This window comes from Chionomys nivalis, chromosome X (genome assembly GCF_950005125.1).
Source record: "Chionomys nivalis chromosome X, mChiNiv1.1, whole genome shotgun sequence".
In the NCBI taxonomy this organism is placed as follows: domain Eukaryota; kingdom Metazoa; phylum Chordata; class Mammalia; order Rodentia; family Cricetidae; genus Chionomys; species Chionomys nivalis.
In genome coordinates, this window is record NC_080112.1 from 6,835,360 (window position 1) to 6,907,448 (window position 72,089).

The following is a 72,089-nucleotide window of genomic DNA, read 5'->3' on the forward strand; positions in this document are numbered from 1 at the left end:
ACAACCTAAAGAAGGATATTTCTATGAAGGTACAAGAAGGTTACTGAACATCAAATAGACTGAATCAAAAAAAAATCATCCCCTTGCCATATATTAATCAAAATACAACACAGACAGAATAAAGAAATAATATTAAGACCTCAAAGGAAAAAAGGTCAAGTAACATACATATAAAGGTAAACGTATCAGAATAGTTTTTGAATAATACAAAGGGACGAATATTGGTGTACTTTCCTGAGAGAAGGAACTTATATGTCTAAAACCAGTTTTAGAATATTTTCTACTATGGTACATTCACTATCTACTTGTATTATGAATAAGAGATTCAGGCTTTCAATCACAGCTAGTCTCCAGGCTCTCACACCATTATACAAGTGCTTATTCTTAAAACCTATCCTGTCAGAATGAATCACTACCAAGTTTTCTTACCTGTCTCTAGCTGTCCCTTCCCTGTCTCAAATTTGAAACCAATTTAGGCACACTTCTGGGTACTGTACAACTTTGAATAGCATTGTCACAAATAAGTAACTGACACATTCATGGAGTTTTGCCCATAGATGTTTATGAAAGAGAATGTTGATGGCAATTTTTGTGTTCCTACTTAAAAAATACAGAAGATTAGGGACACAAATACCTAGCCATTGCTTGACTCTTCGTTCAGTGCCAGAAACACAGAAAATGAAAACAATAAGCATCCAGGATTTTTTTAAAGTTAAGATACATATCCACCAATTGAGATAAATATGCATATAATTATTATATTTTGTATAATTATGTATTGTTTTATATTATATTTCATCAAAAAATAACCCACAACATTTCTTCTGGCATAAAACACAAAAACTGAATCACAAACAAAGGAGTCTCTTAAATCAATTTATTTACCTGTAATATCTAAAGCTTAAGCGAGAATGAAATTTTAGAGGGGTTTATCAAGATGTGTATATTCCATTTCTAATTGTCTCCCTGGTAAGACATCTATGGATGATTTTGAATTTGATTTTGGATAGCAAGAACTTGACTATACCCCTGAATACTGTCTTCTGGCTATAAAGAAGCCCATTTTCATCACCATGAGCAGAGATTTTGTCACCTTATTTATTCCAACTACTATATTTCTCTTTTGATCTTTCTTTTTCTCCTTTATTTCTTTCTCTCTTGCTACATACTGGCAGATTAATGTAAACAATTCTAAATCTAATACTGTTTTTTCATATTCTTTTTTCTGTTTTTTTGTATTTTTTTTATTTTTCCATTCAAAAATTTACACTTCTTCCCCTCCTCCCATTCCCCTCCTGCTCCCCCACTTATCCTCCTCCCTCCCTCTCCCTTCTTAAGAGAAGGCAAGGTACCCTGATCTGTGGGAAGTCCAAGGCCATCCCCACTCCATCCAGGCCTAGGAAGGTGTGTATCCAAATAGACTAGGGTCCCAAAAAGCCAGCATATCCAGTAGAAACAGGTCCCAGTCCTATTATCAATGGCTTCTCAGTCCACCCCCATTGGCAGCCACACTCAGAGAGGCCAGTTTGATCACATGCTCATTCAATCCTGGTCCAGCTGGATTTGGTGAGCTCCCATTAGATCAGGCATGCTGTCTCAGTGGGTGGACCAACCCTTCACGGTCCTGACTTCCTTGCTCATCTTCTCCCTTCTGCTCTTCAACTGGACCTTGGGAGCTCAGTCCATTGCTCTGATGAAGGTCTCTGTCTCTATCTCCATCCACCACGGGATAAAGATTCTATGATAATATCCAAGATAATTATCAGTATGATAGTGGAACAAGGAGAGTTCAGGCACCCTCTCCTCTGCTGCCCAAGGACCTAACTGGAGACATACCCATGGACACCTGTGACTCCCTATAGATCCAAGATTTTTGCCAATTCTTAAATGGCTCCCTCAATGTAGATATCTTCTTCCCTGCTCCTATATCTGCCTTTCCTCCATCTCCACGCTCCCACTCCCCTAAGTTCTCCCCAATCTTTTCCTTCTCCCATCTCTCTCCCCCTCCCCCCTTCCTGCCAACAAACCTCTACCCCTACCATCACCCCAATGCTACCAACATTTTCCCAGTGATCTTTGTAACAGCATAAATGAATGGCAGACAGAAATTATAATAAAATATTCAGTTTTAATAAGGAAAAGACAGAACCGAGGTTCCCGCAGAGAACAAGAAAGCAGAAGGAAAGGGGGGAAAAACACCAGCAATATTTATTAGTAAAAAATATCCTGAGGGGACCCTGCCCTTCAAACAAGGTGATTGGCTGGGGCTTCCCCTACATCTCCCCCTTTTGTCTAAATAAGATAGAGCCAAACCAAATACAACTATATACAATAGGAACAAATAATAAATATACTAAGCATTCTATTTCAAGGAGTCTAAATAATGTAGAGAGTAACTACAATTATCTAATATTCAACTCCGTCAAAGATCTGCGAAGGGAATTAATATTACTTAACAAATGAGAAATATCCAAAATGTGCAAGAAAAGACAGAGACAACTGACTACCTGGGCAATCACCAAAAGTCTCGTTTGCAATGTTGAGTCAACCAACTTTGGCTAAGGCCTAACATAACTGACATACCATTATTAAAGGCAAGGAACTTTATTAGAACTATCCTACCCTGTCTTGGCAAGATAAGACAATCCTGTTTCATTCACTTATGGATATTTTGTATCTTTGTCAGTAGTTGAGGTATGGGTTTTTCTTAATCCAAAGGCCAGTCTGCCAAGAAGACAAGCTCCCAGTGGAGTGTCTTTGGTGCTCATCATTCTCTCGGGAGTAGAGTGGTGTTGCCAGGAGTGATTGTGTCTCATTGACACGTAATTCTAGGTTAGATTAAAGGCCATTTTCTACAGCTCTTCGAAGAGGCTGAAGATCATACTATCTATACTAAATATAATCTCTATGTATCTAAAAAACCTGATTATCCTAAAAATAAATATGACAAACATATAAGTCTCAATACCTATCTAACTTGAAGACTAAGAGAATAAACAACTGTGCAATAAATGAAGACTTTGATCTCCAAATGTAAACAATGTCATTACATATCAAATGTAACCAATTATATAAATAATATCAGAGGTAGAAATGTACATTGTAATATGGTAAATGTATCAATACAATATAGACAAAGTTATGAGCATACTCTTATACAAAAAAAAGAGGTAGGAGCACTCACATTCAATATTCAATATATCAATATACAAGAATCAATACCAATACAATTTTCTAAAAACAGTAATTCACAAATACCAATCATTCCATCAAACCAATTAATCCTCCCCTTTTTTTTTGAAAGTACCCTTAATTCCATAAAGTATCTCCCTCATCCCCTCAACACTATACCAAACACTAAATGATGTCCCTAACCCTGAGGGCAAACTCTGTTGGGAGAGGGGACATCGTCCTCTAAGATTGCATCCAGCTGACATGGGGGCGACGTTCTTCTTAGGGGGTCCTGTGAAAGCGAATGATGATAAAATTCCCAAATTAACCTTTGACCTAAGAAAATTGTAACTAGCCTCTGAGCGTTTTGAGAAGGTCTGGCCAGAGTGTTGTCAAAAATGTGCACCATTAGAAACTGTCTCGTGCAGTTGGTACCAAAAAACAAGTCTAATTTTAGCGCTAAAAAAATTCATGATGTCATAATAACCAGGTTGAGTTGATGTTGTGGGGCCCCATCTTTATACTGAAAACTTCAAAGATTACTGTAGGAAAATTTGTTGCTTGTTATGGGAAATTTAAACATTAACAACAAAGACATATACTGACATACAAAGAAAGACACAGATATGAGGAAAGGCAAAGAAAGTTTATCAAGTATATAATTATTCTTATTCTGTCCCATTTCATGGCTCCTGACCTGAGACAGAAACTCTGAGATATCTCTTATCAACAGGCTTGGAATTGAAGAGGGACTGAGCCATAGTCCAATTCCAAAACCAGCTCTACATATTTATAAAGAAATGTTTGATAAGACATATAAAAAAAATAATACTTACTAAACACGTTTAGTTTTATTGTTGATCCTTAGTGGGTTGCAACTAGATTCTATCCATCAGTAATTAAATATTCAGGGTTCCTTAAATTCTTTGAAGATGAGTGTTTTCCTGTGGAAATAAGAAAAGAACGCTGCCCCCAACCTATCTGTATTTCTTACCATCAGTATGATCACCATCCTTGTGAATGAATTGTTATTTATCTTTTCCAAGTAGCTTCTCTTTTTCAAACTGAACCTTTATTAATTTTGACAGTATCCACAATTTTTCATCTCCTGTGGAGACAAGAGCAAAACCCCTTCCCCAAGGTAGCACATCTTCTGACTTCCATTGTGAGGTCAGCACATACTTGAAATAAACTGGTTGATTTAGTTCAACAGACTTTTTCATTATCCAATGTCTTTCTGCAGCCGTAGTCCTTTTTTGATTGACGTTGAGAAAATTCAAGGTTAATAAAGCATTATGTAACCTATAGGGATAAGCCCGACCCATTAGGGGGCATGTTCGCCTCGGGCTAATGTTTACTGATAAATCTGCCAGGCGTGATCCCAGCAGCCCCTTTTTTTCTGCTTTCCTGTTTTCCGTGGGAGCCTGTGGTCCTGTAAGTCTATTTCCCCATTAAAGCTGTATATATTTTTATAATCTGCCTACATTCATTTACATTGTTACAATAACCTATTTCTGGGGGTGTTTTCCACCCCTTTCTGTTTGTTTATCATATCCTTTATATTTTGATTTGATCTTTCTATGACTGCTTGACCTGTAGGATTGTATGGTATACCTGTAACATGCTTAATATTGTATTAATCAGAAAACCGTTTCATTTTCCTAGATGAAGGCAAAGGCGTAAGTCACAAACAATCCCACGCTTGTTGGGAATTATGATTAATATAGTGGTTATTTATTTAAAGGGGAAAAAACTTACAGATCACCGTCCCAGACATAAGCCCTCTGCGCAATCAGGAAGGGAGTCTAGTGGCTGGAAGCAGAGCAGGAAGTAAGAGAGCGAGGAGGGAAGTGGCCGCTTTTTTAAAGGGAGAGAGACCACGCCCCAATGGGCTGGTATCTCAGCAGCTATTGGCTGGAGGAGCGGAAGGACCTCCCCCTTTTCTTTAAGTAAGAGAGTTCTAAACCTACTATGAAATTATATACAATAAGTACAAATATCCTATTCTAACTAGCTTAGGTCTTATATAATGAATAGCTTGGTCAAGTCATGAGAGGAAAGTAACTACATTTATATAGTCTTCAACCCCATCGAAGATCTGAGAAGGAAAATAATGTTACCTGAGTAATTAGGAAATGCAATCAAAAAACTTCCAAAACATGCAACAAATCACAGAGACTACTAACTACCTGGGCAATCACCCAAGGTCACGTTTGCAGCGTTGAAGCAATCAACTTTGACTAAGGCCTAACATAACTGACATAACATTTTCAAAGGCAAGAAACTTTTCAAAACTATCTTACCCTGTCTTGGCAGGATATGACAGTCTTGTTTTTTCCATTCACGCATACTCTGTATCTCTGTCAGTGGTTGAGGTATGGGCATTTCTTTGCCCAAAGGCCAGTTCAGCCAAGAAGAAAGGCTCCAGACGGAGTGTCTTTGGTGCTCAACATTCTCTCGGGAATAGAGAGGTGATGCCAGGAGCAATTGTGTCTCACTACTACAAAACTCTGAGTTAGATTAAAGGCCATTTTCTACAGCTCGTTGAAGAGGTTGAAGATTATCTATCTATACTGAGTATAATCTCTGTGTATCTAAAGAACCTGATTAGTCTAATTATAAATGACAAGCTTAGAATACTATTGATCTATATAATTCTCAATACCTATCTAACTTAAAGACTAAACAATAAACGACTGTAAAACAAATGAGGAAAATGACCTCCAAATATAAACAATGTACAAATATACATTGCAGTATGGTAAATATATATCAATACACAAACGATATATAAGTATCTTAATCAGAGGTAGAAATATACACTGCAAAATGGTAAATATATACATATATACATATATATATATATAAATATATATATGTATTAATATATATCAATACAATATTTGTCAATACATAAAAAATGTTTTAAACAGAGTAGAATCATGCATGCATACAATAGTCAATATAATTTCACTTTGTTTCAATATATAAGAATCAGTACCAATATATTTGTCTCAAAACAATAACTCACAAGTACCATCAAGTACCAATCTATTATCCCATCATCCCATTATCCCTCTTTTTTTTTCAAATGATCCCTGAGCTTATAAAATTTCTCCCCCAACCCTCCACCATATAATAATTATTATCAACCCCTAAATGATGTCCCTAAACCCAAGGGCAAACTTTACTGGGAGAGGGGACGTTGTCCTCTAGAGTTACTTCCAGCTGTCATGAGGGCGACGTTCTTTCTGGGGGATCCTATGAAAGTAAAATGATGGTTAAATTTCAAGATCAATGTCTTTTAAAATTGCAAATAGTCTCTGAGTATTTTGTGCAGGTCTGGCCAGAATGTTGTATAAGATGTGCACCATTTCAGCTAACCAAGTTGGAACTGTCTTGTGCAGCTGGTACCCAAAACAGCTCTTGTAGTAGCGCTATCAGTATCATGACGTCATATCAATAAGGTGGAGTTGTTGTTGTGGGGCCCCATTTTCTTCCTGGAAACTTAAAATGTCACTTCAGAAAAAACTCATTGTTTGTTGTGAAAAACTTAAACATTAATCATATAGACATATATATATATATTCAATAAGAGGCATGATAGATATATTTAATGAAATGTATGATAGATATGAAGAAAAGCAAAGATGTTTTCTAAACTCATATTTCTTTCTGTCCCATATCATGGCTCTTGACATGAGACAGAAACTCCAGAAACTCTGGGTTTTTTCCTTATCAACAGGCTTGGAATTGGAGAGGGACTGAGCCAGAGTCCAACTTCAAAACCAGCTCTATAAATTTAGAAATATGGTTTAATATATTTTATTTGCACAACCTATTCAGTTTTCTTGATAGTTCCTATTGGACAGGTATTTTTCCATCTGTCAGTATCCAAACATCCAGGGTCCCTTGAATTTTTCAAAGATGAGTGTTTTCCTGTGGAGATAAGAACAGAACCCTGCCTCCATTCTATATGATTTTCTTACCACCTGTATGAATATCACCATTGTGGATGAGTTGTCATTTCTCCTTTCCAAGAGGTTTCTCCTCTTCAAATCAAACCTTTATTAATTTTGATGGTATCCACATTTTTTCTTCTCCTGTGGAAACAAGAGCAAAACCCCTTCCCCAACGTAGCACATCTCCTGGCTTCCATTGAGAGGCCAGCACATCTTTGAAATAAATCGGTTGATTTAGTTCAGCAGACTTTTCCATTATCCAATGTCTTTCTGCTGCTGTCGTTCCTTACTCATCAGCATTAAGAAAATTCAAGGTTAATAAGGCATTATGTAATCTATTTCTGGGGGTATTTTCGGTCCCTTTCTGTTTGTTCAGCATGTCCTTTATAGTATGATTTGATCTTTCTATAACTGCCTGACCTGTAGGATTATTTGGTATACCTGTAATATGTTTTATATTATAATAATCAAAAAAGCATTTCATTTTCTTAGATACATATGCTAGACCATTATATGCCTTTATTTGTGCAGGTATACCAATGATGGCCATAACTTCCAATAAATGTGTGATTACTGAATCAGCCTTTTCTGAGCTCAGGACAGTAGCCCATAGAAAACCTGAATACGTGTCTATGGTGTGGTGTACATATTTTAATTTACCAAATTCCATAAAGTGGAACACATCCATCTGCCAGATTTCATTTTTCTTAGTACCTTTTGGGTTACTCCCTGTAGGAAATGGTGTTTGATTATAGAAAGAACAAGTAGGACATCTCTTTATAATGTCCTTAGCTTGTTACCATGTAATGGAAAATTCTTTCTTTAGGCCTTTACTATTGACATGATGCTTCTTATGAAATTCTGAGGCCTGCAACACGATTTAAATCAATAATTGATCAATCTCAGCGTTGCCTTGTGCTAGAGGACCAGGCAGACCTGTATGGGACCGGATGTGTGTTATGTACATCGGACAAAGCCTGTTCCTGATTATGTCTTTTACCTGGATAAACAATGAAGTCAACTCTGTGTCATCTGGTATAAATTCAACAGTTTCAATATGCAAGATAACTCTTTCTGCATATTGTGAATCTGTAACTATATTAAGAGGTTCTTTAGAATCCCTTAGCACCATAAGAATGACATATAATTCTGCCTTCTGGACAGAATTATAAGGGCTTTGTTCCACCTTACTCAATTCATCTGACATATAGCCTGCTTTCCCTGATTTATTTGCATCAGTACAGATTGTACGGGCTCCAGTTATTGGAGCATCATGTACAATTCTAGTAAGAATCCAAGAAGTTCTCTTTATGAGGTTGTCTACCACTTTTGGGATAGTTGCTATTAATTTCTCCCAAAAAATTAGCACAAGCTCTTTGCCATGGTTCATTGTCTTCCCATAACTTTTTTATTTCTTCAGTAGTAAAAGGCACTATAATTTCTGCTGGGTCTATACCTGCTAGTTGATGAAGTCTCAGCTTATCTTTTATAATTAATTCAGAGACTTTTTCCACATAAGTTTTTAATTTTTTACTTGGTTTATTAGGTATAAATGTCCACTCTAAAATAATATCTTCCCTCTGCATTAGAATCCCTGTAGGAGAAATTCTGGAAGGCAATATGACTAGGATGCACCTAAGATTTGTGTTCACCCTATGCACATGTGCCTCCTGTATTTTTTCCTCAATCATTGTCAGTTCCTTTTCTGCTTCAGCTGTCAGTTTTCTTGGACTATTCAAATATTTATCACCATCTAAGGTTTTGTATAAATGAACTATTAGATCAGGTGTTATCCCAACAGCTGGTCAGAGACTGGAAATGTCTCCTAACAATCTTTGGAAGTCATTAAGAGTCTTTAACTAGTCTTTCCTAATTTGTGCCTTTTGTGTTTTAATTTTCTCTAACCCTATTCTGTAACCTAGGCAATTAATAGAATTTCCTCTTTGAATCTTTTCAGGGGCAATTTGTAAACCTCACCTAGGCAAGACTTTCTTTACTTCTTCAAACATCCTTTCTAACATATCTTTATTTGAATCAGATAACAAGATGTCATCCATGTAATGATAAATTGTGGACTTGGGGAATTGTTTACGAATTATTTCCAATGACTTTCAAAATATTGGCACAGTGTTGGACTACTGAGCATACCCTGTGGGAGGATAGTCCATTGATTTCTCCTATTAGGCTGAGAATTATTATAAGTAGGCACTGTGAAGGCAAATTTTTCTCTATCCTTTTCTTGTAATGGCATAGTGAAAAAACAATCTTTCAAATCAATAACTATAAGAGGCCATTCTTTTGATAATAGAGAAGGCAAAGGAATTCCAGATTGTAGTGGGCCCATAGGTTGAATTACCTTGTTGACACCATTCTCCATTTATCAGATTTTTTTTAACAACAAACACAGGAGAATTCCAAGGGCTGGTTGATTCTTCAATATGGTGAGCATCTAGCTGCTCTTGCACCAGCTGAACCAATGACTGTATTTTATCATCAGCTAGATGCCACTGTTTGATCCATATTAGCTTCTCAGTTAGCCATTTTAAAGGTAGGGCTGTTGGTACCTCTAAAGGTTTGGTATTTGCTGTATGTTCTTGTACAGCCTGAATGGCTGGTGACCTTTTTCCATAATACCTCATCATTTCCTTCCCAGAATTATGAGTTCCTGGAACTACAGGAATGTTAATCTGGGTATACCATTGCTGTAGCAGGTCACGGCCCCATAAATTTATTGCAATATTGGCAATATACGGCCTTAGTCTTCCTATTTGTCCTTCAGGCACTATGCATTCAACCCATCTTGTACTTTGTTTTACACGAGATAGGGTTCCAATTCCCAGGAACTGAACATCTACCTCTTGAAGAGGCCAATTCGGATGCCAAGATTCTGGAGTAATGATACTTACATCTGCACCTGTGTCTAATAAGCCTTCAATAAAAGTGCCATTTATACAGACTCTTATCTTTGGTCTTTGATCGTTAATAGAAGTCTGCCAAAATATATGTTTACTCTGTCCTACTGGGTTTTTTCACTCATCCTTCATGCGTTATTCATCATTTAGACCAGTAATAATTTTTACAGCAGAAATTGGAGCTTTTAATTTTCTTGGTGAGGCACGTTCTCCACCGTGACTGGGAATGACTGGGCCACTGTTGGCATGGGGGCCTGCGAGAGGCCCCTCAAAGAGTTTCTTGACAGCATCGGGTTGCCTTGTCTGTCTGTTGTTGACCTGCATTCGTTGGACCAGTGTCGGCCTTTACCACATCTCCTACATATACCTGATGGCAGAGGTCTCCTATTTTTGTCATTCCCAGAAGAGATATTATTCCCAGAAATTCTTTGCATGCAATCCCTTTGCAAATGTCCTAATTTACCACAATTAAAACACCTGGCAGTTTGATGTCTCCTCATTGCTTTGGAAATTGCTTCTCCTACCCAAGATTCATCATTATAGCTAAACGTCTCAACATTCATTGTATGCTGTATCTATTCATCCATAGGTGCTGATCTAGACTTTAAAGGCCCAATTATATTTTTGCATTCTATGTTTGCATTCTCAAAAGCTAAAGATTCAAGAAGTATTCGACTAGCTTCTGGGTCTGTTACCCTTATGTCCAGAGCCTTAATTAATCTTTGCAAAAAGTCAATAAAGGGTTCTCTCTGTCCCTGCCTAATTCTGGTATATGATTCAACCATTTTTGCTGGATCTTGTAGCCTATTCCAAGCATTTAAAGCTGCTTGGTGACATAGACACAGTACTTCATCATCATAAAGAGCTTGGACCTATGGATCAGCATATTCTCCTGCACTAAGAATTTGATCTCTGCAACCTTCCATACCTTTTGCTTTTCCTTGCTGTTCCATATGTTTGGATTCTTCTCTGAAATAGTTTCCAAACATCAAGGAAGGTCCATTATCTAAAACTGCAGACACTAACTGATGGAAATCGTGGCGGGTAGCTCTAGCATTAGAAGCCCAAGTCCTTTTCATTTCCTTTACATATGCAGAGTGAAATCCAAAATTAACAATAGCTTGCTTGATTTCTTTTAGATCATTCATTGCTATTGGCATACATCTAGCTTTTCTGACTCCCTTTGAGCCCTTAGAAGTTGATGCTTTGTCAGAATGAATTACAGGGTATGTCGCTAAAACCCTGGGTAAGCCAGTTCTAATAGCTGGTGGTGGCATTGTATCCTGTCCTTGTGCCTTCTTACTCTGTTCACCAGCTCCAATAATTTCGTCAATCATTTCATGTCTTTTTATTATTGTCTCTTTTGAATCCTGAATCTCCTGACCTGCATGAGATTCTAGTAAAGACTGTATGGTTCTTAGGAGTGCCATAATCTTCCTAAATGATAGAATATTCAAAAGAATACTGAAACCTAGTAACCAGTAAATTAAGTTATCCCCATAGTCATATAAACCTTGCATGAAATAACCCATTGTATTGGCAAACAAAACAGTAAAATTTGTGTTGGAAACGAACACTGCCTTATTACCTATTATCCAGCAGGTGGCTCTGTTGCCAAGTCGAGATGAAAAGGGGTCCTGTTTCAGTGTCCACCTAGTATTTGTTAAAAACTGGGAAATGCAATTTGCTCAACAAAGTAAATGTAATTGAACCAATTCTATACATAGAACCATAAACCCAGAATCCAGGGGTAGAGAAGAGTAACCTCCACATGACAGAGTTGCCCCAAGGGGTTGCAGCTTTCGGCAACTGGCAACCGCGTGCTCTGGTTCCCGCCACTCAAGAGCAGCGCTTGCAAGGGAGATTTGAAAACAACTCAGAAAAGATCAAACCACGTGGGCAGAGACTACGCGGGCCTGTGGAGTTTAAATCTACGTGGGGAGGCAAATGTTAGGCCGCATGGGGACTTGAAGTCAACCTGAGCTGTCTAAAGGGAAAATATAAAGAACTTCAGCAAGAAAAGCCACTGCGTGATGAATTATGTTAAACTGCTGGCTCCATGCACAAGGCACAGGCCGCAAGGCACAGGCTGCGGCCAAACTGGTGACAGGCAGCCGAGCAGGGAAAGGAGGGGTACTAAATCCAAACGTTGGGCGCAAGATGAAGGTGAAGGTGTAAGTCACAAACAATCCCACACTAGTTTGGAATTATGATTAATATAGTGGTTATTTATTTAAAAGGGAAAAAACTTACAGATCACCGTCCCAGACAACAGAACTCTGCACAATCAGGAAGGGAGTCTAGTGGCCGGAAGTGGAGCAGGAAGTAAGAGAGCGAGGAGGGAAGTGGCCGCTTTTTTAAAGGGAGAGAGACCACGCCCCAATGGGCTGGTATCTCAGTGGCTATTGGCTGGAGGAGCAGAAGGACCTCCCGCTACACCTAGAGACATAAGCAGGACGATTATCCATCTTTATTTGTGTAGGTATACCCATGATAGCCATGACTTCTAATAAATGAGTGATTACTGAATCAGCTTTTGCCGAGCTTAAAGCAGCTGCCCATTGAAAACCTGAATAACTGTCAATGGTGTGATGAACATATTTTAATTTGCCAAATTCTGTGAAGTGGTTCACATCCATCTGCCAAATTTCATTCCTTTGAGTGCCCTTTGGATTAGCCATTGCAGGCAGTGGTGTTTGGTTATAGAAAGAGCAAGTAGATGATTTCTTTACAATCTCTTAGCTTGTTGCCATGTAATAGAAAACTCTTTCTTCAAGCCTTTGATATTAATATGATGTTATTTTTTAATGAAATTCAGAGGCCTGTAGCACACTACCACTCAACAATTGATCAATTTCTGCATTACCTTGTGCTAGAGGACCTGGCAGACCCGTATGGCATCTGATGTGTGTTATATATATAGGGCAAAGCCTGTTCCTGATCATATCTTGTACCTAGATAAACAATGAGGTTAGTTCTGTATCATCAGGTATAAATTCAGAAGTTTCAATATGTAAAATAAGTCTTTCTATGTATTGTGAATCAGTAACTATATTAATAGGTTCTTTAAAATCCCTTAGCACCATAAGAATGGCATATAATTCTGTCTTCTGAACAGAATCATAAGGACTTTGTTCCACCTTACTCAAGTCTTCTGACTTGTAACCTGCCTTCCCTGATTTATTGGCATCAGTATAAAATGTATGGGCTCCGGTTATTGGAGCATCACGGACGATTCGAGGAAGGAACCAAGAAGTTCTCTTTATGAAGTTAAGCCTCTTGCTTTCTGGATAGTTGTTATTAATGTCTCCCAAAAATTATCACAAGCTCTTTGCCATGTTTCATTATCTTCCCATAATTTCTTTAGTTCATCAGCAGTGAAAGGCATTATAATATCTGCTGGGTCTATGCCTGCTAGTTGATGAAGTCTCAACTTGCCTTTTATAATTAATTCAGAGACTTTTTCCACATAAGTTTTTAGTTTCTTACTTGGTTTATGTGGTAAAAAGATCCATTCCAAGATAATATCACCTCTCTGCATCAAAATTCCTGTAGGAGAAATTTTTGATGGTAGTATGACGAGAATACAATCGAGTTCTGATTCACCCTGTCCACATGTGCCTGTTGTAATTTTTCCTCAATCATTGTCAGTTCCTTTTCTGCTTCAGTTCTTAATTCTCTGGGAATGTTCAAATCTTTATCACCATCCAAGGTTTTGTTCCGATGAATTGTTAGATCATGTGTTATCCCAATAGCTGGTCGTAGACTGGAAATGTCTCCTAACAGTCTTTCAAAGTCATCTTCGAAAGTCTTTGAAAGGCGATCTTTCCTAATTTGTGCCTTTTGTGTCTTAATTTTTTGCAAACCTATTTTATAACCTAAATAATTAACAGAATCTCCCCTCTGAATCTTTTCAGAAGCAATCTGCAATCCCCATTTAGGTAAAACTATCTATATTTCTTCAAACAGTCTTTCCAAAGTATCCATGTTTGAATCGGACAACAAAATGTCGTCCATGTAATGATAGACTATCGACTTGGCAAATAACTTGCATATTATTTGCAATGGTTGATTTACAAAATGTTGGCACAGGGAGGGGCTATTTAACTTGCCCTGTGGGAGAATGGCCCACTGGTATCTCCTTGAAGGTTGAGAATTATTATAAGTAGGTACTGTGAATACAAACTTTTCTCTGTCTTGTTCTTGTAAAGGTATAGAGAAGAAACAATCCTTTAAATCAATAGCTATGAGAGGCCATCCTTTTGGTAATAAAGAGGGCAAAGGAATTCCAGATTGCAGAGGGCCCATAGGTTAAATAACCTTGTTGATAGCCCTGAGATCTATCACCATTCTCCATTTACCTGATTTTTTCTTAACCACAAATACAGGAGAATTCCAAGGGCTGGTAGATTCTTCTGTATGTCCAGCATCTAATTGCTCTTGTACCAGCTGTTTTAAAGCCTGTAAGTTTTCCTCAGCTAAAGGCCATTGCTTTGTCCATATTGGTTTCTCAGTCAACCATTTTAGAGGCAAGGCTGTTGGTATCTCTGAAGGGACATCAATTGCTTTGTGTTCTTGTACAGCCCAAATGGCCAGTTTTCTCCACTTGTAATATCTTTTAATATTATTCTCAGAAATATAGGCTCTAGAAGTCGCAGGAATGTTAATTTGGGTATTCCATTGCTGTAATAGGTCATGACCCCATAAATTCACTGCAATATTGGCTACATACGGCCTTAGTTTTCCTAATTGTCCTTCTAGCCCTATGCATTCAACCCATCTCGTGCTCTGCCTTATTCAAGATAGGGTTCCAATTCCCAGGAACTGAACATTTACATCCTTAAGAGGACAATACAGATGCCAATATTCTGGGGTAATGATACTTACATCAGCACCTGTGTCCAGAAGGCCAGTAATAAAAATGCCATTTACACACACTTAGCTTTGGTCTTTGATCACTTATAGAAGTTTGCCAAAACACACGGAACTCATCCTTCAGATCATTATTGCTTGTAACAGTAGGCATGGGGCTTACTAATTGTCCTGACTAGGCATGTTCTCTGCAGTAACTGGAAATGACTGAACCATATTCGCCATGGGGGCCTGCGAGCTCCCCCCCCTCACATTTCCCATCTGTAACAGGTTGCCTTGTCTATCTCTTGTAGACTTGCATTCATTCACCCAATGCCTGCCTTTCCATTATCTTCTACATAAACCTGAAGGCTGAGTCCTCCTATTTCTGTTATTTCTAGAAGATGCATTATTATTATTTCTGGAAATCTGTGGTCTAAAATTCCTTTTAATATGACCCATTTTGCCACAATTAAAACATCTGGTATTCTGATGCCTTCTTTTACCATTGGAAATTGCTTCTTCTACCTATGCTTCAGTGCCATAGTCAAATGTATCAACATTCAGTGTATACAAGACCCATTCTTCCAAGGGTGCTGATCTGATCTTTAAAGGCCCCAAGATCCTTTTGCATTCCACATTTGCATTTTCTTTTTTTATATATTTATTTTATTATGTATACAATATTCTGTCTGTATGTATGCCTGCAGGCCAGAAGAGGGCACCAGACCTCATTACAAATGGTTGTGAGCCACCATGTGATTTCTGGGAATTGAACTCAGGACCTTTGGAAGAGCAGGCAATGCTCTTAACCTTTGAGCCTTCTCTCCAGCCCCACATTTACATTTTCATAAGCCAAAGACTCAATTATTATATGTCTTACTTCTGGGTCAGATATCCCTATTTGTATAGCTTTAGTTAGTCTTTGTAAAAAGTCATTAAAGGGTTCTCTCTGATCCTGTTTAACTCTGACATATGATTCCATTCTCTCTGTCCTGGGTTTTGCACCCTGTCCCAAGCCCTTAAGGCTGCTGTAGTACATATGGATAGGGTGTGTTCATCATAATTAGCTTGTTCCTGAGGGTTGGAAAAGAGCCCTTCACCTAGAATTTGATCTAGGGAAATCTCAATTCCCTTTGCTATTTCCTGCTGTTCTAAAAGTCTATCCTCTTGCCTGAATAAACATTTCCAATTCATTTGCGGTCCCCTACAGATCTTGTTTGATTCCAATTTCCGGGAGAATCTATATATGTTTTTCTTTGGGTTCACCTTGTTATTTGGCTTCTCTAGGCTTGTGAAATATAGGCTCAATTTTCTTTGTTTATGGCTAGAGTCCACTAATGAGTAAGTACATATCATATTCATCTTTTTGTGTCTGGGTTATCTTACTCAAGATAGTGTTTTCTATTTTCATCCATTTGCATGCAAAATTCAAGATGTCATTGTTTTTTACTGCTGAGTATTACTCTAATGTATTCCATGCTTTATCCATTCTTCCATTGAGGGGCATCTAGGTTGTTTCCAGGTTCTGACTTTTACAAATAATGTTGCTATGAACATAGTTGAACAAATGTTTTTGTAGTATGATTGGACATCTCTTGGGTATATCCCCAAAAGTGGAATTTCTGGATCCTGAGATAGGTTGACTCCCAATTCCCTGAGAAACCACCACACTGATTTCCAAAGTGATTGCACAAGTTTGCGTTCCCACCAACAATGGATTAGTGTTCTCCTTATTCCACATCCACTCCAGCATAGGTTATCATTGGTGTTTTTGATTTTAGCCATTCTGACAGGTGTAGATGGTATCTCAAAGTTGTTTTGATTTGCATTTCCGTGATCGCTAAGGAGGTTGAGGATGACCTTATGTGTCTTTTGGCCATTTGAACACTTTCTGTTGATAATTCTCTGTTCAGTCCAGTACCCCATTTTTAATTGAGTTAATTAGAATTTTAATGTCTAGTTTCTTGAGTTTTTTATATATTTTGGAGATCAGACCTTTGTCTGATGTGGGGCTGGTGAATATCTTCTCCCATTCAGTAGGATGCCTTTTTATCTTAATGACACTGTCCTTTGCTTTACAGAAGCTTCTCAATTTCAGGAGGTCCCATTTATTCATTGTTGCTCTCATTGTCTATGCTACTGAGGTTATATGTAGGAAGTGGTCTCTTGTGCCCATGTGTTGCAGTCTACTTCACACTTTTTCTTCTATCAGGTTCAGTGTAGTCAGATTTATATTGAGGTCTTTAATACATTTGGATTTGAGTTTTGTGCATGGTGATAGATATGGATCTATTTTCATTCTTCTACAGGTTGACATCCAGTTATGCCAGCACCATTTGTTGAAGATGCTTTCTTTCTTCCATTGTATAATTTTAGCTCCTTTGTCAAAAATCTGGTGTTCATAGAATTTGAATTAATATCCGGCTCTTCGATTAGATTCCATTGATTGACGTCTCTGCTTTTATGCCAATACCAAGCTGTTTTCAGTACTGTAGCTGTGTAATAGAGTTTGAAGTCAGGGAGGGTAATACCTCCAGAAGTTCCTTTATAGTATAGGATCATTTTGGCTATCCTGGGTTTTTTTTCCATATAAAGTTGATTATTGTTCTCTCAAGGTCTGTGAGAATTTTATTGGGAATTTGATGTGGATTGTGTTGAATTTATAGATTGCTTTTGGTAGAACTGATATTTTTACCATGTTGATCCTACCAATCTAAGAGCATGGGAGATCCTTCCATTTTCTGGTGTCTTCTTCAATTCTTTCTTTAAAGCCTTTAAATTCCTGTCAAATAGATCTTTCACTTCCTTGGTAATGTTACCCCAAGGTATTTTATGCTATTTCTGGCTATTGTGAAAGGCGAAATTTCTCTGATTTCCCTCTCTGCTTCTCTATCCTCCATGTATAAGAGAGCTACTTATTTTTTTTAGTTGATCTTGTATCCTGCCACATCACTGAAGGTATTTATTAGTTGTAGGAGTCTTTGGTAGAGTTTTGGGGGTCAGTGATGTACACTATCATATTATCTGCAAATAACAAAAGTTTGACTTCTTCCTTTTCAATTTGTATCCCCTTGATCTCCTTATGTTGTCTTATTGCTATTGCTAGAATTTCAAGCACTATGTTGAAGAGATATGGAGAGAGTGGACAGCCTTGTCTTGTTCCTGATTTTCATGGAATGACTTTGAGTTTCTCTCCATTTAATTTGATATTAGCTGTTGGCTTGCTGTATATTGCTTTTATTATATTTAGGTATGATCCTTGTATCCCTAACCTCTCCACGTCCTTTATCATAAAGGGGTGTTGAATTTTTCAAATGCTTTTTCAGCATCTAATGAAATGATCATGTGGTTTTTTCTTTCAGTTTATTTATATGATAGGTTACATTGATAGATTTTCATATGTTGAACCAGTCCTGCATCTCTGGGTTGAAGACTACTTGATTGTAATGGATAAATTTTTATGTGTTCTTGGATTCTGTTTGCCAGTATTTTATTGAGAACTTTTGCATTGATGTTCATGAGCGAGATTGGTCTGTAATTCTCTTTCTTGGTTGAGTCTTTGTGTGGTTTTGGTATCAGGGTAACTATAGCTTCATAAAAGGAATTTGGCAATGACTCTTCTGTTTCTATTATGTGAAACACATTAAGGAGTATAGGTATCAGCTCTTTTTGGAAGTTCTTTTAAAATTCTGTATTAAAATCAAATTGTCCTGGGCTTTTGTTGGTTGGGAGGTTTTTTATGATATCTTCTATTTCCTCATGATGTATAGGTCTATTTAAATTGTTCACCTGGTCTTGATTCAATTTTGATATATGGTATTTATCTAAAAACAAGTCCTTTTTTTTTTTTTACATTTTCCAACTTTGTGGCATTTAGGCTTTTGTAGTAAGACCTAATGATTCTCTGAATTTCCTCAGTGTCTGTTGTTATGCCCCCCTTTTCATTTCTGATCTTGTTAATTTGCGTGTTCTCTCTCTGCCTTTTGATTAGTTTGGAGAGGGATTTTTCAACCTTGTTAATTGCTTTCTTTATTTTTTCTTTTACCCAGGGGTAGTTCAGTAGTTGACTGTTCAGTTTCTGTGAATCTGTAGGCTTTCTGGGGGTAGAATTGTTGTTAAATTCTAACTTTATTCTATGGTGATCCGATAAGACACAGGTGGTTACTAAAATTTTTATCTGTGGAAGTTTGATTTGTTACCGAGTATGTGATCAATTTTTGAGAAGGTTCCATGAGATGCTGAGAAGAATGTATATTCTTTCCTATTTGAGTGGAATGTTCTATAGATATCTGTTAAGTCCATTTGATTCATTACCTCTGTTAGTTCTCTTATTTCTCTATTAGGTTTCTGTCTGATTGACCTGTCCATTGGTGAGAGAGGAGTGTTGAAGTCTCCTACTCTTAGTGTGTTGGGTTTCTTGTGTGCTTTGAGTTCTAGTAATGTTTCTTTTACATATGTGGGTGCTTTTTTATTAGGGGCATAGATAGTCAGGATTGAGACTTCATCCTGATAAATTGTTCCTGTTATGACTATAAAGTGTTCATCCCCATCTTTTCTGATTAATTTTAATTTGAAGTCAATAATTTTGTTAGATATTAGTATAGTCACAGCTGCTTGTTTCTTAGGTCCATTTGATTGAAAAAACTTTTCCCAACCCTTTACTCTTAGGTAATGTCTGTCTTTGTGGTTGAGGTGTGTTTCTTGTAAACAGCAGATTCTTGGGTCCTGTTTTTGTACCCATTCTCTTAACCTGTGCATTTTATAGGTGAATTGAGACCATTGACACTAAGTGATATTAATGACCAGTGGTTGTTAACTCCGGTTATCTTTTTTGGTGATAGAGTTTGTGTGTTTCCCTTCTGTGAGTTGTGCTGTTGGAGGGCTGCCAGATGTCTGAGTTATTATGTGTGTTGTTGGGTTCCTTGGGTTGTGATTTTCCTTCAATTACTTTCTGTAAGGCTGGATTTGTGGGTACGTATTGTGTAAATTTGTTTTGATCCTGGAATATCTTGTTTTCTCCATCTATGGTAAAAGAAAGCTTGGCTGGGTATAGTAGTCTGTGCTTGCATCCATGGTCTCTTAGGTTCTGCAGCACATCTATCCAAGACCTTCTGGCTTTCATGGTTTCCATATAGAAGTCAGGTGTAATTCTGATAGATTTATCTTTGTATGTTACTAGCCCTTTTTCCTTTGCCGCTCTTAATATTCTTTCTTTATTCTGTATGTTTTGTGTTTTGATTATTATATGGCGAGGGTGTGTGTGTGTGGTTTTTTGTTTTTTTTTTTTTTTCGATCCAGCCTATTCAGTGTTCTGTATGCTTCTTGTACCTTCATGGGAATATCCTTATTTAGGTTGGGAAAGTTTTCTTCTATAATTTTGTTGAATATATTTTCTGGGCCTTTGAGCTGTAATTCTTCTCCTTCTTCTACCCCTATTATTCTTAGGTTTGGTCTTTTCATGATATCCCAGATTTCCTGGATGTTTTGTGTTAAGAATTTGTTGGATTTTCTCTTTTCTTTGATTAGTACGTTTATTTCCTCTATAGTATCTTCAGCGTCTGAGATTCTTCTATCTCTTGTATTCTGCTTTTTATACATGTCTCTGTAGTTTCTGTTCACTTACCCAGGTTTTCCATATCCTGCCATCTCTTGGTTTGTGTATTCTTCATTGCCTCCATTGCAGTTTTCAAGTCTTGACCTGTTTCCATTACCTGTTAGATTGCTTTTTCTTGGTTATCTTTGAAAAATTTATTCCTTTCTCCGAACTTTTTATTAGTCTTCTCATCCATTTCTTTAAATGAGTTTTTCACATCCTGTTTAATGGTCTCTAACATTTTCATAATGTTACATTTAAGGTCTATTTCTTCTACTTCTTCTGAATTAGGGTGTTCAAGTCTTCCTGTTGTATGTTCACTAGATTCTGGTCATCATGTTGCTTTTCCAATTGTTGGAGGAATTTTTGCATTGGCGCCTGCCCATCTCTTCCTTCAAAGGCTTTTAATACAGTCTTGGCAGCTTGCTCCAATCTTTGATGTGGCTAACTATATACTTGGTTTTTTTTTTCTTGGTCTGCCCTCTCTGAGGTCTTTTCAGCCTTGGAGTTGGCTCTCAGATCCTCTCCACCATGAAGAAGGCTGTGGTGCTGGATCCTTCTGGATAAATCTACTGGTACTGGATCAGGGCCACTTGTTGGCAAAGGACCTCACAAATAAAAGGGCAGACTTGGTAGATACCGGCTTGTTGGAACAAAGAAACCCCTGCGGCCTTGCACTCACCACTGTGTCCCCAGACCCTCAGCCCTGAAGCAGGCTGAGTTGGAGGATCCTGGGAACCTGCAAATGGAAAGATGTATTTGGGGTAAGCCAGGGTGGGATAAGTAGAGAAAGCCAGTAGCCACAAAGAAGCCCCACTGAGTGGCAAGAAAGTTTAGGGGACTGGAGGGTTCCTGTACTCCATTCCCAGGGCATCTGGCTGGCTGGGGGGCACACACTTACCCCTCTGGATAGATCAACTGGTACTGGATCAGGGCCACTTGCTGGCAAAGGACCTTGCAGACAAAAGGGCAGGCTTGGTAGATGCCAGCTTGGAGGAACAAAGAAAGCCCTGCAGCCTTGCACTCACCACTATGTCCCCAGACCCTCAGCCCCAAAGCAGGTTGTGTTGGGGGATCCTCAGACCCCACAGATGGAAAGGGGTGCTTGGGGGGTAAGCTGGGATGGGATATGTAGAGAAAACCAGTAGCCGGGGAGAAGCCCCACTTATTGGCCAGAAAGTTTAGGGGATTGGAGAGTACCTGTACTCCTTTCCAGGGGCATCTGGCCAGCTAGGGGGGCACCACACCTTTTTTCATTTTTCCTGTGGTTTTCTATTAGAAAAAGGAGATGGTCTGAAATTTAGTAATTCAGTATTTCTGAAATTCAAAGTGTTCAACCTCTTCACATCTGCATGCATCAGGAATCAATATGACTTGTACTTTGAGGTACATTTTAGAAAACTCGCAAGTATAGTAAGAAATAGAAATTCTTATTAAAGGAACTCTTCCAACTAATCTCCTTCTCTACTGTTTCATTCTTGAAGAAACCCAAAACTTCATGAACATTTCAGAGAAGACTTCGTTAAAGAAGGACTAATAGAATTCCCTACACTAAATTATTGGTTTCACATTTATTCTCCAGAATATATTGTTTTAAAGTTCTTCAATTTTTATTAACATAAGACTGAAAGTTTTTCAAAGAATAGCATCTTTCTCAACACATTTATCACAAAACTGTATACATGCAATTGCCATTATTTGCTATTATTACTCTCTGTGTTTCTAAAAATTAAATTTGCTCCTTCCTTGGCTGCCTAAGTTCACAAACTAAGATCAAAGAAGACATAAGCACTTGCTATGATGTTTTCACCACCAGCAGCATGATATCTGGAAAAGAACCTACCTCCCTGAGGCCCCATTATCTCCAGTGTTTGGAGGATTAGATAAATATGTGAGAGTCTTTGTGTCAGCAGTTGGCAGAAAAGTAAGAGGTCATAAATTTGAGCTATTTTTCTCACCGTGCCTTTGTTTCTGGCTTAAGTCTGATAGGTACTCCTGTACTTCATAGGGTTAAAAAAGTTGAACTCATTTCTTCGGTTTATAATTTTTTTCTTTAATTTTGTTTGTCTCTTTTGCAATACTGTTATAGAGTACCACTACACAACCCATGTTAGCCCTGAAGTCACAGTAATTCTCCTGCCTTAGCCTTTCAAGTGTTGTGATTATAGCCATATACAGTCACATCTACTTGGATACCTTGGCTTCTGTATACTATTGCAATGTATTTGGGACATTGACTGACACCTAAGAAGTGATGTGTATTAGTTATGTGCTTTTTTTCTTTCTCTTTTCCCTTTTTATTACTTTTTCTTTTCCATGCTAGAGATTGAATGCATAGTGTTAGTCATGTACATCATAGTTCAACCAATAAGCCATGTCCCAACCCTATCGGTTCAAATTTTAAGAAAATTTGTGCTTTGACATTTTCAAACATGTACAAAATATATTATGATTACTCTACTCTCTTGTCTTTCTCAGAACTCCATAAATCACCTCTCTTACCTAGAAGTCCTTTTTCTCTTATTCTTGTGTTTTTGATTTCTTTTGAGACCCAGTGAACTTAACAGGTACCATCTGTGGGACAGTGATTGGGAACTCTCCATTGGAACCTGATGAGTTCAACAATGAGTGCTCAACTATTGGCAGTGACTCCTCAGTTCCCAAAATATTCCAGTGGCCTTTCACACCCAGAATCTTGTATAACAATTTCCTATACTACCTATCAGTAATTTTTTTAGTAATGTTAATTATGGTAATAGTATTGCCTTAGAGTTTTATTTCTGTGAAGAAATACCACATCCACAGCAACTCTTATAAGTAAAACATTTAATTGGGACAGCTTGCTTACAGTTTCTGAGGTTCAGTCCATTACCATCATTATGGGAATCATGGTGGCATGCAGGCAGGTGTGATACTGGAGAGATAGCTGAGAATCCTACATCTTGCAATCAACAGAAAGTTGATTGAGACACTGGGTGATATCCTCACCATAGGAGATCTCAAAGGCCACCCCTACAGTGACACACTTCCTCCAAAAGGCCATATCCACTCCAACAAAGCCACAGCCCTTAATAGTGCCATTCCCTATGAGATTATTGGAGCCAATTACATTCAAACTACCACAGTACCTTTCACTAAATATAAAAATAATACATATCTGCACTAAACTCTGGTCCCAAATGCAATAGTCTCTAGAGAATCCAAACCTAGTAGTAGTAACTGATCCAACCTAAGGGTAAGTTCATGCCCTAATATAGAAGCACTTATCCATTCTACTTGAGAGTATAATTCCATTTCTTTTGCAAAAATACAACTCTAAGACCTGAAACACCGAACCAGTCTTTAAGATGAGGCGCATTCATCTTTGTTACAAAAGTCAAAAATAACAGAGTTATATGACACATTCTGAAGAGCACTGCCCAAAACATTTCTCACTGATTGTAGAAAGGAGTGGCAGGCTGCATTCCCGGTTCCCGGCTGCCCGCATGGCTAGCTTTACACCTGAAATAACAACACACAAATTGTATTCTTTTAATCACTGGTTGACCCATTAGTTCCAGCCACTTACTGGCTAACTCTCACATCTTGATTAACCCATTTCTATTAATTTGTGTAGCACCACAAGGTGGTGGCTTACTGGAAAGATTCTAACCTGCGTCCATCTTGGAGAGGAGACACATGTATCTCACTTCCCTTCTTTCCAACATTCTGTTCTGTCTATACTGCCTATCTAAATTCTGCCCTATCAGGCCAAGCAGTTTTCTTTATTAATCAACCAATGAAAGCAACAGATAGATAGAAGACACTCCCACATCATTTCCCCTTTTTCTGTTTAAACAAAAAGGAAGGCTGTAACTTTAACATAGTAAAATTGCATATAACAAAACAGTTATCAAGCAATAATTACAGTTACAATATCTACTTTATCTTTTATTATAACTAAGGAAAACTATAACTATCTATCCATTCTCCAACTCCATCAATACTACAGAAGGATATAATATTACCTAAGTAAACAAGAAGTAAGCAACTTCCAAAACTCTAGAAATGATAGAGACAACTCGCTGCCTGGACAGTCACCCAAAGTTTTTTTGTACCACTGGGGCATCCATCTTTTCCCTTCAGGCCCATAGTATCCAGGGAATATTTCCATGAAGCAGGAAATTTCAAAGGCAGTTCAGTCACTATCTGCTATGTCCTGCACAATGTCTTGCAGACTCTTTCATGAATCAGGAACCCCGAAAGACCATCTCACCTTTAGGCAAGTTCAGCAATCCTCTCTCTGTGGGTTCTCTGTGTCCAGTTTATGCAACAGTCCAGAAAAGAGCAGTTCCTTGCCCAAGTGGCTATCAAACTCCATAAGGAGCCTCTTTGATGCCCATCCTCCTCTTGAAGTAGCTGGCTGTCTCATTGTCATGAAAAGCCCTAAGTTATTAAAACATTTAAAATGACATATTCTGTAGTCTTTGAAAGATATGAAGAATGCCTAACTGAAATATATCTCTATATATCTAGAATATCTAACATGACTACAAGCTTGATTATTATTGATGATTATCCATTAGCAAACTATATACATTACATTTTTAAATGAACTACACAATCACAATACCTTAATCAAGATTAGAAATATGCATATACATATAACAAAATTGACCTTAAAATCCATACCAATGCAAATTATTCATATCTATATCATATCCTCCTTTAAATGTAAAAGAACATTTATAAAAAATATTTGGGAACATGGGTGCAGTTTTTTCTCTCCAAACTGCTTCCTACTGTATGGGGGCGCTGTCAATCAGGTCTTTTATGGTGTAACCTTTGTGCCAGGTTCATCTCAGTCAGCAGTTGAGTGAAGTGATTTTCTGAAGGTGTTCACTGCTGCAACCCCTCAGGAGGGTATGGTCTATCATACCATATTGGGATAGAAGCAATCCACAGGGTCTCATCCTCTGTGAAAACAAAAGAAGACCCTCTTTTCCAAAGCATCATGTTCTTAAATCCAAATTCTGAAGTCATACCCTTATGATATCCATTCTGATCTAGTTTGGTTACCCATATATCTCTCTGTACTTAGCTCCTTCACAGTCAAAAATTTAAAAAAACACAATATACAGAATCCAGACTCTCTGTGAATTTTTTATTTTTACGTGGCTTATTTTCTTTTATTTCTTTTAATCTATAACTATCTGTACTCTGTTTCTTTAAAGCCTTTACCCTTTTTTAAGGGCATTAACTTTATTCTCTAAATATCTTTTTTCTCTCCCAAGCCTACGTACACTCATCCAACACTGTGACCCATTTACAATTATGTCTGAATTTGTTTTATTGTGAATCTGAATCTGTAATTTTTTTTACTATCTAGGAGCACTTCTTAAAATGCTAAGCACTTCTAAAAAACCTAAGTTGCACCACGTAGAGGTAATACGGTACTGTGCCTGTTTACTGCCAGTCTAAACCTCAACTGCGCTGTTATTATGGTAATTATGATTGTTCCTGCCTGAGGTCAGCACAGTTCAGCATTATGGAGCCACTTGTGCCTCTGAACTGCAGAGCGGTGGGATGCTTTGGATGTTTGCTCCACCTCTCTCCAATTTCAAAATGGAGGAAGTACCATTTTCTACTAGCTCTGGGGCTGCCAGGTAGGAGCTGCACTCAGCACTTTAACTCTGAGACTGAGCGTGCAGCACAGAAACTCTTTTCATCCAAGGTACAGCCAAATCTGACACACAGAGCACTGCACAGTCTGAAAACATCTCTCTGTATGGTGGCAGGAATCCACCATGCTCTCCCGCCTGTCTAAGCCTGATCGCACGGTGTGTCCAGGTGGGGAGCATAGGCATGGTCTTAGAGTACTTTCTTCCCAATCCCAAGCAGGAACACAAACACCCAGGCCCACAAATGCACCATAGCCAGAGTTTGCACTGGCGGCAGGACCCAGAAAGCCGCATTTTAAAACTGTGCACAACTTTTTTTTTTTTCTGTTCCTTTTTCTGAATCAGGAAATCTCTCTATAGTACGCCCTAGCAAACAGCAAAACACTATGTTAAACTCTGTTTTTTCTGTGTTTAAAATTAAGCTTTCTCAGGTTTTACATGCAGTTCGTTACCACGTTGGAACACCACTCTGTAGAATAAAGCTGCGGGCCGCTTCCCGCCACCCAGCTCCCAGCTGCCCACATCAACTGATCTTTCAAACCCTATAAGAATATTCATTATCGCCGGGCGGTGGTGGTGCACGCCTTTAATCCCAGCACTTGGGAGGCAGAGGCAGGCGGATCTCTGTGAGTTCAAGACCAGCCTGGTCTACAAGAGCTACTTCCAGGACAGGCTCCAAAACCACAGAGAAACCCTGTCTCGAAAAACCAAAAAAAAAAAAAAAAAGATTATTCATTATAGAAGAGATCCAATCATGCTCAGTGGACAGAATCATTTTATATAATTAGTTTGGAGCATAGGAAAGAGGTAAACAAAGTACATTAAAGTAGTAACTACAATTATAAATGAATTGTTTAACTTGAAGCAGTAAGTCTAAGAGAGAGCTTTATCTTGAAATAGATGGGGATCTACATAGTAGTGAAGATGTTTGTGCTCCATATATATTCAGATAAAACCAAACAAATAAATCAACTGTAGCAGCATAAATGAACGGCAGGCATAAATTATCAGAAATTATAGTAAAACATTTAGCTTTAATTAGGGAAAGACTCACAGAAACCAAAGTTCCAGTGGAGAACAGGAAAGCAGATGGGAAGGCGGGGAGCACGCCCGCAATCTTTTTAAGTAAAAATATCCTCGGGGGACCCTGTCCTACAAGCAAGGTGGTTGGCTGGGTCTCCCCTACATTCAACACCTTATTTAGGCATGTTACAAATCAATCAATAGATACTTATCTGGTGTATGAGGTTCTTCTGTTCCTGTGTTGCTTTTATGGGTTATTGAATAAAGAAACTGCTTTGGGCATGATGGGGCAGAATTTAAGTAGGTGGAGATGACAGAACTGAATGCTGGGAAGAAGGCCAGAGTGAGAGAAGCCATTAATACTTTGCCTGTGATAAATGCCGATTAGAATCTCCAGTAAGCCACAGCCACCTGGCAATGCACAGATTAATGGATATGGGTTAAACTAATATGTAAGAGTTAGCCAATAAGAAGTTAGAGCTAATGGCTAAGCAGTGTTTTAATTTATACAGTTTCTGCATGGTTATTTCAGGTGTAAGCTAGCTGGAAGGCCAGGACAAACAAGCAGCCCACTCACTACAACAATTGATGGCCTAATGTGGGCAACTAACTCCATGTAAAACCTAAGAGGGATTAAAAAGGAATTCTAAAAATATATATACAGAGTTTAACACAACTTCTTGCTATTTGCTAACTGCCTGCCACACCTCCTAGAGAGATTTTCCTTATTCAGGCATAGCAGCAGAAAACTGCAGTGGTTTTGATATGCCACATTTCTGGGCTATGCTTCCAGTGAATCCTCTGTCTCTTTCAGGAGACCAAGGACTTTGATAGGGGTTGTCAGCATCGTGCTTCATGTGGCTGGCTTGATGGCAACTTGGACTGTGTGTGCTTGGAATTGGGACACCGTGCATAGCTCAGAGGAGTAGTCAGCTCCACCATGCTGGATTGTGCAGAGGCAGGCAGGAACTACCACATTTACCATAATAACAGCGCAGCTTAAGATTTAGCCTGGGCAGGCAAACAGACGTTACCGTTTTACCACTACTAATAGCACAATTTAAGTTTTTAAGATGTGCTTATCATTTTAAGAAGTGCTCGTGGGCAGTAAGAATTACAGATTCACACTAGGACAGATTCAGATATAAATGACCTCTAACTGGGTCACAGTGTTGAATGGGTATATGTAGGTTTGGATGAGAGAAGAAAAAATATATAGAGAGTAATAAAATAAAGTTAATACTTTAAAAAGGGATATAGACTTTAAAGAGACAGAGTACAGATAGTCATAGATTAAATGGGATGAAGAAAAATAAGCCACATAAAAATGGCAAATTCACAGAGTCTGGATTATGTATATTATTGTGTTTTCTTTGAATTTTTTTACTGTGAATGAGCTGAGTAAAGAGAGACATTGTATGGGCTGCTATGCTAAACCAGCATGTATATTGTAAATGTATCTTGACTTCAGAATTTGGGTCTAAGGACATGTTGCTTGGGAAAAGAGGTTCTTTTTTTTTTTTTTTTTTTTTTTTTTTGCACAGAAGATGGAATGCTTCTACTCCAATATGGTTTCATGGACCAAGGCCTCTTGAAAGATTGCCGTGAACATCCTCAACTGCTCTGATTACAACAGAGTGGCACCCAACGTGCTAATGAACTCCATGTAAAACCTGAGAGGGCTTAAAAAGGACACAGAGAGAGAATTTAAGACAGCTCTTTGCTGTTTGTGGGTTGCGTGCGGTAAAGAAATTGTCCTGACTCAGCAACAGGAAAAAACTGGCTGTTTTAAAATTGCCTGCTTTCTGGGCTGTGCCGCCACTGCGATCTCTGTCTGGCTCCTGCGGGAGACAGAGTCTTTGAATGGATCTTTTGGAGTAAAGTGTTATGGCTTGCTTGATGGCAATGCGGACTGCTGTGTGCCTGGAACTGTGTGTGGCTCAGGGGCACCAAATGGCTCTGAGGCAGGAGCAGCTCAGCTCCACCATGCTGAACTGTGCTGGTCTCAGGCAGGAACTACCATAATTACCATAATAACAGCACAGTTAAGGTTTTGGCTGGGCAGGACACACACAGGCGGTACCGTATTATCTGTAAATGGTGCAACTTAAGTTTTTAAGAAGTGCTTAACATTTTAAGAAATGCTCCTGGATAGTAAAAAAATTACAGATTCACAATAGAACTGATTCAGACACTGTTGGATGAATGTACGTAGGCTTGAGAGAGAGAAAAAAGATACATATATATATATATATATATATATATAAAGAATAAAGTTAATGTCTTAAAAAGAGGGTAAAGTCTTTAAAGAGACAGAGTACAGATAGTTATAGATTAAAAGAAATAAAGAAAAATAAGCCACGTAAAAATGGAAAATTCACAAGAGAGTCTGGATTCTTTGTATTATTGTGTTTTCTTTAAAATTTTTGACTGTAAAGGAGCTAAATACAGAGAGACATTTCATTATATGGGCTGGCTGCCAAGCTAAACCAGAATGGATATAAGGGTATTATGATTTCAGAATATGGGTCTAAGGATATGATGCTTTGGAGAGGGTCTTCTTTTGTTTTCACAGAGGATGCGACCCTGTGGATTTCTTCTATCCCAATATGGTATGATAGACCACGCCCTCCTGAAAGGTTGCTGTGAACACCCTCAAAAAATTGCTTCACTCAACTGCCCACTGAGATGAACCTGGCACACAGGTTATACCATGAAAGACCTGAATAACAGCACCCCCATTCAGCAGGAAGCAGTTTGGAGAAAAAACTGAGCCCATGTTCCCAAATATTGTTTATAAATGTTCTTTTACATTTAAAGGGGGATATGATATAGATATAAATAATTTGCATTGGTGTGGATTTGAAGGTCAATTTTGTTATATGTATATGCATATTTCTAATCTTGATTAAGGTATTGTGATTGTATAGTTCATTTAAAAATGTTATGTATATAGGTTGTTAATGGATAATCATCGATAATTGTCAAGCTTTTAGTCATGTTAGTTAGATTTTCTGGATGTGCATAGATATAGTTCAGCTAGATAGGCATTCTTCATATCTTTCAAAGACTACAGAATATGGTATTTAATGTTTTAATAACTTAGGGCTTTTCATGATAATGAGACATGTCTGCTCCTGGCAGCACCAATCTACTTCAAGAGGAAGATGGGCACCAAAGAGGCTCCTTAAGGAGTTTGATAGCCCTTTGGGCAAGAAACTGCTCTTGCCTGGACTGTTGCATAAACTGAACATGGAGAATCCGCAGAAAGAGGACTGCTGAACTTGCCTAAAGGTGAGATGGTTTTTCGGGGTTCCTGACTCATAAAAGAGTCTGCGAGACATTCTACAGGACACAGCAAAAAGTGACTGAACTGTCTTTGGAATTTCCTGCTTGATGAAAATGTCTGCTGGATACTATGGGCCTGAAGGCTGAAGATGGATGCCCCAACAGTACAAAAGAACTTTGGGTGACTGTCCAGGCAGTGAGATGTCTCTGTCATTTCTAGAGTCTTGGATCTCTTGTTTGCTTAGGTAATATTATATCCTTCTGGAGTCTTTGATGGAGTTGAAGAATGGTTAGTTTTAGTTATAGTTTTCCTTAGTTATGATAAAAGATAAAATAGATATAAATATTGTAACCGTAATTCTTGCTTGATAACTGTTTTGCTATATGTAATCTTACTATGTTAAAGTGAAAGCCTTTCTTTTTTGTTTAAACAGAAAAAGGGGAAGTGATGGAGGTGGGTCTTATATTAATCTGTTGCTTTCATTGGTTAATTAATAAAGAAACTGCCTAGGCCCATTTGATAGGCCAACCCTTAGGTGGGTGGAGTAAACAGAACAGAATGCTGGGAGAAAGAAGCTGAGTCAGGGTGTCGCCATGATTCTCCCACTCCAGACAGACGCAGGTTAAGATCTTCCCTGGTAAGCCACCTCGTGGGGCTACACAGAATATCAGAAATGGGTTAGATCAATATGTAAGAGCTAGCCAATAAGAGGCTGGAACTAATGGGCCAGGCAGTGTTCAAAAGAATACAGTTTCCGTGTAATTATTTTGGGGTATAAGTAAGCCATGCGGGCAACCGGGTGCTAGGAACTTAGCCCACTGCTCTTATTACAACAAAGATGGATTGCTTCTACACTAATATGGTTTCATGGACGATTGCCGTGAACATCCTCAAAAAATTACTTTGCTCAATGAGTGACTGAGCTGAACCCAGCACACAGGATACACCATGAAAGACCTGATTAACTGTGCCCCCATACAGCACGAAGCAGTTTGGAGAGAAAAAAACTGTGCCCATATTCCCAAATATTGTTCATCAATGTTCTTTTACATTTAAAGAGAGATATGATATAGAGATGAATGATTTGCATTGGTATGGATCTTGCTTTGTTGATCCAGATTTGGGGTCAATATTGTTATATGTATATGTATTTCTGATCTTGATTAGGGTATTGTGATTATGTAGCTCATTTAAAAATGCAATGTGTAATTGGGAAATATAAGTTAATAGGGAATCACCTTTAATGGTCAGGCTTGTAGTTTGAGGCCAGTCTGGTCTACAGAGTGAGTTCCAGGATGGCCATGACTGTTTCACAGAGAAACTTTGTAGTGAAAAACAAAAAATAAAAGCATTTCAAATCAAATTTCTTCCTATATTGGTCCTTTTCCACATTAAAATGAAGCTGTTTTATAGCCTTCAATATTTTTATTAACTGCAACAAATTTTACTACATGCACTGTCTGTTTGATGTATATAGACTACTAAATGTAAATTAATCATGGAAGTTCCTTCAACATTACCACAAGCTGTCATAGTACACATTAAGTGGTTTATGATAATGATTGCTTAGTAAATTTATTGCTAGTGAGATAGCTCATCAAAGTAATCTATCATTGATATAGCACATAAAATCCAGATTAACAATTTTTAAAATATCAGTAAAAGTATTTTGGAGTAAAAGTATGTATTAAAAGTACTTCAACTAATAGCTGTATCCAGTTCTTGTCTTGATCTTTTAAAGCTTGCAATGGCTTAGCAATGTGAATTATGTGAGGATTTTCTCCATAATGAAGCTATCAAAGAGTTCCTGGGCAAACAGGATTTCAATTGCTAGTATTCTCAAATCAGACTATGGTACAAGGTTCTGATTCTCTCCATTTCTATGGAACTATCCAGGTTATTTAAGTGCAAGCAGCCATTAAGTGCAAGCAAGTCATGAAGATACACTTGAACTGGGCAGAAAGGTCAGAAAAGGAATTTCTGGTTAACTGAACCCTAGAAAATGTTGGGGATATTTTGATGATAAAAATGATTTTAATGTGTATGCCAAATGATTCTAAAAGAAAATTTGACTTGTGAAACGCCACTGTATGCCATACATTAATAAATTTTCAATATTTGGAGAATTAAAATCAAGTGCCTATCATTATAACTACATTAAATATCAGTTGATTTTAATCTTGATTATTCATAAATAAAACTTTCTAATGGGTTTCATTTCTTTATTCAGTCTTCTAGGTAGAAACAACATGAGAGGAAAAACTAAACTGTTTTGCAGGAAAACTCTGCAAAACTGCTTGTTTGCAAATATTGTTCACTACATACACAATATCTAGCTGAGGAGAAGATAGTCAAACTGGATTTTAGAGGACAGATAAAGGGTGCCATAATGACCTGTGGATACCCATGGTGAATCAAGAGACTAGCAGATCCTCACTGAGATCCCTTAGAATTTGAAGGCATGGGAGACCAGGAATATTCCAGTAAGAGAGAATACCATAAAAATGCCATTTTCAGAAATCCAGCATCCATCCAATCAAAGCAAAGAGATGCTGGAAGTGGGTAGAGAAAGTGAAAAGAAAAATAAACAAATTTTCATGTGTAAGATTGTACCAGGAGGACACTTAAAAAATTCCCACACTAGCTCAGAAATAATAAATAGGTTGGCATTTATTAAAGAGTAAACTCATTTATCAGTATTCTCTGCTTGACCAGTTGAATCACATCACCCAAAGAGCAGCCAAATGGGCATGGAGTAAGGAGGACTAGAGAGAAGGGGAACACACTCTCAGCTTCCCAATAAATAGTAAGAGAGGCCATGCTCCCATGAATGGGCTAATACAAGGTATAATACTTCCTGTAGCACCTCCCCTTTTTCTTTAAATAAGAGAGTTCTAAGTTTAATATGAAATCATATACAATAAGAACAAATATTCTATTCTAACTAGCTTAAGTCTTGTATAATAAATAACTTAGCCAAGTCATGAGAGGACAGTAACTACACTTATTTAGTCTTCAAACCCATCAAAGATCTGAGAAGGGAAATGTTACTTGAGTGAGTAGGAAGTGCAATCAAGCAACTTCAAAAATGTGCAACAAATGTCAGAGAGAACTGGCTAGTTGGAAAATAACCCAAAATTTTCATTTGCAATTTTGAGGCAACCAACTTTGGCTGAGGCCTAGAATAACTGACAAACTATTTTCAAAGGCAAGAAATTTCTCAAAACTGTCTTATCCTGTCTTGGCAAGATTTGACAGTCCTGCTTATCCATTTCCAGATACTATGTACTTTGTCAGTAGTTGATATATGGCCAGTTCCTTGCCCAAAGATCAGTTTTGCCAAGAAGGAAACAAGCTTGAAGTGGAGTGACTTTGGTGCTCAACATTCTCTCAAGAATAGATTGGTGCTGCCAGGAGCAATTGTGTCTCACATCAACAGAATTCTTAAGTTATGTAAATGGCATTTTATACAGCTCTTTGAAGTGGTTAAAGATTATCTATCTATGCAGAATATAATCTCTGTGTATCTAAAGAACCTGATTAGTCTAACTATAAGTATGACAAACATAGATGACTAATGATCTATAATTCTTAATACCTGTATAACTTAAAGACTCAGACAATAAACTAAACAACTGTGCAATAAATGAAGACAATGAACTCCAAATGTAAACAATATATAAGTATCTTGATCAGAGGTAGAAATGTACACTGCAATATGGTAAATATATATACATAATAGTGTTTTAAACAGAGACCCACATCAGAGCACTGGACTGAGCTCCCAAGGCCCAGATGAAGAGCAGTAGGAGGGAGAACCTGAGCAAGGAAGTCAGGACTGCAAGGGCTTGGTCCACCCACTGAGACAGTGTACCCAATGTAATGGGAGTTCACTAAATCCAGCTGGACTGGGACTGAACAAGCATGTGATCAAACAAGACTCTCTGAGTGTGGCTGACAATGGGGGCTGACTGAGAAGCCATTGATAGTGGCACTGGGACTTGTTTCTACTGCATGTACTGGCTTTTGGGGACACTAGTTTATTTGGATGCATACCTTCCTAGGCCTGGATGGAGGGGGTAAGGCCTTGGATTTCCCACAGGGCAGGATACCCTGTCCTCTCTTAAGACAGGAGGGGGAGGGAAAAGGGGGAGTGGGGGAACTGGAGGGGAATGAGAGGAGGGGAGGAAGTGGAAATTTTTGAATGGAAAAAAAAAGCAAAAGAAGACCATGGCCTGGGGACAGACTCAACTACCCAGATAGTTATAAAAGATCTTATGAGCAGCTCAATCCTAGACAGTGACCCATAGGAAAAAAACAGGGAAGGTGCTTGGAAATTTTAAATATATATTCTAAATAATGCTGAGATATGAATAGAATACTTATATTTAGCTATTGATGTATTAACCTATTTTGTTTGAATAATCATATATTGCATGTAAATAAAATGTTTGAGAATTGAAAAAAGAATGGCATATAATTATGCCATCTCAACAGAATTATAAGGGTTTTGTTCCACCTTACTCAATTCGTCTTATTTTAACCTGCCTTCTTCGATTTATTAGCATCAGTATAAGATGCACAGGCTCCAGTTGGAGCATCACATACAATTTGAGGAAGAAGCCAAGAGGTTCTCTTTATAAGGTTAAGTCTATCACTTTTGACATAGTTGTTATTAATTTCTCCAAAAAAATAGCACAATCTCTTTGCCATGATTCATTGTCTTCCCATAACTTTTTAATCTCATCTATAGTGAAAGACACTATAATTTCTGCTGGGTCTATACCTGCTAATTGACAAAATCTCAATTTACTTTCTATAATTAATTCAGAGACTTTTTCCACATAAGTTTTTAAATTTTTACTTGTTTTATGTGGTAAAATGACCCATTTTAGAATAATACCTTCCCTCTGCATTAAAATTCCCATAGGAGAAATTCTGGAAGGCAATATGACTAGAATACAACTAAGATTTGGGTTCACCCTATCCACATGTGCCTCCTGTAATTTTTCCTCAACCATTGTCAGAATCCTAATCAAGGGTGCATGAATAGGCTTATCAAAGCACACTATCAATTGCACAAGTCAACTTCAAAAAAAAAGTAGGTGAAAGGATAGTGGTGCCAGGCTCTGCAACAGATAGGGCTGAGTAAAAGGCGATCCCACTGGTCTCTCCCTGGGGCTGAGTGGGATGTTGAGTGTCGATGACCCAGACCTGCCCCTGTCCACCAGGGAGAAATAGACTGAGTTGGGAGTCTTTCAAAGCAGGATTTTGTTTAATTGTATTAGGCAGGAACTTATATAGTGTTGTGATAGGGAGTGGGAGACTTGGAATGGGGTGCAGTGGAGTAAGGAAGTGGCAATAATATTCTGCCATGTTAGCGGTGGCTGGGCAGAGGCGTGTTAGGTCGGGCTGTGCTGAGTCACTCATATGTCAAAGTCACTGCCAAAGACAGGTCTTCAAACTCGAGCTATGCTCAGGAAGTTACACTGCACCTAATGCCCAGGCAAACATAGGGGAACATATGTGATAATAAAGAAGACAAGTAAATACTGAGATTTAAAAGATTAAACTAGAATAGAGAAAACAGAAGGGGCAGGAACTGGGTTAACTAAACTAAGAATTATGAAAAGGAAGATTTTATGGAAATCCACTAGTTAGTAAACTAATTTTAAAACAGAACTTTAACTAAAGAGTTAAAACAAAATAGCTTTGTATGTATAAAAAAAATTTGTTCCACAAGACATGACTAAGTAAAAATTAAATCCAAAATGTAAACTACATCTCTACAACTTATTGGTTAAGGAAGCCCCAGAAGTTTCCCAAACAGTACAATTTGTTGCCATTTTCCCGGGGTCACTCATTATAACTAAGACCCTATTACTGAAGACAATATACACTTTGACAATAGCACATGAAAAATTCAATTTCCAACCAACAACTCTGGGTGTTCTCTAATTTAGCAGTAAGTGCTTTTAACCAGAATCATCTCTTCTGCCACAAAGCTTCTTTTTTAAGTATATAGAAGCCAATGGAAAGATTCATTATTTGTCAAAGTGATGAAAAATAGGAGACTCTATGTTCAGCCACAAATTGAATACCTATATTAGCCCTACAACCACTAAGGCTCAGAGAATATGATGAAAGAGGGGACAGAAATAATGTCAGAGCTGAAAGAGGGGATAAGTGCTGTGGGCTGCTGTCTTCTGGATCTGAAGGGTGGCATGGGTATATAAGAAGTTTAAAAACCCAAAATACCAACTCCACTGATCTTTTTGAGATTTAGAAGTTTTCCTTGAATAAGCATTCCTCAATTGTTACTGGTCTTTGGTGAATTTCCAGAGTTCTGAAAGGGTTGGTTATGATTTTGGGGGCCAGAATTTTTATTGTACAGGCAGGTATATCATGATCCTTAGTCTGTCATTCTAGACATCCACACTGCTATGGTAGGGTTTTAATAATTACTCATTTTTAAGGTAAAGTATTTGCTCAGAATTATTGCCACAAAAGAAAATCCATTTTTATCAAATGCTGTATCTAAAGAGATAGCCACACAATTTTTATCCTTTAGTCTATTGATACAGTGAATTATATTTAATTGTACAAATGTAACCTTATATTCTTGGGATGTATCCTAATTACATGATATTGCTATAGTTTGAATGCATGTACATACATCCAAAATTGATATTGAAATGTAGTTGCAATTATAATAATTGTAAGAGGTGGGGACTTTAGAAATCTCTGTCATTATAAACAAATTAACATGTTAATAAAGGCATGGATTTATTATAATACAAATGAGTCCAAGCTTTTTTGTACTATCATTTGCCCTCCTGTCTTTCCCATGCAAGACAACACAAGAAGTTCCTGGCTAGTTATTAACATCTTAACCTTATGTTTCTTGTAACAATATGGTGTGAAAATTAATTTCTGTATTTTATGAATTACCCAGTTTTAGATGTTCTTTTATAGTAGCAAAAATAAGAACTTGAATGGTTTTGATTATACTCTTTCATAAATCACTGAGTTCTATTCATTTACATTTGGGTAGAGTATTGGCATCTATGGAAATTAATGCCTGCCCTTCATTTTTTTTTCTTTTCAAAGAATATTTTTCCAATAATTATTAAGACTATGTTTGGTTGATAAAAAAATCAGGAGGTATTCATTTGTTTTCTTTTTTTTCTGCAGTTTTATGAAAAACTGGAATAATTTCTTGTTTGAACATTTGCTAGAACATGCCAGTAAAACCATCTGGGGCTGGAGTTTTCATTGAGAAAAGACTGCTGCTTAAAGATTTTAATTCATTTAATTCTTTTAGAACCATGTGGACTTTTAATTCTTATCAAATTGGTTTTGGTATATCAGACTTTTAAAATAAATCATCTGATTTATCTAACTATTCACCTTCTTAGAAAAAAAAAGTCATAAAATTTTATCTTTCTAATTTGAAGCATTTATTTAAGTTATTTTTCATGTTGATTATGGAAATTTTACAGGAAAAATATAAAAATAATTTTTATCTTTTTGAAAGATAACTAATTTTTACAAGTATATTTTACTTTTAAAGTCTTGGTTTATTCTCATTTTAAAGGCAAATATATTTGGAGTTATTTTATTAAAATTGTCCTTATTAGATAATGCATAAAGAGCAAAATATATAAGGTAGTCATTAGTAGTAAAAGATTGCTTAAGAAAAGTTTTGTTTCAATCTAATTATAATCTCCGGGCAGGTGGTGGTGGTTCACACCTTTAATCCTAGCACTCAGGAGGCAGAGACAGGAGATGTCTGAGAGTTTGAGGCCAGCCAGTTCTACAGAGAGAGTTTCAGGACAAGATCCAAAGTTATAGAGAAACCCTGTCTCAGAAAAAACACAACAACAACATTAAAATCTCAAAAATAAAACAAATTTTTAAAAAGATTAAGAAAAAAAGAAAAATGTTTTTTGGATTCTCATTTTCCTAGTCACTATTTTTTATACAGTTTTCTGATTCTTCTTCACAACCATCATTTCCCCTTTAAAGATTCTACACCTTTGACTCTCTATTATCTTTCATCGTTCTATACAATTCTATTTTTGCAACCAACTCCATGTTTTCTTAATGATAATTGTTTTCTAAGCATTCTTATGATTAGTTAATATGAATATTTCAACAATATTCATTCCTGGAATTCTGTTTTTACGATATATTCTTTCCTTTACATTTAAGTTGTACAACCAATTTTTCAATATCTTAAAGTGATGTCTTGATAGAAATGTGTGATAGTATGCAATATATCTTTCCATAATTTCTGACTTATACTGTCTTCCTGACACCAGGAACTACAATTTCTCTTCTACAAGGTGTCATAGAAACCCTATTTATTTTGTGGTTCTTTTGTTTTTTGGAGTTGACTATAAAGAGAATTTCTGATATCACCCTTGTCTAATTGAAAGATGTAATTTTTTTTCTCATTCTAAAGAATGTTGCCCTTTTAGAAAGAAGAACACTGCACACACATATAAGTTAAGAAGAAATTTGAAAAATGGCAGGTGTGTAGGGTTTCCCCACCTAGTCTACTGATATAACCAATGAAGCCCATTTCAAGAGTTTAATTTGAATCAATTTTATAATTTTCATTCTCTACCTAGTTCTTTTTTTTTTTGATTTTTGAGACAGGGTTTCTCCATAGCTCTTTGGTTCCTGTCCTGGAACTAGCTCTTGTATACCAGGCTGGCCTCGAACTCACAGAGATCCGCCTGCCTCTGCCTCTCGAGTGCTGGGATTAAAGGTGTGTGCCACCACTGCCCGGCTTCTACCTAGTTTTTTGAGAAATAAAATAATTACAAATATTTCATAGTTATGTCAGCAAATTTCTAAACATGTGTAAGCATGTGTAAGATACAAATTAGATTTGATTTTTCATGGTCACTTTTATATGAGTTTTTTCCATGATAAGCTCAAACATCTTTCAATATGCAGTCTTCATGTGTCTATTGCTGTGACACCAAGACTATTGCATAGCAGCTTACAGACAGACAGGATGCTGGAGAAGAAGCTGAGAGTTCTACATCTTGATCCACAAGCAGCCAAAAGTGAACACCACACTAGACATGTCTTGTGCATTTGAGACCTCAAAGCCTGCACCCCTAGAGACATACTTCCTCCAACAAAGTTTCACCTACTCCAACATGGTCACACCTCCTAATAGTATCATTCACTATAATCCTATGCAGGCCATTTTTCTTTCAAACCACCACATATGTTTACTGACTTACCCTTTTCACAACTGCATCTTCATGTTTTTCACAATTCTCTATATCTAGTTCTCTCATTAAACACAAAATAAGACTTCTTATAGACATTAATGATCAAGGATCCACAGTTTCCTAGTTCTGAGTTGTGTTTTGAATTTATTTGAATCATTTTTATTCTGATTTCTAAAATTTTGATGCTATATATGTGTAAGAAAGCAACCACTGATCCAAAGGAAGTGAATACATACATTAAACCCCAGACATCCCACACATGTAAAAGTTTGTAGACCCAAGGAAACTAAACTTGGTAGAGATATTCAGTAATATATTGCCTGTACCTAATCCATTAGCTCCCAGATAGAAAGGTAAAAGGAAGATCATGTATTCTGTATGAGACATGAATAAGATATGAATACATTGTTTCTCATGCAGGAAAAATATGGGATCTTGTTAGATATACTCACACCAATAAACTCTGATAATGTCAAAATTGTGAGATAGGCTCCAAGGGCAGGAGGGCACAACAGGGACAACAATGAAATAGCAAATAAAGTATCTGGTTCCAATTGGAGCATACAGAGAACACTGTTACCCCTGAGGCTCACACACCTTTTATTAAGGCACCACCCCCCATATAAATTCACATTAGTCTTGGGTCAACTTCCTACCCAACCAACTTCTGGCATGTGAATATTTGCCTCAACACACTAACACCATGCTCAAATATACACTATAATGTCCAAATCTATAAGGCACTTACAGAGATGAACATGACCCTCAGACTTCAAAGAAGACTAGGATTCCCTAATGCAGAGAGTCTACCTGTGGGGACCAGCTGTCATAAGCTAAGTATGGGCAGATCACCCAAAGGAAGCTCTTTATTTCCAACCACTATCACCTGTCAGAGTGAACTCAGCCATCCATAAATTTAAAATAGGCCTGAGTATCAGTAGTTTACCCTGAGGCAATACCTGGTTGCAGGAAGAACCACAAGCTGAGATTACCTAACCACAGCCCAAGAACAAGCCATCAAAAGAAAATGCTTAACATTCAAACCACTGTAGATAGGACCACCTGTAGACAGTGTACAATCACCAGGACACCCCTAGACAAATGTCAGCCAATCAGAGGCCCTAAATCTCAGAAACCTTTCACACCCACCTTTACTACTATAACAACCCAATACTAATTGACCGTGGGGCTTTCCAGTTATTCCAACACATTGACATATGGGGAGACTGATTTTTCAACCTTGATCAAAATAAAGGCTCTTTGTTTTTATATATGGGACTAAGTCTCCTTGTTGACTTTTTCAGGGACTTCACAGATTTGGGCATAACACTACCTACAATGACACACTGGGACAAAAATCTAGGGCAACATCAGTGAACTCTAGAATGTAGGGGTACTTTGAAAAAAAGGGGATTAACTGGTTTGATGGGATGATTGGTATTTGTGAATTACCGCTTTTAGAAAATTGTATTGGTACTAATTCTTGTATATTGATATATTGAATATTGAATGTGAGTGCTCCTACCTCTATTTTTTGTATAAGAGTATGCTCATAACTTTGTCTATATTGTGTTGATACATTTACCATATTACAATGTACATTTCTACCTCTGATATTATTTATATAATAACATTGTTTACATTTGATATGTAGTGACATTGTTTACAGTTGGATATCATTGTCTTCATATATTGCACAGTTGTTTCTTCTCTTAGTCTTCAAGTTAGATAGGTATTGAGAATTATATGTTTGTCATATTTATTTTTAGGATAATCAGGTTTTTTAGATACATAGAGATTATATTTAATATAGATAGTATAATCTTCAACCTCTTCGAAGAGCTGTAGAAAATGGCCTTTAATCTAACCTAGAATTCCGTGCCAACAAGACACAATCACGCCTGGCAACACCACTCTACTCCCAAGAGAACGATGAGAACCAAAGACACTTCACTGGGAGCTTGTCTTCTTGGCAGAACTGGCCTTTGGATTAAGAAAAGCCCATACCTCAACTACTGACAAAGATACAAAATATCCATAAGTGAATGAAACAGGATTGTCTTATCTTGCCAAGACAGGGTAGGATAGTTCTAAAAAAGTTCCTTGCCTTTAATAATGGTATGCCAGTTATGTTAGGCCTTAGCCAAAGTTGGTTGACTCAACATTGCAAACGAGACTTTTGGTGATTGCCCAGGTAGTCAGTTGTCTCTGTCATTTGTTGCACATTTTGGATATTTCTAGTTTGTTAAGTAATATTAATTCCCTTCTCAGTTCTCTGACGGAGTTGAATATTAGATAATTGTAGTTACTCTCTACATTATTTAGATTCTTTAAAATAGAATGTTTAGTATATTTATTATTTGTTCCTATTGTATGTAGTTGTATTTGGTTTGGTTCTGTCTTATTTAGACAAAAGGGGGAGATGTAGGGGAAGACCAGCCATCACCTTGCTTGAAGGGCAGGGTCCCCTAAGGATATTTTTTACCTATAAATTTTGCGGGTGTGCTCCCCGCCTTCCCTTCTGCTTTCCTGTTCTCTGTGGGAACCTCGGTTCTGTAAGTCCTTTCCTTATTAAAGCTGAATATTCTATAATAATTTCTCTCTGCCATTCATTTATGCCATAACACTAGGACAAAGCACTAGGATGGAAATGTTTCTTGGTGGATATGTAAGAAAAGAATCAATTGAGGTACATGAGAGAAAATGTCTAGGAATGCACAGAAACATATCCTCACAACATTTACATATAACAACTTTACCATGGAGAGAGAGAGAGAGAGAGAGAGAGAGAGAGAGAGAGAGAGAGAGAGAAAGAGAGAGAGAGGAAACAGAATATACCACTGAAACTCATGTGTATAAGAAATGTATGAAGGAACATGCTCTCTTTGTCTTGTCCTCTCATAAACTGATGTGGGGAAGTGAGGATGGGTGGGCATGCCAGTGCTAGAATACAAAAGAAATGCCTCTGTTCCCAAATCACACCACCTAGTCAGCCCTCTCTATGGTTCTCTGTGGCTTTAAACCCCCCTTCCCCATGGCTAGTGTTCTTTGATAGGAGGTAGGGGAATAGAGAATATGGGAAGGGTGGGTGTCTATGGAGGGTGAGAAACTGGGGATGGGAGGGTCAAATGTGGGGGAAGAGAAGGAAATATGGGAGATAGAAAAGGTGGAGGATTGAGGAGGGGAGAGGAGTTGGGTGGTTGGGAAGGTTGGGGTAGTTGTGGAAGGTGAGGAAAGAAGCAGATGTGTAGGAAGGGAAGGAGGTAGATCCTCTGGGATTGGGGGTCTTCAGTGAACCAGATGGAGGGGGTAAGGATTTGGTCACAAGATGGCAATGCACGGAAACTCTTTCTTACAAGTTTGACCAAGAGAAGGTAGAGAGACCTAGATGGAGAGAGGTGTGATATGTGAAATGACAATGACAACTCTTGTAGGAGAGTTAGACAATAACCTTACCTGCTATCCAGCCCCACCCTTTGAAAAAAGGAAATAACTTCCCTAAAAACCAGCAATCTCCTCATTCCATTGAAATCTATCCCAAAAACAAAGGATGATGTTTTGTGAGGGCCACAATCCACCTTGTCATTAAGAAGCTTTCAATGCAGCTTTGTATACTGAAGGTGGGGACAGTAGAGAAGGCTGTACTTGACAGATGCTGTCTATAGAGTTTTATATGAACAGAACGGAAAAAGCTGGTCCTGTTTGTATTATGTCCATTTTCCTTTACAATATCTAATAGCAAATGATGTTGGTGATTAAACACTTCCTTTACTCCACCCCTGATTTTTCCCCTGAATTAAATTCCAAATGCTTGCTGTGATTTATATTATGTCATATATAAATAAGTATATTTTGCCTTTGCACATTTTCAGTGATTTCCCTTTTAAGAACTGCGTGGATTCATGAGGGAAACCATGTTCCAGCGTCCTATTGTTCAGTGGCCCAGTCCCTGCTGACAGTTCCCAGGGCCTCTTTCCCTCATTCTTCCTCTTGCTAAGAATCACCAATCAGGGGTACTACATGCAAAGTTATAGTCTGCAGGCCTGAAGCAAGGTAGGCCACAGAGGCATCCCTCATTAAAACCAGACTCTAAGCAATGTAAGAATAAAAACAACCGAGAGAAAGATAGCCCTGGCTAGATCCAGCTGTCTCTATTGATGTCTTACTCTATGCTGGTGTGACTGCTGACATGCAAAATTTTGTTTTAGTAATGCAAGAGCTTACTGAATGTGAAAATATTTTACACATCTTCAGTATTACCTTTAAAAGTTAAATGTATTATTTTTACTCAATTAAGACTACAGAAAAAAGCAAGAAATAGCATTTTCATTACTTGTTTTATTGTTTTTTAATTGTACTTTTAACAGTATTTGCAAAGATTAACTAGGTCGGTACAAATAGTGGTAACTGACCTAGAAGCTAGACGTATAATAATTGAATCTTTGTCTTATGAGAATGCCAACATTGAGTGAAAATGGATCCTTAGGTCTTTAAAGATCAGATCAGCACCCATGGATGAATGGGTCTTGCATACAAGGGATGTTGAGACACTTGATTATGGTACTAAAGTGTGGGTAGGAGAAACAATTTCCAATGGTAAGAGAAGATATCAGAATACCAAATATTTTAATTGTGGTAGAATGGGACATCTGATAAGCGAATGTAGATAATGGATTCCTGGAATAATGTCTCCTCTGGCAATGACAGGAATAGGAGGACTCAGCCTTCAGGTGTTTGTAGGAGGTGTGATGAAGGTCGACACTGAAACAATGAATGTAGGTCAATGACAGAGAGACAAGGCAACCTTATACCATTGGGAAATATCATGGGGGGGGACTCTTGCAGGCCCCCATGATGAATGTGGTCTACTCATTCCCATTTACTGGGGGGAAAATATCTCACCAGGAAAATTAAAAAACCCAATGCCTGCTCTAAAAAGATATACTGGTCTGAATAATGGGTTAAATGTGGAGGGCAATTCAAAAACTAAAGTAGGGCAGAGGAAATGTATATTTTGGCACACTTCTATAAATGATCAAAGACCAAAGCTAACAGTTTGTTTAAGTGGCATATTTATTGAAGGCTTATTAGACATGAGTTCAGATGTAAATATCATTACTCCAGAATTTTGTCATCCTAATTGGCCTCTTCAAGCAGTAGATATTCAGTTCCTGGGAAATGGAACCCTATCTTGTGTAAAACAAAGCACGAGATGGGTTAAATGCATAGGGCCAGAACAGCAAATAGGAAGACTAAGGCCATATATAGCCAATATTGCAATGAATTTGTGCAGTAATAGAATAACTAGATTAACATTCCTGAAGCCCCAAAATGTATGTTTCTGGGGAAAATATTGGAAGATATTAGAGATGATGGACACCGGCCATTCAATCTGTAATAGAACAAAAAAACAATTGATAAACCTTCAGCAGTACCAACAGCCCTAACTTTAAAATGATTAACTGCGAAACCAATATGGGTTAAGCAGTGGCTTCTAGCTGAGGAAAAGTTGCAGGTTTTAGAACAACTGGTAGAAGAACAACTAGATGCTCAACATATGGAAGAATCTACCAGCCCTTGGAATTCTCCTGTATTTGTTGTTAAGAAGAAATCTGGACAGAGAATGGTGACAGATCTAAGGACTATCAACGAGGTTATTCATCCTATGGGCCATCTACAATCTGGAATTCCTCTGCCTTCTGTTACCAAAGGGATAGACTCTCATAGTTATTGATTTTACTTCTTCACTATACCTTTACAAGAAAAAGATAGAGAAAAATTTGCTTTCACTGTGCCTACTTATAATAATTTTCAGCCTACTAAAAGATAGCATTGGACCATCTTCCCACAGTGAATGCTCAATAGCCCCACCCTGTGCCAATACTTTGTCAGCCAGCCATTGGAAATAATTCATAAGCAATTTCCTAGGTCTATAATCTACCATTACATAGATGACATTTTGTTATCTAATTCAAATAGAGATACTTTAGAAAGGATGTTTGAAGAAGTAAAGAAAGTCTTGCTTAAATGGGGATTACAAATTCCTCCTGAAAAGATTCAAAGAGGAGATTCTGTTAATTACCTAGGTTACAGAATAGGCTTACAGAAAATTAGAACACAAAGGCACAAATTAGGAGAGACGAGTTGCAGATGCTAATGACTTTCAAAGATTATTGAGAGACATTTCCAGTCTACAACTGGCTTTTGGGATAACACCTGATGTTATAATTCATTTAAACAAAACTTAGATGGTGATAAAGACTTGGATAGTCCCAGAGAGTTAACAGCTGAAGTGGTAAAGGAACTGATGATTGTTGAGGAGAAATTACAGGAGGCACATGTGGATAGGGTGAATCCAAATCTCAATTGCATTCTAGTCATATTGTCATCCAGAATTTCTCCTACAGGAATTTTAATACAAAGGGATGATGCTATCTTAAAATGGATCTTTTTATTACATAATCAAGTAAAAAATTAAAAACTTATGTGAAAAAAGTTTGTGAATTAATTATAAAAGTTAAATTGAGACTTCGTCAATTAGCAGGTATAGATCCAGCATAGATTATAGTGCCTTTTACTGCTGATGAAATAAATAATATAGGAAGACAATGAACCCTGGCAAAGGGCTTGTGCTAATTTTTGTGGAGGAATTAGTAGCAACTATCCCAAAAGCAATAGACATTTCTCTAGCTAGGACCTCAAGAACTATATTGAATAGATATGGAGAGAGTGGACAACATTGTCTTGTTCCTGATTTCAGTGGAATCGCTGAGAGTTTCTTTCCATTTAGTTTGATATTGGCTGTTGGCTTGCTTATATTGCCTTTGTTATGTTTAAGTATGTTCCTTGTATCCCCGCTCTCTCCAAGACCTTTATCATAAAGAGATATTGTATTTTGTCAAAAGCTTTTTCAGCATCTAATGAGATGATCATGTGGTTTTTATTTTTCAGCTTGTTTACATGGTGGATTACATTGACTGATTTTTATATGTTGAACTATCCCTGCATCTCTGGGATAAAGCTGACTTGATCATGTTGGATTGAAAGTGTAAGTCACAAACAATTCCACACCAGTTTGGAATTATGGTTAATGAAATGGTTATTTATTTAAAGGGAAAAACCTTACAGATCACCACCACAGACAACAGCCCTCTACAGGATCAGGAAAGGAGTCTAGTAGCCAGAAGCAGAGCTGGAAGCAAGAGAGTGAGCACACAGCTATGGCTGCTTTTTAAAGAAAATGAGACCATGCCCAAGTGGGCTGCTATCTTAAATTCTTTTGGCTGAGGGAGCAGAAGGAGCTCCCACAGCACCTTCCCCTTTTGTTCAAGTAAGATTGTTCTAAACCCAATACAAAACAATATACATTAGAAACAAATATTAAGTATAAGATTAGAATTGCGATCACCATAAATAATATTAATCAAGGAACATATGCTAAATGTTTTAATAAGCATTATATCCTATGGAATCTAAGTCTTGTATAGGAAATAGCTTCCCTAGATCATAAGAGGGTGGTAACTATGACTATCTAATCTTCAACCCCATCAAAGGCCTGAGAAGGGAGATCATATAACTTGAGCAGGCAGGAAGTACAATCAAGCAGCTTCCAAAGCAAGAAATATATGACAGAGATAATTAGCTACCTGAACAATCACCCAAAGTCTCATTTTGCAACGTTGAAGCGACCAACTATGGCTATGGCCTAGAATAACTGAAAGATCATTTTCAAAGGTAAGAAATTTTTCAAAACTGTCTTACTCTGTCTTGTCAAGATTTGACAGTCCTGTTTATCCATTTCTATACTTTTTCGTGTGAGTGGTTGAGACATGGGCATTTCTTTGCCCAAAGGCCAGTTTTTGCCAAGAAGAAAACAGGCTCCAAGTGGAGTGTCTTTGGTGCTCAACATTCTCTCAGGAATAGATCCGTGCTGCCAGAGCAATCATGTCTCATGTCAGCAAAACCCTAAGTCATTTAAATGCCATGTTCCATAGATCCTTGAAGTGGTTGAAGATTATCTATCTATATAGAATATAATCTGTATGTATCTAAAGAACCTGATTAGTCTAACTATAAATATGACAAACATAGATGACTATTCATCTATAGTTCTTAATAACTATCTAACTTAAAGAATAAGACAATAAACAACTGTGCAATAAATGAAGACAATGACCTCAAAATGTAAACAATGTATAAGTATCTTGATCAGATGTAGAAATGTACACTGCAATATGGTAAATATATATACATATGTACATATATGTACATATATGTGTATATATATATGAAATATGTTTTAAACAGAGGTAGGAGTATGCATGCATACAATATTCAATATAATTTAATTTTACCAATGTAATTGTCTATAAACAATAACTCACAAATACCAATCTATTATCCCATCATCCAATTTTTCCTTTTTCTTTTTTTTTTAAAAAAAATATCCCTGAGCCTATAAAATTTCTCCTCCAACCCTCAACCATATACCAATTATAATCAACCCCTAAATGATGTCCATAAGCCTGAGGACAACCTTTGCTGGAAGAGGGGACGTTGTCTTCTAGAATTACTTCCAGCTGTCATGGGGGGCAACGTTCTTTCTGGTGGATCCTGTGAAAGTAAAATGATGGTTAAATTTCAAGATCAATGTCTTTTAAAATTGCAAATAGTCTCTGAGTATTTTGTGGAGGTCTGGTCAGAATGTTGTACAAGATGTGCACCATTTCAGCTAACCAAGTTGGAAACGTCTTGTGCAGCTGGTACCTAAAACAGGTCTTGTAGTAGTGCTATCAGTATCATGATGTCATATCAACCAGGTGGAATTATTGTTATTGGGCCCCATCTTTCTCCTGGAAACTTCAAAAATTACTACAGGAAAATTCATTGTTCATTGTGGAAAACTTAAACATTATTTATATAGACATATACAGACACATATATTCAATGAAAGGTATGATAAAGAAAAAATAGATATGAAGGAAAACAAAGTTGTTTTCTAAATTCTTTTTTCTTTCTGTCCCACATCAAATGAATCTTGACATGATATAGAAACTCTGGCTTTTTTCTTTTAACAACATGCTTGAATTTAAAAAACCACAGAGTCATTGTCCAACTCTAAAACCAGCTCTATATATTCATAAACATATATATGCCTATACACATATATAAATGTATACATTGTATCCTTTGTACTTACGAACCATATTTGATTTTCTTGATGATCCTTATTGGATAGTTATTTTTCTACCCATCAACATTCAAACATCAGGGATTTCTTGAATTTTTGAAGATCAGTATTTTCCTGCAAAGACAAGAACAGGACCCTGCCCCTATCCTAAATGCTTTTCTTACCACCTGTATGGTTATTACCAGTATGGATGAGCTATCATTTCTCTGTTTCGATAAGTTTCTCATTTTCAAAGTGAATCTTTATTAATTTTGATGGTATCCATATTTTTTGTCTCCTGTGGAAACAAGAGCACAACCATTTCCCCAAAATAGTACATCTCCTGGTTTCCATTATATACTAGTTGATTCAATTCAGAGGTTTTTTCCATTATCCAATGTCTCTCTGTTGCTGTTGTTCCTTTCTCATTAGCATTAAGAAAATTCAAGGTTAATAAAGCATTATGCTATCTATTTCTGGGAATATTTTCTGTCCCTTTCTGTTTGTTTAGCATATCCTTTATAGTACAATTTGATCTTTCTATAACTGCCTGACCTGTAGAATTATTTGGTATACCTGTAATGTGTTTTATATTTTAATAAGCAAAAAAAGCATTTCATTTTCTTAGATACATATGCTAGACCATTGTCTGTCTTTATTTGTGCAGGTGTACCCATGATAACCATAACTTCCAATAAATGTGTGATTACCAAATCAGCCTTTTCTGAGCTCAGGGCAGTTACCCATTGAAAACCTGAATATGTGTCTATGGTGTGGTGGACATATTTTAATTTACCAAATTACATAAAGTGGAACACATCCATCTGCCAGATTTCATTTTCTGAGTACCCTTTGGGTTACTCCCTGTAGGCAGTGGTGTTTGATTATAGAAAGAACAAGTAGGACACCTCTTTATAATCTCCCTAGCTTCTTGCCATGTAATGGAAAACTCTTTCTGTAAACCTTTACTATAGACATGATTTTCTATGAAATTCTCAGGCCTGCAACATGCTTCCAATCAATAATTGATCAATTTCAGCATTACCTTGTGCTAGAGGACCAGGTAGACCCATATGGGATTGGATGTGTGTTATATGCCTGATTATGTCTTGCACCTAGATAAACAATGAAGTCAATTCTGTATCATCTTGTTTAAATTCAGCAGTTTCAATATTCAAGATAACTCTTTCTGTATATTGTGAATCTGTAACTATATTAAGAGTTTCTTTAAAATACCTTAGCACCATAAGAATGACATACAATTCAGCCTTCTGGATAGAATTATAAGGGCTTTTTTCAACCTTACTCAATTCTTCTGATTTATAACCTGCTTTCCCTGTTTTATTTGCATCAGTATAAAATGTACAGTCTCCTGTTGTTGTTGCATCACATACAATTCAGGGAAGAATCCAAGAAGTTCTATTTATGTGGTTAAGTCTATTGCTTTTGGGATAGTTGCTATTAAGTACTCTTCCCAAAATTAGCACAAGCTCTTTGCCATGGTTTATTGTCTTCACATAACATTTTTATTTCATCAGTAGTAAATGGCAGTACAATTTCTGCTGGGTCTATACCTGCTAGTTGACAAAGTCTCAGTTTACCTTTTAAAATTAATTCAGAGACCTTTTCCACATAAGTTTTTAAGTTTTTACTTGGTTTATGTGGTATAAATATCTATTCTAAAATAATATCTTTCCTCTTCATTAAGATCCCTGTAGGAGAAATTCTGGAAGGCAATATGACTAGGATACAACTAAGATTTGGGTTCACCCTATACACATGTACCTTCAGTAACAAAATTGGCAGTTCCTTTTCGGTTTCAGCTGTACATTCTTTGAGACTATTCAAATCTTTAACACCATCTAAGGTTTTGTTTAAATAAACTGTTAGATCAGGTGTTATCCCAACAGCTGGTCCGAGACTGGAAATGTCTCTTAACAATCTTTGAAAGTCATTAAGAGTCCGTAACCGGTCTCTCCTAATTTTTGTCTTTTGTGTCCTAATTTTCTGTAAGCCTATTCTGTAATCTAGGTAATTAACAGAATCTCCTCTTTGAATCTTTTCAGGAGCAATTTGTAATCACCATTTAAAATGGCAAGACTTTACTTCTTCAAACATCCTTTCTAAAGTATCTTTATTTGAATCAAATAACAAAATGTAATCCATGTAATGATAAATTATAGACTTAGGAAATTGCTTACGAATTATTTCCAATGGCTGACTTGCAAAATATCGGCACATTGTGGGACTATTGAGTATCCCCTGTGGGAGGATAGTCCATTGATATCTCCTATTAGGCTGAGAATTATTATAAGTAGGCACTGTGAAGGCAAATTTTCTTTATCTTTTTCTTGTAAAGGTATAGTAAAAAAACAAAATTTCAAATCAATAACTATAAAAGGCCATCTTTTTGGTAATAGAGAAGGCAAAGGAATTCCAGAATGTAGTAGACTCATAGGTTGAATTACCTTGTTAAAAGCTCTTAGATCTGTTGCCATTCTCCATTTACCAGATTTCTTTTTTATAACAAACACAGGAGAATTCCAAGGGCTGGTTGATTCTTCAATATGGTGAGCATCTAGTTGCTCTTGTACCAGCTGTTCCAAAGCCTATAATTTATCTTCAGCTAGAGGCCACTGCTTGATCCATATTGGCTTCTCAGTTAATGATTTTAAAGGTAGGGCTGTTGGTACTTCTAAAAGTTTGCTAGTTGCTATATGTTCTTGTACAGCCTCAATGGCTAGTGACCTTTTTTCCATAATAACTCATTATATCCTTCCCAGAATTATGAGTTCCTGGGACTATAGGAATGTAAATCTGGGTATTCCACTGCTGTAGCAGGTCACAGCCCCATAAATTTTATTGCAATATTGGCTATATATCGACTTAGTCTTCCTATTTGCCCTTCAGGCCCTATGTATTCAACCAATCTCATGCTTTGTTTTACACGAGATAGGGTTCTAATTCCCAGGAACTGAACATGTACCTCTTGAAGGTACAATTTGGATGCCTAAATTCTGGAGTAATGATACTTACATCTGCACCTGTGTCTAATAAGCCTTCAATAAAAATGTCAGTTATATAGACTCTTAGCTTTGATCTTTGATCATTAATAGAAGTCCACCAAAATATATGTTTACTCTGTCCTACTGGAATTTTGGACTCATCCACCACTTTTAACCCATTATTTAGACCAGTATTGGTTTTTACAGCAGACAGTGAAGTTTTTAATTTTCTTGGTGAGACATGTTCTCCACTGTAACTGGGAATGACTGGGTCACTTTTGGCTTGGAGGTTTGCAAGAGGCCCCTCAAGGGTTTTCCTGACTCTATCAAGTTGCCTTGTCTGTCTGTTGTTGACCTGCATTCATTGACCCAATGTTGGCCTTTACCACACCTCCTACATATACCTGAAGGCCGAGGTCTACTATTTTTGTCATTCCCAGAGGAGATATTATTCCTAGAAATTCCTTGTCTGCCATACCTTTTTAGATGTCCTAATTTACCACAATTAAGACACCTGGAAGTTTGATTTCTCCTCATTGCTTTGGAAATCCCTTTTCCTACCCAATATTCATCATTATAGCCAAATGACTCAACATTCTTTGTATGTTGAATCCATTCATCCACAGGTGCTGATTTAGACCTTAAAAGCTCAATTATCTTATTACATTCTAAGTTTGCATTTTTAAATGCCAAAGATTCAAGAATTATTTGTCTAGCTTCTGGGTCCATTACTCCTATTTGCAGAGCCTTAATTAATCTTTGCAAAAAGTCAGTAAAGGGTTCTCTCTGTCCCTGCCTACCCCTGGTATGTGATTCGACCCTTTTCCCTAGATCTTTTATCCTATTCCAAGCATTCAGGGCTGCTTTGTGACATAGGGACTACACTTCTTATTCATAAAGAGCTTGGACCTGTGGATCAGCATACGCTCCTACACCAAGAATTTGAACTTGGGAGACCTCCTCGCCTTTTGTTCTTCCTTGCTGTTCCATATGTTTGAATTCTTCTCTGAAATAAATTCCAAACATCAAGGTAGGTCCATCATCTAATACTGCAGATGCTAACTGAGAAAAATCATGGGAGGTAGCTCTGACATTAGAAGCCCAAGTCCTTATTTCCTTAACAAATAAAGAGTGCAAGCCATAATTAATGCCAGCTTGCTTAATTTCTTTTAGATCATTCATTCCTATTGGCATCCACCTAGCTTCTTTGACTTCCTTAGAGCCTTTAGTAGTTGACAGTAAATTACAGGGTATGATGCTAAAACCCCGGGTAAACCAGTTCTGACAGCCAGTGGTGACGTTGTATCCTGTCCTTGTCCCTTATTCTGTTCACCAGCTCTAATAATTTCTTCAATCATTTAAAATCTTTTTATCATTGTCTCTTTTAAAGCCTGAATCTCCTGACCTGCATGTGTTTCTAGTGATTTCACTAAGGTATCAATTCTTTTGGTCCCCATTCTACAGCTGTGATTCCAAGGTTTTAATGTTTCTCTTCAAAGATAACATGTCCTCCTTGAACTTTTCTTGGATATCATGTAAATTGCCATCCTGGAGGTACATTCTATCTGTTACCTTATCAAAGCTTTGTGATAACTTCTGAACATCAAATTCAACAGCCTGAACCCGTTCAGGCAACTTCCTAGTACCCTTGGATATGGAGTCAATTTTGCCTATCATAGTATCCACTCGTTCAGATAACCTCTGACTTTCAATAATTTTAATCCTTTCAACTAGCTGTTCATTATTGGTCCGTAAAGATTGTATCATTCTTAGGAGTGCCATATTCCTTAATGATAGAATATGGAAAAGAAAAATGAAACCTAGTAATCAGTAAATTGAGGTATCCCCATAGTCATATAAACCTCGCATGATATAATCCATTGTGTTAGTAATGAAAACAGTAAATGTTGCATTGGAAATGAAAACTGCCATATTACCTATTATCCAGCAGGTGGCGCTGTTGCTGAGTCATGACTAGAACCACTGCAAAGGTAACAGAAACGAGATCCTGTTTCAGTGTTAGCTTTAGTATTTGTTAAAAATTTGGAAATATGAGTTGCTCAACACAGTAAATGTAATTAAATCAATTCCGTACACTGAACCAGAAACCCAGAATCCAGGGGTAGAGAAGAGCAATCCAGAAGCAGCATATGCCTCCACATGACAGAGTTGCCCCGAGGGGTTGCAGATTTTGGCAAGGGAGATTTAAAAACACTTCAGAAAAGAGCAAACCAGGCTGGCAGAGACTGTCTGGGCCATGGAGCCCTGGAGGCTTGGAGTTTAAATTTACATGGGGGGTCAAATGATAAGGTGCAAAGGGACTAAAAGCCAATCCAAGGTGTGTAAAGAGAAAACATAAACAATTGCAGCAAGAAAAGCCACTGTGTGACAATTTATATTGAACTGCTGGCTCCACACACAGGGCACAGGCCGTGGCTGAGGGAGAGCTAGTTCCAAGCCAAGCTGGCGGCAGGCAGCAGATCGGGGGGGAAGGGGGCATTGTAAGACCAAATGTTGGGTGCCAGATGAAGGCATAAGTAACAAACAATCTCATACCAGTTTGGAATTATGATTAATAGAATGGTTATTTATTTAAAAGGAAAAACTTACAGATCACCATCCAGACAATAGCCCTCTGTATGATCAGGAAAGGAGTCTAGTAGCCGGACGTGGAGCCAGAAGCAAGAAAGTGAGCACACAGCTACTGCTGCTTTTTAAAGCAAATGATACCACACCAAATTAGGCTTGTATCTTAAAGTCTATTGGCTGAAGGAGCAGAAGGAGCTCCCATAGCAGTGGATGATGGCTCTGATGTGTTCTTGGATTTGATTTGGATATATTTTATTATTTTTGCATCAATGTTCATGAATGAGATTGGTCTGTAATTCTCTTTCTTAGTAATGTCTTTCTGTGTTTTGGGTATCAGGGTAATTGTAGCTTCATCAAAAGAGTTTAGCCATGTTCCTTCTGTTTCTAGGATATGGAATAATTTGAGGAGTATTGCTATTAGTTCTTCTTTGAAAGTCTTGTAGAATTCTGAGCTGAAACCATCTGGTCTTGGGCTTTTTTTTGGGAGACTTTTGATGACTGTTTCTATTTCTTCAGCAGTTATAGGTCTGTTTAATTTGCTTATCTGTCTTGATTTAATTTTTGTAAGTTTTATTTATCCAGAACATTGTGCATTTTCTTTAAGTTTTCCAAATTCGTGGAGTACAGGTTTTCAAAACATGACCTGATAATTCTATTTCCTCCGTGTCTTTTGTTATGTCATCCTTTTCATTTCTGACTTTGTTAATTTGGATATTCTCTCTCTGCCTTTTGGTTAGTTTGGATAATGGTTTCTCTATTTTCTTGATTTTCTCAAAGAACCAACTCTTTGTCTCGTTGATTCTTTGTATTGTTTTCTTTGTTTCTATTTTGTTGATTTCAGATTTCTGTTTGATTTCCTGCTGTCTAGTTCTCTTTGGTGAGTTTGCTTTTTTTTTTCTTCTAAAGTTTTCAAATGTTCTTTTAATTCACTAGTGTTATATTTTTCCAGATTCTTTATGTAGGCTTTTAGTGCTATGAACTTTTCTCTTAACACTGTTTTCATTGTGTCCCATAAATATGGGTATGTTGTGTGGTAATTTTCATTGAATTTTAGGAAGTCTTTAATTTCTCCCTTTATTTCTTTCTTGATCCATTGATGATTCTGGTGAGAATTGTTTAATTTCCACATATTTGTGGTTTTTCTGGAATTAGTATTTCTGTTGACTTCTAGTTTTATACCATGATGATCTCATAAGGTACATTGGGTTATTCCAATTTTTTTGTATTTGTTGAGATTTGTATTGTTACTGAGTATGTGGTAATTTTTTGAGAAGATTCCATGAGGTGCTGAGAAGAAGGTATATTCTTTTCTGTTTGGATGGAATATTCTATAGATGTCTGTTAAGTCTATTTGAGTCGTATCATCTGTTACTTCCCTTATTTCTCTGTTAATTTTTAGTCTGACTGACCTGTCCATTGGTGAGAATGTATTGTTGAAGTCTCCCACTATTAGTGTGTAGGGTTTAATTGTGTGATTTAAGCTTTAGAAGTGTTTCTTTACATATGTGGGTGCCCTTGTATTTGGGGCAAAGATGTTAAGTACTGAAATTTCCTCTTGATGGATTTTTCCTGTGACTAATATGAAATGTCCTACTTTGTCTCATTTGAGTGATTTTAGCTTGAAGTCTATATTGTTAGATATTAGGATAGCTACACCCGCTTGTTTCTTAGGTCCATTTGATTGGAATACTTTTTTTTCCCAACCCTTTACTCTGAGTCGATGTCTGTCTCTGAGGATGAGATGTGTTTCTTGTATGCATAAGAAGGTTGGATTCTGTTTTTGTACCCAATCTGTTAGCCTGTGCCTTTATATAGGTTTGTTGATTCTATTTACATTAAGGGATGTTAATTACCAGTGATTGCTATCTCCTGATAATTTAGTTTTTATTGTTGGTGATGTTAATTTGTGTGTTTTTCCCTTCTTTGGGATTTGCTGCTATGAGACCATCAACTGTCTGTGTTTTTGTTGATATAGCCAACTTTCTTGGGTTGGAGTTTTCCTTCTAGTATTTTGTGTAGGGCTGGCTTTGTGACTAGGTATTGGTGAAATCTACATTTGTCATGGAATATCTTGTTCTGTCCTTCTATGGTGATTGACAGTTTTTCTGGGTATAGTAGTCTGGGCTGGCATCTGTGGTCTCTTAATGTCTGAATAATGCTTGACCATGGCCTCCTGGCTTTCATTGTCTCCAATGAGAAGTCAGGTGTAATTATGATAGGTCTACGTTTATACGCTTCTTGGCCTTTTTCCTTTGCAGCTCTTAATATTCTTTCTTTACTCTGTATGTTTAGTGTATTAATTATTATGTTGCAAGAGGACTTTTTATTTGAACCCAGTCTATTTGGTGTTCTGTAAGCTTCTTGTATCATCATAGGCATATCTTTCCTTAGGTTGGGTAAGTTTTCTTCTATTATTTTGCTAAATGTGTTTTCTGTGCTTTTCCCTTTTCTCTACCTACAATTATGAGTTAAGTTCTTGTTAGATTTAATGTTTTCTTTAACTGATGAGTCTATTTCCTCTATTGTATCTTCGGCGCTTGAGATTCTCTCTTCATCTTTTGTATTCTGCTGTTCATGCTTACATTTGTGTTTTCTGATCATTTTCTCATGATTTCTCTTTCTACAATTCCCTCAGTTTTTGTTTTCCTTATTGCCTCTATTTCGGTTTTCAAGTCCTGAATAGCTTCTTTCTTATGTTCTTATGTTTTATTTCTTTTTCTTTCTTTCTTTCTTTCTTTCTTTCTTTCTTTCTTCCTTTCTTTCTATTTTTTTGGTTTTCTTTAAGTGATTTGCTGATGTCTTCCAATTTTTTGTCTGTCTTCTCCTTCATTTCTTTAAGGGAATTTCTCATTTCCTCTTTTAGAGTTTCAAACATGTTCTTGAAGTTATTTTTTAGGTCATTTTCTTCTGCCTCATTCAAATTTGGTTGTTCAGGTCTTGCTGTTGTAGGGTCTTTAGGTTTTGCTAGTGTTGTGTTATTTTTTGTGGTGATGCATGTGTTCTTACCCTTTCCACTCATCTTTTCCTCTAATAAGTGTGGTTGTGGCTGTCCGAGATTCTGTTGAATAATCTTTTAGGTGCCAGTAAATCCAAAGTTCCGATGGTTGTTCCTCATGGTATAGTCAGTGTTACAGTTCTAGTTACCCCATTGATTACTCTATGTTCCTGGAGATAGCTCAGTGCTCCTGTGCTTTTCTCTGCTCCCTTGGAGTTTGCTGTCTTAGGTCTACTTTGGACTAGGTTTCCCTCTTTGCCCTGTTTCTATAAATCCTGGTCTGGAGTCCCTCCTGCAGAAGTCCCTAGGTTGGAGTTGAACTTGGAAATGTTTCTGGCACCAGTCTACAGCCTCAGAGGTCCTAGGCTTGGGTTCACCCAAAATTATAGAGGATTTGCTTGCTCCCTCAGAGGTCCCAGACTCATGCTCAGACCTGCAGAGGTTTTGGGTTCCTGCCTATTCCCTTTGATTTCCCATACCAGTGCCTAGACGCACAGAGGTCACTGCTCAGGCCCACTCCCTCTGAGGACCCAGACTCACACCTGGCACCTCCAAGATCTCTGGTTCCTGCCTATTCCCTCAGAGGTCCCAGGTTCACTCATGCCCCAGACTGGTAGAGGTCCTGGCTCAGGCCTAGTTCTGGGGAGGTCCTAGACTCATTCCCAGACCCACTGGGGTCCTGGCTGAAGTCTACTCCCTTGAAGGTCTCAAATTCACATCTGAACCTTCATTGGTCTCTGGCTCTGGCTCACTCATTCAGTGGTTACTCTGCTGACTCTGAATCTAGTTGCCAGCTCAGTACTGATATGCCAGTCTCATCTTAACGCATACATTTATCCAACTCCTTTCTGTGCCTCTGCTACTCCATCTGCCTCTGAAACATTTTCTCACTTACTCATTTATCAGAGTTCTGAACATTTCTTCTCCTCCAGAGACTAAATGATTCACTCCATACTACTTTATTCCTCCCCAGAGGAAGAGCAGATGGCATATTCTCTGAGATGACTTCAAAAAGGCAGAACTATATAGTAACATAGAAAGGAGGAGCCAAAATGAACACAAGTTATATAGAGGGCTGGAAAATGCTAGAGCCTATAACTGAACCATAAAGAAATTCCATCTTTTCCATCTTTGTGCCAATGTGTTTGATTTAGGTATCCAGACACAAACTCCTTTTGGGAGAGCACGGTCTTTCTCTGCAACTGACATAAGAATCTAAAGGTATCAGCTTTTCGCTGTGGTACTACCTGAACATTTTGCTGTTTGAGAAAGTTTTGATGCACAAGCAATATCAACATCTGTTTCAAGGCTCTCTGGTGGAATTGCAGTTTCACACAGCCAAATTGCCTGTGCTTCCATCAAGAAAATGGCTATTGATTTTATGCAGCCATCTGGGCTTTAACTAGGATGTTTTGTCATTTGTGGTCTTGTTTTCTGGCTTTTTCTTTTAAGGATAAAATTTAATGACTTCCTAAGTAATTTTTTCTCTAATATACACACACACACATACACACAAATTTGAATCAACATTCTCTAAGTGGTTCACAATGTCAATGTGATGACAAATGTTTTGGTTTTGTGCCCTCTCTTCCGTTTACCTCAATTGTACTTAGATCTTCTGTACAATTGTATTTGTTGAAAATCAAGTTAATAAACTCTGCAGGGCCCATATGCAGTTGCCTGAAGATTTTTGTGGGGATCATCTCTCTTTCAAAAGAAACAAGCTGTTTAGAAACTCAGTCTGTTACCAAATATGATTCTCCCCTACCTTCCTGGCACCTCTCAGTCTTAGTACTTTCAAAAATAATATGATCTCAACCTTTATAAACTTTCTGTATCTTTTAAAGTGAGTGACTTTCCAGGAAGAAGAGTAAAAATCACTGGTGGTCCAGAGTATAATTTCAGTGACTACCAATGTAGGAAAAATGATGTGATCTGAGGATAATCAATTTAACTTTAAGGCTGCAATCTCCATTTTTTTGAAATAAATTTATTTGACATTATGAGGTTTATAAAATCTTCCAAGTATTCTAATTTAAAATTAAAAGACATGAAAGACCCACTGACAACATGTGATTTTTCTTTTACATAGCAATCTCATTTACCTGGAATGAAGCCATAAAATATGAGGTCCATTGGAAGACTGCAAGCAGCCCAAATAAAATTTGAAGAGTTTATATCCACAAAGCTTAAAGACTTTATTCATAGAAGTGTGCTTTGCTCATTCTCCATTTACTCTCACATTATACACAATTATATCTAGTTTATCAGCCCATTACAAATTAGAATCAGCCAGTTATAATGAAGAGAGGAACTGCCAAGGGAGAGTCAGAAATGTTATCAATTGGAGCCACAAAACTTAAAATTCACAGATGTTCTGGTGTGCTTAGGATTGGGGTAAATCTCTTTCTGCTTCCATACCCATGAGACCACATTGTGTTACAACCCAGTGCAATCACTAATGTTTGGGATGATAAATAGGAGTCAACAAAGGGATGTGTTATTTAGAGAGAATCTTTCTGTAGGAAGGAAGAGACTGTAAAATATTTAGGAAATTTTTTGTCCAAAATAATTTATATTTTAAAAGGTAGTGCTCAGCAGTATTGAAGGGTTCATTGAAAGCCAGATGACAAGAGTTTCTTCCCTACTGGTAACCTTTCTACTACATCTCTACCATGCCCACAGTGCCTCACTTCCATAACTCATCTTTATACTCATTTTAAGCGTTATTTTCCTAAAGCAGTTGCTTTGATCAAATTATTTCCATGACCATGAATCTCCAACAGATGTGCTTAGCCTACTACTAAAACAAAATACTAAACTTATTCACAAAATGCCTACAAAACAGTTCTAATCAACCTTTTCAATGTTATTTACATGCAATTCAAATATACCATTCCCTGGCTTCTTTTTTCAAAATCTCTTGAGAAACATTGCCTGCTAATTTTTTAGTAGTGTACTTTATCAGAGACCTAGTAACAGAGAAACTCTTGTATGGAGTATGGCCCAGTCCCTTAGTTTAATAGGTTTGTGAGTTAATCCTGATACACACTAAAGGATAAGACTTACTGAGCTAAAAAATATAAAATTATCATTTCTTCTGCCCCTATGATTTGTTTTTGTTATGTTTTTCATCTTACTTCAGATTGATCTTTGTCTCCATCATAAAATTCTAAATATATTGCAAACATCTGTGAAATATATCTTAAATATTCAGTAGCCTCAAAATATACTTTTTCTATAAACCCATCAAAAACATTTACTTACAGTTAATTCATTCTATTAATCATAACTGTTAAAAATCAGTAAAGATGTTATTTGCCAGAGAGATGTCCCAGGAGATAATGGTACAGGAATAAGCAGGAAATTATGTCACTGTATACTTTGTAGGCAATGGGAAAGGCACAAAAATCATATCTTTTCATAAGCTTAAATTTTGCTAAGACTTTCTGTTAAAAAGCATCATCTAAGCTCAACATAAAATATAAGAATAAAAAATCAGCAATGTTTTAGTATACTAAAAACATCTTTTTAATTCTTTGCAGTACTGGATATTGAATCCAGAGTTTAGTAGTTTTGAGCATATCTACCTGTGAGCATGTCTAGTTACATAAGCATGTCTAGTGCAGTGATACAAATAATTCCTTTTATAAGAATCTCAAGGTCTTTGGGGATGTCTTTCTTTATATCCAACCAGTGACTGTCAAATACAAAGATACTAGCAAAGCTTATATTGCCTATGTGTGCCAGACATATTCCTGGTATCTTAGAGAACCCCTTAGCTGAGAACACTAAAAATAAACACACCTGTTGCCTATCTCTACATTCCACAGTCATTTTTACTGCCTCAAACCCGAATTAAATATTGGAAGAATATTCATCTAAGAACCTAACACCCTTCTGACAAATGTCAACTGCCCTTTTAAATATTTCAACAACACACCAATTGATTATCCAAAATCATATGGTCATTCCTGACCACATACATACAAGTAACATTTTCCACACTGACATATATGTGTGTGTGTGTGTCTGTGTGTGTTTGTTTGTGTGTGTGTCTCTGTGTGTGTGTCTGTGTGTGTATACATTTACATATATTCACACAACAATACTTAGTGAAATAAGAAGCTCTTAATTTAAAGGAGAGTGGGAAGATATAAAAGGAGGGTTTGGAGGGAAAAAGGGTAAGAGAGAAAAGTGATTATGTCATAATCTCAAAAATAAATTTTAATAATTTCAGTGTAAAAATAATAATTTCAAGCCTATCTAGAAATTTACCTTATGCTCTATTACATTAAACAACTGACTTGGGTCCAACAAAAAGACCCACAGATTTAGAAGGATTTCTCTAGAAAATCAAATGAACCGCAGTGTCAGAGTTTTCCAGTCAGATAAACCTCCTGACACACAGCTCTGAAAGCTCTAAGAGTTGACTTAGAAATGCCTCCTGAGCACAAGGAAACTTGTTCCCAGTTCTACTGTTTGGCTCAGGCAAGGTGCAGGGCATGTGAGGAGCCAGGGTCAGGTCTCCTGTTCTCATGCCCTCAAAGTTGATTCACCTGTGTCTCCAACAGGGTCATCTCTAGTGTGTTGCCAAGACAGAAAGCAGAGGCTGATTATTGTGTGCTGCAGTCAGGGAGGGTCAGGGCTAACTCTCCCACTCTTGTGACCCCAGGCCCAGCTCTCTCACCTGGACAAAATTCCTAAAATATATTATCTAAATGTGAGTAATTCTCTTACACTAATAAAATGTATCAACAGAGAACATACAACCATCTAACCATCACCATCTGATGGAGAACTTCCTTCAGCCAATGGCCTTTGAGATGCTGAAACAAGTTGGGTGTGGTCTTGGGTACCAAACAGGTGTTTGCCCACTCTTACTCACTCTCTCTCTCTCCTCTCTTGCCTGGCTGCTGGATTTGGCTACTGTTCCCCATTTGTGCAGAGGACTGTGATCTGTGAGTACCTGCCAAATATAAAACATTTTATTATATTTAATTCTGAGCTGGTGTGGGACTACTTTATTCCTGTTCTCCTACAATCATCATTAGATTGTTTGGGTTACTTTTCTCTTCAACAGGGCTTCCTATTCTCCAATATGGCTACCTCAAATTTTGATCCCCCTGCCTCCATCTCTCAAGTTCCAAGATTAGGGGTGTGCACCACCACAACTGGTTTTAGATTTTGAAATTTTTGGTGGTTTTAGCACAATCTTACTTAAGTCTTTACGATAAATGTTTCTTCTTTTTGAAAAAGGATTGAAATCACCATTGCCAGTTAATGACCCGGTGCTCTCTCTGAGGCTCATTCTCAGTAACTACAACTTGTGGAAAACAGATATAAGTATGTAGCTGAGACTTTCAAGTGTCCTCCCCCACTATCCATTCTTTTGTTTATCCTCAGTTATGAAACACCAGGAATGGAATTCTAGGTTAGATTCATTGTAGCATATGAGTAGCCACCCAGTTTGGAATTTGGCCAGTGTTTAAACTACAAGTTTTATAAGGACCTCCTGGTTCCTAAGGTTTTTTCAAACAGCAAAACACCTGGTTGTTTCTGGACTAGCAAGTTGAGAAAGTAAAAGGTCAAGGACTCATTCAAGGACTAGTTCAGTAATAGTATAGTATTATACAATAGTTTCTTTCCGGAACACTTTTCATTCACAAGTTAGATAAAGTTTGGATCACTTTATATTGTCTGATTTACACACACTAATCAACTACTTTACTCATAACCCTTAGTGACATTTTATTTTTCTGATAGTCACATTATTAATTTTAAGTGCTGAATATTTGATGTGATTTTCTAACTTCTTTCTGTATTTCTTTGCATTTTTATGGTATTCACAAGTAAAATTTAAAATATATATCAAAATATTTCCATGTCATCACTATAAAATGTCTTAAAGTCAGTTAGGAATTAAATTTTGGAACTATCTAATATTATTTCACTTTATCTCCAAGAAAATGAAGCCCAGATCAGCTAACACAAGCTAAAGGTTACACAATGAGTCAAAACAAAGCTATATTCTAACCAGTTTTCCTACCTTTGCATTCCAGATTCGCTCAACTGCATTCCAATGTTGAAGCAATGCCCAGGTTTCCTTTACAAAGAAAAAGCATTGCCCTCCCTCGAGTTAGCCAATTCCTTTTTACTGCATCTGTTTTAAAATATTCTGATTTCTGTTAGATTTGGTTTAATGACATTTTGGTTGTCATCATAAATCCCCCCTTTTGAAACCATGAAATTAAGGAAGAGATTTTAAGGGGAGGAGAAGAAAAAAGAAGGAAATGGAATAATATGGCATGAAGGCAGACAGGTGGGATATTTGGAGGGAAGAGGAACAAGCAAATGGGTTAATAGGAAGGCATGAGTCCGGGGAGTGGGATAAGGGGATAAATAAGAACCAAGAAGAATGGCATGCACATATGAACATTCCATAATGAAGTTCATTACTTTATATGGGACTTTTAAGCAAAATAATTAAGATTAAAAGACCTCCTTTTAATAATTTGCTTTTTACATTCAAATTATAACTGAAAGATTAATAAGTAATGTCTCTCAGAAAATAAGTTAAAATATTTTACATATAAATATCTAGAGCTAGAAAGTCTATATAGCACATAAAATTGTCCATTCTGAAGTTGGTCTCAATTCATACCATACTTCATGCTTTAGAAAGCACTTTTAAGGGTTGAAGATACAGCTTAGTGTTAGAGTCCTTGCCTTCAATGCCAAGGCTCTGGGTTCATTTCCCAGTGTCTGCAAAATAAAGCACTTTCATTGTAATTACCTCTGGGCTCCTTGCCAATCCTGAGGTGGGTAAGGATTGCTTTTGTCCCATAACCAGATTAGCTGGGCATTAATGAGGCAAATATGTCTTTTTTTACCTAACTCTCAGTTTTTTTTGGAATTTTTCAATCATTTATTTATTTGTTTGTTAATTCTAGAAGAGTCTCCAAACAGTATGCAGCTACCTACATACTGTATCCCTGCAAAATTAAATATGGGTATATCCTGATAACATATATTTTACAGTCAGAAATTTAGGCTTGATAAAATTAACTAACTTTATTGCAACATCAGAATTTTCCAAAACTTTACATAGTCTAATCCACTTCCACATAGTTGATAGTTTAATCTAGATGACTTTGTGTTATGATATTCCAAAGAATCTGTTTAACATTTTTATATATAAACATACTCTTTTACACTAAGTCCAAACAGTTCTTTACACACACACATGCACATATGCACCTTTACATGAACACATATGTATATACAGTGCCTTCACCTGACATAAAGAAATAGAGAAGTGCTACCATAGCACAGGCACATTAAAGATCACTTCTGGAGGTGATGAGAGCAAACTTGAACTCTGAAATAGACCCAAATGGCACAGGAAGCAAAGGAGATTTCTTACTACTTCTTAGAGAAAATTACTTGATTTAGCTCAAAAGATTCATGATGTCGTGAGGAAAGGATGATGCTAAATAATGTGATATGATCAAGTCACATTAAACCAGATGGCAAAACAATGATCTCACAGGATGTTGTATGGAAAGTAATAGTACACAGACACTATAGAGGATGGTGTATACTACATCAAAATTGGAATCACTGGTTCTTGCCCTCTCTATCACTTTACATAAGCCTGCTAACACAGATGATGATTTGGGGAGAGAAGTCACGGAAATCTAGATATAAACTAAGATTTGAAATTGATGACTTGAAAGCAATCAGGATCATGTTTTGTACCACCTAGAAGACTTAGGACACAAGAAGCTACACTCACTTATAAAAATAGTGGACTAACATATATAGCCCTGCTTTATCAGTTATATAGTTTGTACCTACTCAATAACTATTTTTTTTTTTAAAAAATATTTACTAGAAGATAAAACGTAAAGAAACAAATTATTTACTAGAAGTAGGAAAGGGTTCAATTTAGAATAGGAACCACCATCTTCAAGCTTCTGTTCTACCCCTTACTAACCTTCTGCAAACAACAAATAATTTTGCTCTTCTCTGCATTTTCATTGTTTTTCTTTTTATTTCTTTACTTGTTTCTTTTTTTTTGAAGTACTAGGAGGGAATTTAACCTTCACATATTCTAAAAGTGTTTAACTACTGAGCTACATCCTCAGCCCCTTTTATTTTTTTAATTAATTTTTATTTTAAACATAGTCTCAATAAGTTGCCCAGGCTGGCCATGAACTCACTATGTAGCCCATTCAGGCATTGAATCTGCAGTTCTTTTGCTTCAGCCTTTCAAGTAGCTGGGATGGCAGTAATCCTCTCTGGTGTAGGAGTTCCTTCTGTTTGTGTATTACTTTCATTGGTTAATGAATAAAGAAACAGCCTTGGCCTAGCTGATAGGGAAGATCTTAGGTAGGCAGAGAAGATAGAACTGAATGCTGAGAGGAAGAAAGAAGAGTCAGAGAGATGCCATGGATCTGTGGCTGGAGGTAGATGTGCTGAAACCCTTCTGGTAGGCCACAACCTAGTAGTGATACACTTATTGATAGAAATAGGTTAAACTAATATGTAAGAGTTAGCCAATAAGAAGTTAGAGATAATGGCCAAGAAGTGCTTTAATTAATACAGTTTCTGTGTGTGTGTGTGGTTTTTTTTGGGGGGGGGGTGTAAGCCAGCTGGCCTGCTGGGACAAACAAGCTGTCTCTCTTTGCAACAATTGGTGCCAATGTGATGGACTATATCTGCTTAAAAACCTGAGAGGGCTTAATTCTGGACACACACACATGCAGAAAAAACAGAGTTTAACACTGTTTTTTTGCTGTTTGCTGGCAGCGTGCTGCAGAGAGATTTTCCTGACTCAGCAGTAGCAGCAGAAAAAAGGCACACCATTTTAAAATGAGGGTTCCTGAGCTCTGCCAACAGTTCAAACTCTGGCTGTGGAACATTTGTGGTGTCCACTTGGGGTCAGGAGGAAAGTAGCTGAGACCATACCCATGGCTCAGCTCTTCCTGACTGGGCAGAAGGCAGGATCAGGTCTACTAGGCTTGGACAGCAGGCCGGATTCCCACCGCCATACAGAGAGATGTTGCCAGGCTGCACAGTGCTCTGCATGGTAGATTTGGCTGTAACTCAGATAAAAAGGGTTTAAGTGCTGCATACTCATTCTAGTGTTGGATGGCTGAGTGTGGCTCCTGCCTGGTGGCCCCAGAGCAAGCACTGGTGGTACTTCCACCATTTTAAAATTGGAGAGAGGCAGAGCCAACATCTAGAGTAGCTACAACCAAGTTCCTTAGCATTTTAAAAGTTCTTCTAGACAGTAGATAATGCAATACAGACAGATTCAGGCATAAAAGACCTAAAAATGAGTCACAGTGTTGGATAAATGTACATAGGGTTGAGAGAGAAAAGAAAAATGTATAGAAAGTCATAAAATATAGTTAATGCTTTAAAAAGGGTAAAGTCTTTAATGAGACAAAGTAAAGTAATAGAGTAAAAACAAGCCACATAAAGACGAAAAATTCACAGAGAGAAATTCTGGATTATGTATATTTTTGTGTTTTCTTTGAATCTTTTGACAGTAAAGGAGCTAAGTACAGAGAGACATTTTATTTTATGGGCTGCTAAGCTAAACCACCATGTATATTATATGGTATTTTGACTTCAGAAATTGGGTCTAAGGATATGGTGCTTTGGAAAAGAGGTTTTTCTTTTGTTTTCACAAAAGATGAGAACCTTGGATTACTTCTAGACAAATATGGTTTGATAGACCATGCCTTCCTAAAAGGTCATTGTGAACATCCTCAAAGATTACTTTGCCCCATCGCTGATTGCAATGAACATAGCACACAGTATACAACATGAAACACCTGATTAACATAAACCCCATACAGTAGGAAGCAGTATGGAGAGAAAAATCTTTTCCCATATTTCCAAATATTATTTATAAATGTTCTTTTATATTTAAAATGAGATATGATATAGATATGAATAATTTACATTGGTATGGATCATGTTTTATTGATATAAATTTAAGGTCAACCTTGTTATATGTATATTTGATGGAGGAGTTACTTTCATTTAATAAAGAAACTGCCTTGGCCCATTTATAGGCCAGCCCTTAGGTGGGTGGAGTAAACAGAACAGAATGCTGTGAGAAAGAAGCCGAGTAAGGTGTCGCCATGATTCTCCCACTCCAGACAGACGCAGGTTAAGATCTTTCCTGGTAAGCCAGCTCATGGTACTACACAGAATATTAGAAATGGGTTAGATCAATATGTAAGAGCTAGCCAATAAGAGGCTGGAACTAATGGGCCAGGCAGTGATTAAAAGAATACAGTTTCCATGTAATTATTTCGGGGCATAAAGCTAGCCATGCGGGTGGTCGGGTGCCTGGGACGCAGTCCTGCCTCTCTTTTTTTTTTTTTTTTTTTTTTGAGATGATATTGAAACATTTAATAATATGACAAACATTACAATTTCTCTGCTATTGTGTTTCAGCATCCAACAAAACTCTAAGCAAATGCTCTCTTTCCTATACCCAGTAAAGATAGAGGTAAACTATTTCCACAGAACAGTTTTTTTCTTTCTAGTTGAAATAATGAAATTAAAATTACCCCGTGAACCTCTGTACAACACTTCCATTCTTCTTTTTTTTTGTTTTGTTTTGTTTTTATTCTTTTTTAATTAAAATTTCCACTTGCTCCTTGCAACATATATTCCTGCCATTGACTGAGGTGTTGTGATTGTGTAGTTCATTTAAAAAAATTAATGTATAATTAAGAAATATAAGTTAACAGATAATCCTCTATAATAGTCAAGTTTGTAGTCATGTTATGGTGTAGGAGGGTCTTCTTTCTATGTGTTGCTTTCATTGGTTAAATAAAGAGACTGCATTGGCCTTTTGATAGGACAGCAGCTTAGATAGGTGGAGTAGACAGAACAGAATGCTGAAAGAAAGGAGGCAGAGAGAGAGAGAGAGAGAGCCGCCTGCCATGAAGCTGCCAGGTCGGATATGCTGAATCTTTCCTGGTAAGCCATGAGCTCATGGTGACATACAGATTATTAAAAATGCATTGAATCAAGATGTGAGAGTAAGCCAATAAGAGGCTAGAACTAATGGGCCAGACAGTGTTTAAATGAATACAATTTGTGTGTTGTTATTTCAAGGTATCAATTACCCAGGCAGCTGGGATCTGGGTGACAGGATGCAGCCCACTGCTCCTTTTTACTACAATGTTAGTAAGATTTTCTGGATGTACAGAGAAGTAATTCAGATGAATAGATATCCTTCAAATCTTTCAGAGACCTTCAGAATATGGCATTAAATGTTTTAAAAATTTAGGACTTTTCATGACAGTGAGACATAATCTGTTTCTGACAGCACCAAGCTACTTTGTTGGGGACCCTTCCCCAACCTCCTCAGTTATGGATGACCCTGGGTAGTGCCACAGAAATCAGGACATACGGGATATAGAGTAGAAGATACAACTATATACTTTATTGCAAAGCCATTGCTCTTTTTATAATACTCAAATCATGATCCAAACTAGGTTTCCATAATACATGAAAATAGTTTCATAGACTAGTCACTTGGGAGCTTTGTGCCCTAGATAATCTAAACAAAAAGCTTGGTGTTATGGGAAAAACTCTTGTTGTAATATAATATGTAAAAACACCTGATCAGAAGACAAACCACAACCTAATCAGAGCTTTTGAACTACAGTGAACATCTGTGTTCTCAAGGACTGACGATTGGCAAGGCACTCTACTGATGGGAGAGGTATGCCGCCTCCAGACTTGGTTTGCCAAGCCTGTAAGTGAGAATGCTACCTCAAGTCACCCCTGCACAGAGTTTCTATGTAGTTCAAATTTGGCCCTCTATATCTTCCCCCATTTTTCCTTTTATAATGAGTTAGTTTGTTGATCCACATATTTAATAGCAATTCTTACATGCTCGATTGATGAGGCTTAAAAAGCAGTAAATAAAATAGTAGCATGAGCAAACCTATAACAATAACTACTATCCCCGTACCACCAGCAGTGTGTGACAAACTTTGTACCCAAGCCTTAGAAGTCGAACCCCTCTAGTTTCTCAACAATCTGTTGAGCAATGTTAGCATCTGTCATCTTTGAAAACCTCTGTGCAAATGTACATTCAATATTAAAATGCAATTTTCAATTTCCCATCTTATAAATTTGTTGCTCAAAAAATAATTTTGTATTTTTCCCCAAGCTAATACAGATTCATTAAAAGCCAAATCAGTAACACAAAAAGTAGTGGAATTCCAATCACAATGTAATCTTTGTTCATTTTCTAACATCATCACCTTTTCAGGATACCATTTGCTTTAAGGCATCAACTTCATTCTGTAATCTGGCATCAATTCCATCTTTCTGGGACCAAAGTTCATGAGAATCTTTTTCCCAAACGTCAACATAACATTTAGTCTGCAACGGATTGTGTAAGGCTATCCCAGATACTGTGGCTAGCATCACAACTTAAATTAGACTTAATAATACAGCAACAACCATTCCAGTAAATCTTTTACCACAAACAAGCAATTTTTTAAAAAAACTCTACTGTTTACTGTATTAAAGGATTAGATGATCAAGTTCTATTTAACTTTACAGGTAACCAGACGTAGGGTCGTTGCTTCACAATCGAGATGGACTGACCATATAAAGGAGTAGAGTTATTTAAGCAAGTGTATAAAGTACAGTTAACACAAGAAATATTTTCAGAAAAAACAAAGTTTCCAATTAGCAGTAGATAAGGCAAAGGAACACAGGCTGTAACATTCCAGCTTTTACACATAGTAAAATTATACACAGAAGCACTAGAAGCAGTTCTGGAAAATGATCCATTATAGAGGTACACAGTCTTTAAGGCAGCAGCCAGCTTCCAAATATACATCTGACCAGTGTCGGGAAATTGTGAGGTCCACTTATCCCTCCATCTCCCCAGGCCATAAGCCAAGGACCATTAACTGTCTTGTTGTTCTTTGTAGCTGGTGCCATTGGCTTCTGCAGAAGTTACCGACAGTACAGCACACATGGTCAGGAAAAGATTCTCAGCTGTAACAGATTTATCACACCTCTGCAGAACAGCTTGACCATTAGCAGTGAGAGACTTACTTTTCCCCCAGTTAGGCACAGAAGCTTTCACATGCCAACGAGACATTTTCTGACCAATGATAACTGGGCCATTGCTGACACTGGCACCTCTACATTGTTCTCATTTCCTCTCAATACCATTCTTCTCTGCACAGCTGTTTTAATCGATCCTTTGGGCCTTGATCCAGCAGCCTGGAATCTACTGTTGGTGGCCATCTGGTGTGGGATAATTGTGTGTATTCTGTCAATCATGTTTTAAATAAATGCTGATTGGCCAGGCAGGAAGAATAGGTGGGTCAATCAGACAGGAAGAAGAAGTGGGGCGATGAGAACAGGGGAATGCTAGGAAGGAGGAAGCCCATTCCTCTCACTAATGCCCAGACTTCAAAGAAGCAACATGTGATCTGCCCCGCTGTGAAAGGTACTGAGCCACATGGCTATCATAGATCAGAATAATGGGTTAATATTAGTGATAAGAGCTAATAAGTAACCTGAGCTAATGGACCAATCAGTTTATAACTTATATAGACCTGTGTGTGATTTTCTTTGGGACTTACCAGCTGTGGGGTACTGAGTGGGACAGAAACTCCAACAAGTCAGCCCTCATGTTACAGTCATCCTGAAAAGACACAAGACCATACCCCCTTCCATCTACCAACAACTGTGCTGGAACCCATTCAGCATCAGTAGCAGTTTTTGCTCAAATTTCCTTAAAAGAAGCTGGCTCCAAAGCCTGAGATCCTTCAGACACAAAATGCTTCTCTGCTCTTGTCAGAATGTCTCCCTGTGGTAAATTCAAAAAGTTTAAAATAAGCAAATCCTGATGTATAATAGTTCTAGGATTGTTTTGTAAAGCTCAAATGTCTTTCATACCCAAGTCCTGCATTTTCCTCCTTTGTAGTATTTTAATTTGTTGCTATAAGGTAGAGTGGGCTCTTTCTACAATGGCTTGACCTTGAGGGTTATATTCTATGCCAGTCACATGTTTAATATATTGATCACAGAATTGCTGAAATTTTGTAGAGGAGTATGCAGGCCCATTGTCTGTCTTTATTATGGTTGTCACCCCCAATACTGCAAAAGCTTCAAATAAATGGGTAATGACATGATTAGTTGTCTCCCCAGATAATACTGTAGCCCATATCATGGAGGAGAATTTATCTATGGTCACACGAACATAAGATAACAGGCCATATTCTAGTATATAAGTTACATCCATCTACCAAATATGGTAGGAATCCGAACCCCGAGGATTTGTACCAGGGATATTTTGTATTAAATGCAGGGAATTAGTTAGGACAGTTAAGAATAATACACTTAGCTTGTCTGTAAGGAATTTTATATTGAACATGTAAGTGAAGAGCATTGGTGTGCAAATGTTGATGCTCATTTTCAGCCAGAGCAAAGTTTACAAGTGCATTAGCTAGATTATTTCCCCTTTGTTAGATATCCAGGTAATTTGATATGTGATCATATATGCACAATAAACACTACATGATTTCATTTTTGCAGTAACTT